The sequence below is a fragment of the Bos grunniens genome, chromosome 16 (assembly GCF_055505025.1).
Source record: "Bos grunniens cultivar Pamir isolate PY7600 chromosome 16, Bosgru_T2T1.0, whole genome shotgun sequence".
Lineage (NCBI taxonomy): Eukaryota > Metazoa > Chordata > Mammalia > Artiodactyla > Bovidae > Bos > Bos grunniens.
This window is the reverse complement of record NC_141180.1, coordinates 39,351,640-39,418,560: the sequence shown is the minus strand read 5'-3', so window position 1 is coordinate 39,418,560 and position 66,921 is coordinate 39,351,640. Positions and strand designations below refer to the sequence as shown.

Sequence of the window (66,921 nt, the reverse complement as noted above, 5' to 3'; positions counted from 1 at the left end):
GAAACTAAGGCCTGGCCCTGACTCAGGCCTGTTAGGTCTGGAACTCATGGGGTTCCTGCTGGAGACTGGGACGTGTTCTGTGTTACGGAAAACCAACAGTTGTCATCCACACCCCCAGCTACTCATCATGAACTAGTTTCTAGTTTGCATAAGAAGCTGGTCCAAGGTGTGAGAAACAGGCGATCTGGAGAGTAAGAGTCCCTCCCCTAACTGATTTACACTGACCTTGAGGCCAAAATCATGCAGCAAGTCAGTGCAGGGACAGCCCCTAGACCCAGCCTTCTAATCTCCCACCTTCACCATCACCTGCCTTGTCGTGTTTCTTTGCTGCTTTGTGTCATCTGCCTTCTCCAGGCCTGCCATCTGGGAGCAATGTCTTGACCCCAGCGTTTCAACCCTGGCAAAGGAGGCAGGCAGGGAGTCTGATGCCTGCAGAAATTGCTGGAGTATCAGGGGTTGGGGGACTGTCGGCCTGTTAGAATGCTGCAGCCACTAATGCACACCCGACACACCCGTGCTGGCACACCCACCATCCCAGACATCTTAGAAGCTGAGCCATCTGCTGTCCGGAAGTGGTCCTGGTGTCTGTCCAAATTGGTGCTGGGGAAATAAGCCCTATGCCAAGGATAAGAAGGGGGAATGTTGCCTGCCCCATGCCCACTGCCCAGGGGCCTGTGTGTTGGTGAGCTGACACTGCATTTCAAATGCCCACTGCTTGGCTGTGGTAGCCCAAAGGAGGCAGCCTGTCCTGTGTTCCTTGAGGCCTAAAGTCCAGCCACTTGCCAGCACCCACCCTCGTGCTTAGAAGCAGTGAGAGCAGCTACTGCCCTTACCAGGAGGGACCCTGCTAGATGGTCGGAGGACTTTCCTGAGCCATGGCCTTCCAGCTCTGTAGGAGCCACTGAACTGAGCCATGTGAAGAAACTGTCAGCACCTACAGGTACCAATGGCCATCACTGTGTTCCCAGTACCCTGAGGCCCCTTCCACGCTGTGCTCTAGGGGTCAGAGCTTGGCCATCCAGGCCTGTGGGGCATGTCAAGGAGAGCTGGATGCCCACCGAGACCTGGAACTGCCCCAGGCCCACCTCCCATGGGACCGACCAGCACCGCAGACCTAACGCCTGCAGGAACAGAAATGTTTGGATGAAAGCAACACATTTCTGCTTGTTTGAGGGAGTGAGTGATGGGAACTGTCATTCATTCATTCAACAAACGCTACAGGCGCGTGGGTAGTATACCTCTAGGCTAGGTGCTGGGGATACAGCAGCGAACACAGTCAAAACGTCCTGCCTTTGAAGAGTTTCCATTCTAGTGAGGGGAAGGCAGACAACACATAAAATAAATCAGTAAAGCACATGGGATTTTTGAAGGGGAGACGTGCTATAGAGAAAAGTAAGGGGAAAGGACGAAAAGCGAGTATGCTGGGGTGGAGAAGTACACATTTAAATCAAGTGATCAAGAAAGGCCTCACAGAGAAATTGACTTTTGAGCAAAGGCATGAAGAAAGATTGAGAGGGAGGGAGCCAGGCAGATGGGGTGGGGGTAGGGGGTGGTTGGCACAGAGAAGCCAGTGCAAAGGCCCTGAGGTAAGGGTGAGATAGCCCCAGCGGCTGGTGGGGTGTGGTCAGAGGCACAATACAAGGTTTGCAGGGCCTGTGGTCACTGTAAGGACTTTGGTTTGCACCCTTACTCAGACGGGGGCTACTCAGGAACTTTGACCAGGGGAGAAGTATGACTTTGACTTGGGTTCTTCTGGGGTCTCTCTCTGACTGCCATTGTTGGAAATAGGGTCAGGGGGTGGGTGGAGGAATGGAAGCAGGAAGACCATGGAAGAGGCCAACCACAGCCTTCAGGGGAGAGGTGGTAGAGGCTTAGACCAGGAGAGAGCAGTGGGAGAGCTGAAAGGGGGCCAGTTTCGGAAGGGAGAATGGACAGGATTTGCTGACGGAGGCACTGAAGACAACGCATGGGAATCTGGGAAACCTGAAGGATGGAATTGTCTTTCGCTAAGATGGGAGAATGGGAAAATTAGTCACCCACCGGTGACTTAGGAGGGAAGGCGAGTGCTGCAGGAGCACATGGCAAGGGCCACGTAACCAGACTGTGATGTGGTGGGCATGGTGGTCAGAGAGGGCTTCCTGGGGGAAGTGACATTTAAGCTATGACCTGAAGGAAGAACGAATAGGCTGGGGTGGACCAGCAGAGAGTGGTGCTGCTGGGAAGACCTTGATGAGGGCAGTTAGGGGGAACTTTCAGCAGCCCCAAGGGGCCCGAGTGTTGCCAAGGGTGAGGAGAGCGAGCTCCAGACGAGGCCAGAGGTGGGCAGGACTGGCCAGGCTGCTTACTCAGCACCCAGAAGAAAGGAGGCTTGGCCTTCGAGCAGCCCAATCAGACCGAGAAATGGAAATGGGTAATAAATAGCCACAGATGAGTCATCTCAAGCCCCAATTCTAAACCCGCTTTGCAGCTCTCCCCAGCCTGCATCCTTCCCGGGAGGGGCCCCTGATTTCAGAATGACCAGGTCAGGCAGAGCTGAGCCCCTAGGGCCCCCTTTGCCGGGAGCTCACCCCTGCAAAACCCCAGGCGGTGAGGTAGCTCTTCTTGCAAGAACTGGGCCCCTATCACCATCCTTGGGACTCAGATCAAAATGGAGAGCACACAGAAAACCCTTCTCAGACCACCAGTGGTTCACATTAAAAAAAAAAAGGATAGAAAGAAAATCCTTGTACAAATAAAATACAATTGGAAGTACTCAGATGTTTGTTTGTTTGTTTTGTTTTTAAGTATTTCGAAAAGTCAGACAAGGCCCGAGTTCCCATCCCACCTCTGTTACAGCCACAGCTGGGCGGCCTGGAACAAGTTGGTTAACCTCCTGAGGCCTCTGTTTCACCCACTTCATAGGGTTGTGCAAAGATTAAAGGAGACGATAAATCTTAGCACAGAGCTGGGCACACAGGAAGCTCTTGAATACTCATTGCCCAACTACTACAAAGACAGGGATCTCTTCTAAATATGTGGCCACCTAGTCAGGCCCCAACCACATGAACTGATGGGGCCATTGTTCTCTCCAAAGGCCCCCCAGTCCCCTGGGCCTCAACACCGGAGCACTGGCCCTGGCATCTCAGGACCTCGGCTAGAAGACACCATCTCTGTGCAAATGTCCTTAAGAAGATTGTCCAGGTCAGAAGCTGACATGAAACATGCAGAAACGCCAGAGAGAACTGTTAATATCTCCCAACAATAATACTGACTACCATCTACTGAGCAATCACTATGTGTATGTCAGAGCTCACCAGACTGGCCCTTGGATTCGCTCCCTATTGCTGCTGTAACAAAATGGCACAGACTGGGTGACTTAAACAACAGGAATTTGTTCCTCACAGTTCTGGAAGACCTAGATCAAAGTGACGGCAACTTTGGCTGCTCCTGAGGCCTCTCTCCTTGGCTTGCAGTCAGCCACCTTATCACCATGTCCTCATATGACCTTTTCTGTATGTGTGCACGTCCCTGGAGTCCATTCCTGTTTTTTTGCCATGCAATAAGGCTGAGTGGCATCACTGACTCAATGGACATGAGTTTGAGCAAACTCTGGGGGATGGTGAAGGACAGGGCAACCTGTCATGCTGCACTTCATGGTGTCACAAAGAGTCGGACAGACCTGAGCAACTGAACAACAACAAAGGCTTGCAGGATCTTAGTTCCCCGACCAGGGACTGAACCTGAGTCTTGGCAGTAAGAGCCGAAATCCTAACCAGTAGGCCACCAGGAAACCGCCTGTCTCCTCTTCTTTTCAGGACACCAGTCCTACTAATATGGGCCTCACCCTATGACCTCATTTAACCTTAATTGACCTCTTTAAAAGGCCTGTCTCCAAATAGAGTAACACTGGGGGTTAGGACTTCAATATATGGATTTGAGGGGAACACAACTCAATCATGTTTACCTGCATGAGCTCATTTATTCTCTCTTGTATCCACAAGATAGGCATTATAATAGCAAATTTATAGATAGGAAATTGAGTTGAGGACTTCGCTCATGATACAGTGGATAGGAATTCTACCTGCCAATGCAGGGGACACAGGTTTGAGCCCTAGTCCAAGAAGATTCCTGGACTAGGAATGGATGCCATATGGATGCCACAGAGCAACTATAGCCCATGCGCCATGACTACTGAAGCCCACATGCCTAGAGTCTGTGCTCTGCAACAAAAGAAGCCACCACAATGAGAAGTGCACATATCACAACACCCCACTCACCACAACTAGAGAAAACCCAAGCACAGCAGTGAAGACCCATCACGGCCAAAAATACATAATTAAAAAAAATAGAACAGAAATTTATGTTTAAAAAAAGAAAGAAATTGAGTTAAGAAGTGAGTGTCCAACAACACATCAGGAAAACACAATTTCCTGTTGGTGGAGTGAATAACACTTCTCCGTGCTCCTCCCTCCCCCCAGATTCAAATAACTCTGAAGAAAGAGTCAGGGAATTTGGGGTCTGAAAATCTCAAAGCAGGAAGAGGCTGACTTCTCCCAGAGACTGTTCTAGACTTCCTGTACTTGCCAGGTCCGAGGCAGTGGGGGCATGAGTGCCTGGCCCAGACTTCCTCTGCCAGCATTGGCAAAGGAGACTGGAATGCAGGAAGTGTGGGAGGCCAGCTCAGGGACCCCCAAGTGTGACGGCTGGGAGATGGGCAGCACACGTGCGGCAGGCAGGTGTCAGCAACCCCAGGAGAGCTCTAGGATCAGCTGGTGACCCCAGCCACATCAGCGATAACCTCGGAACTCCCTTTCCCCGAGAACTTCTCACAGAAACTCACAGCTGAGGAGGTGGGATGACGGGCCTGAGCTCTTGGGGTCCGTCTGCATCCCAGGAATCCCATGACATCACTTCTCTCTTCCCCAGCCGGCCCCCCCACTACCACCCACCACTCCCCCAATGGCCGGGCAGTGGTGGGGTCATGACACGGCAGTCCAGGGCCTGACCCCAGAGTGGACACGTTGGAGAGGCCCAACGCCTCTGAGGAGTTATGGGGCATGAGCCACAGGCACTGGCTGTCAAAACCACAAGAGAGATTGAAAAAAAACTCCTTCCCAGTCAGAATGAAAAGTGAGACTGAGAGAAACTGAGTGAGATCTCTGCAAACGGAAAGCCAAACGTCGGCTTCCATGAAAGGAACTCGGCGCAGTGGGTTGTTAAATGACTAAGTGCTGGGCCCACAGTGACATGGATGGGGCCTCCTGCAGCACGTGTGTGTGTGTGTGTGTGTGTGTGTGTGAGGGTGTGTGAGGGTGTGTGTGAGGGTGTGTGCGTGAGGCTGTGCGCCCAGAAGATTATGTGTGTGCATAGGCACAGAGAACAAATTAGTGATTACCAGTGGGGGGAGGGATGCTATCTGGGGGAGTTTAAGATAGGCTTTTGTTGTTCAGTCACTCAGTCATGTCCGACTCTTTGCAACCCCATGGACTGCAGCATGCCAAGCTTCCCTGTCCATCACCAACTCCCGGAAATTGCTCAAATTCATGTCCATCGAGTCGCTGATGCCATCCAACCATCTCATCCTTTGTCTCCCTCTTCTCCTCCTGCCTTCAATCTTTCCCAGCATAAGGGTCTTTTTCAATGAGTTGGCTCTTCCCATCAGGTGGCCAGAATATTGGTGCTTCAGCTTCAGCATCACAGGGATATGTTATTGTACAGCACAAGGAATAGAGCCAATAGTGCAAAGTAACTACAAATGGAAAGTAAAATTGTATAAGAATGAAAAATTTTAATTAAAAAAAAGACAAGAGGTAACAAGTGTGGGGAGGATGTGGAGTCAAGTAAAGGAAATCCGTGTGCATTATTGGTGGGAGTGTGAATTACTGCAGCCACTACAGAAACCAGTATGAAGGCTCCTCAAAACAAATAAAAATAGTAATATCATATGATCAAAAAAAAAAAGATTATGTGTATGTACAGGGATGTGTGAGGTATGTGGACACTGTGTGGCGGGGCATGAGAGTGTGTGTTCAAGGCTGGGTGAGTAAAGGTGTGTGAGGGGCATGCAGTCAGCAGAACATTAAGGATCCTCTCCAGCTGCACAGCAGCCCCGGCAGAGACGCCCCCATCACCCAGGGAGGAAAGTGAAACTCAGGGCAAGGAGGTCACTTGCGCATGTTCCCCAGCCTGGGGACCACACTCATAACCCAAGCTTAGACACTGCTCCCTACTGAGCTGCCTCTCAAGGAAAACTAGAGTCCATCCCAAAGCCAGCCCCCTGGAGGCAAGATACACAGGATGTTTGTCCCTGTGGGAGGCATGGTACAGGTTAGATGCATGGACTCTGGAGTTCATGATGGTCTGAATTCAAATCTCAACTTGGTCATGTGCTAGCTGTGTGGCCTTAGGAATGTCACTTATCCTCTCTGTACCTCAACGTCTCCACCCATAAATGGGAACAATAACCTTACCTCATAAGGTGGTAAGAACTCAAAGGGTTAAGAGATGCAGAGCTCTTAGAATAGCATCTGGCATATAACAAATGCTCCAGAAATCTTTCTTTTCATATCATAGCAATCAATTCAGTTCAGTTGCTCAGTCGTGTTCGACTCTTTGCTACCCCATAGACTGCAGCACACCAGGTCTCCTTGTCCATCACCAACTCCCGAAGCTTACTCAAACTTATGTCCATCAAGTCAATGATGCCATCCGATTATCTCATCTTCTGTCTCTCTCTTCTCCTTCTCCCCTCAATCTTTCTCAGCATCAGGGTCTTTTCCAGTGAGTAGGCTCTTCGCATCAGGAGTGGCCAAAGTATTGGAGCTTCAGCTTCAGCATCAGTCCTTCCAATGAATATTCAGGACTGATTTCCTTTAAGATTGACTGGTTTGATCTCCTTGCAGTCCAAGGAACTCTCAAGAGTCTTCTCCAACACCACAATTCAAAAGCTTCAATTCTTCAGTGCTCAGCTTTCTTTATGGTCCAACTCTCACACCCATACATGACTACTGGAAAAACCATAGCTTTGACCAGACAGACCGTTGTTGGCAAAGTGATGTCTCTGCTTTTTAATATGTTGTCTAGGTTGGTCATAGCTTTTCTTCCAAGAAGCAAGCGTCTTTTAATTTCATGGCTGCAGTCACCATCTACAGTGATTTTGGAGCCTAAGAAAATAAAGTCTGCCACTGTTTCCATTGTTTCCCCATCTATTTGCCATGAAGTGACGGGACCAGATGCCATGATCTTCATTTTTTCAATGTTGAGTTTTAAGCCAACTTTTTCACTCTCCTCTTTCACTTTCATCAAGAGGCTCTTTAGTTCTTCACTTTCTGCCATAAGGGTGGTGTCATCTGCATATCTGAGGTTACTGATATTTCTCCCGACAATCTTGATTCCAGCTTGTATCATAGCAACGAGCTCCTGCATTTAATAAGCTCTGCAGACAGGTGACTCTCAGAATTATAAAATCCACAGATGTATCAGGGGCTGGAATGACTGGAAACTAAGAGTGGGCCAGGCTGGGTCTCAGTGTGGTGGTGACTGAGGCAGAGGTATGTGGGGAGCCTTGTCTCCAGGGCTCTCTGCTTGCTCACTCCCCAAGTCCCCATCTTTCCTCCTCTCCTCCACACATCGCCCGAGAGAGGCCCTTTTGTCTGGGAAGGTGACCTGAATTTCCAGGCAGAAAAATGAGGTCACGGTTGCAAAGAGTGGGACACGACTGAGCGACTGAACAATAGACCTCCCTGGTGGTACAGTGGATAAGAATCCATCTGCCAATGTAGAGGACACGGGTTGATCCCTGGTTCAAGAAGATTCCATATGTCTTGGGCCAACTAAGCCTATGTGCCATGACTACTGAGCCTAAGTTCTAGAGCCCAGGAGACACAACTACTGAAGCCCTCTCGCCCTAGAGCCCGTGCTCATCAACAAGAGCAGCCACCGCAATAAGCCAACACACCACAACAAAGAGTAGCCCCCACTCTCCGCAGCTAGAGAAAACCCATGCAGCCATGAAGACCCGGCATAGCCAAAAATAAATAAATAAAATTTATTTTTAAAAAACGAAGCCCAAGCAAGAACAGCTCTGGGATGCAGAGCTCACAGGTTGGGGCTAGACAGGTACCCCAGCTCCTTCCCACCTCCCCAAGCCCAGCAAGGAGTTTCCTGGCACAAAGTGTGTCTTGGTCTCCTTGGACCGTCATAACAAAGGCTTACAGACTGAGCAGCCTAAACAACAGAAACATATTGTTTCACAGTCCAGGGGGCTGGAAGTCTGAGGTGTGTGAGTCAGGCTGGGTCCTTATCAGGCCTTTCTCCTGGGCTTGCAGATGGAGGATCCCTGCCCTTCATCAGGCCCCCAGCCCAGCAAGGCGAGAAGATCCAATGAGCCCAGCAGGGCCTCATTGAGAGGCACAGGAAGGTGCAGGCCGAAGCTGGCTCCCTGAAAGCTGGTTTCCAGGGGTGGTGAGGGTCAGGGAGAGCCCATGGCCAGGCAGGAAGGCCAAGGACAAGCCAAGTTTGGGCAATAATCCCTGAAGGAGGAGGCAGATGGAGGCTTGTGTAAACCCCACGCCCACAGACACTATCTTCCAGGCTGTGTCCCATACCATCCCACGCCCCTAGACTTTGAACCCAAGGATTCCTGGAAGCCTTAATGGTTTCTAGGCCTCTGAGTCTTCTGCAGAAGCATTCTCACCCACCACCCACCCAACTCTCCCGGATCTGCAGGCCTACAGGAGCCCACACCAGCAGGGACACTCGGGCAGAGATCTTTATCAGTCATTCACTGGAGGAAGTCCCTAGAATTTCCCCTCTCACCCTCTCTCAATTCTGTGTTTCAGGCCAGGTGAAGCAGACTGCCCCCAAACAGGACTTCTATTTCACAGTATACAATGAGCCCTTGTTTTCATATAATACTATCTCATATTTATGAAGCACTTACTAAGTGCCAGTTACTATGCTGAGCATTTCATTACCCCACTGTCTCATTTACTCCTCTACACACCCCTGTAATGTAGGTAGCATTACAACCATATATATATATTTTATTTATTTATTTTTGGCTGTGCTGGGTATTCATTGCTGCGTGGGCATCTCTCCAGTTGCAGCAAGTAGGGGCTGCTCTTTGCTGCGGGGCATGGGCTTCCCGTTGCAGTTGCATCTCTTGCTGTGGAACACGGGCTCTAGGGCGCCCAGGCCTCAGTCGTTGAGGCATGTGGGCTCAGTAGTTGCTGTTTGTGGGCTCTAGAGCACAGGTTCCGTGGTTGCGGTGTACTGGCTTAGTTGTTCTGAGGCATGTGGGATCTTCCTGGACCAGGAATCGAATCCATGTCTCCTGCATCACCCAGCAGATTCTTTATCACTGAGCCACCAGGGAAACCCTACAACTTCCATTGTACAGACGAGGCTCAGAGAGGCTCACTGGCTTGCCCTGAACTCCAGGCCTCAGCTTCAGGTCCAGTGCTCTGTCCATGCAGCCGGCACTGATTCCACACAGACCCAGGAGAGTGCTCCTCCGCGCTGCAGGTAGACTTTAGTGACAGGAGCCAGGGAAGTTTATCTGAGTTCGTTGGGAGTGGGAAGGATGGGCAGCTGGGTCTCCCAGGAAGGATTCCCCCTGCTCTGCACCAGATCTGGGACCTGGAAAATTCTCAAAGCTCCCTGCTTCCCCTTCCCTCCCGCTGAGATGTCACGGCTCCTAGAACAGTCTTGTCACCTCGAGAGCTGGGTCCTTCCAGCGTCTTACCACACAGTGGGGCCTGGGGATCTCTTGAGTTTCAGGAGCTGTGTGAGGGGGCATTTCTAGGGAGGGAGGGAGAAGCCTCGTGGCCTCTGGCCACAGACAATGAGGACCTGAGGGAGAACACCTTGTGGTAAGGGCTCAGCCTGGTGCCACAACAGGGGGATGTCCCCAAAGACCACCTAAGCCACTGGCAGGCACCTATATTCATCACTGGGACCAACCTCATGCCACCCCCACCAGCCACAACATGGTCCCTTGGGGCCCAGGCTTCCCCTCCTGACTTCCTGCACAGTCACAGCCCACCACCGTCACACCCTGAGGCGTCAGCCATGGGCAGGGCGCTGGTCGCCACAGCCCCGTGGCTGACTTAAGCCCTCCGCCTCCCGGTGGGCAAAACCCTCAACCTGGAGAGCTGACCACCGGCACATTCGCTGCACGTGCTCTGAGCCCAGAAGGAAGAAGCAGAGGGAAGAGCCAGTCTTTCAATCAACCAACTTGCTATTTTATTCCTGGTTCCTTCTAACCTCCCAGGGGAAGGGGTGAGCCCGACAGAGTGAATTCAGAGAGGGCAGGCCCCTGTACCCGTTAGAATGATGTTGGTCTCATGACAGGGTGGGGTGGGGGACAGGAAGAGCTGATGACAATCATGAGTCTTATCAACCTCTTCTCGGGCCAGCCCATGGGCAGCCCTCCGCCTGTCTAATCTTCTGTCCCTCTCTCTCCCTGGGACTATCACCCTGTACACATGCCAAAATGAGCCAGAGGTGTGGTGAAGTGCCCAAAGTCACACGCTTGTTGTTCAGTCACTCAGTCACGTCTGACTCTTGGCGACACCATGGACTGCAGCATGCCAGGCTTCCCTGTCCATCCCCAAGTCCCAGAGCTTGCTCAAACTCATGTCCATTGAGTTGGTGATGCCATCCAATCATCTCATCCTCTGTCATCCCCTTCTCCTGCCTTCGATCTTTCCCAGCATCAGGGTCTTTTCCAATGAGTCAGCTCTTCGCATCAGGTGGCCAAAGTATTAGAGTTTCAGCTTCAACATCAGTCCTTCCAATGAACACCCAGGACTGATCTCCTTTAGGATGGACTGGTTGGATCTCCTTGCAGTCCAAGGGACTCTCAAGAGCCTTCTCCAACACCACAGTTCAAAAGCATCAATTCTTCGGCACTCAGCTTTCTTTATGGTCCAGCTCTCACATGTGCACATGACTACTGGAAAAACCATAGCAGTGACTAGATGGACCTTTGTTGGCAAAGTGACGTCTCTGCTTTGTAATATGCTGTCTAGGTTTTTCACACAGTTTGGAAGCAGGATTTTCTATCCTGCAGCTTTACTGAATTTGTTCATAGTTCAAACAGCCTTTTTGTAGAGGCTTAAGGGTTTTCTATATATATTCTATAAATCTGCAAATAGAGACGGTTTTACTTTTTCCGTTCCAACTCAGATGCCCCAAATGGGAGTTGGAGGGGCTGTCTGAAGCCGTCTCTTTGAAGCCACGCTCTGTGCCCCTCTCCAGGTCAGTCTTTCAATGCAGCTCCCCAGTTGGACTAGGTCTGACCCACAAGACTGGGGCAAGCCAAGTAGGAACTTTGGTTGCAATAAAATGTACATCCTCAGAACGTCAGGATGCTATGCTCAAAAGGCACCTGGAGAAATGATCCTGGAAAATCCTGTGCTTTGTGTTTCTTGGGCCATGAAAGGTCCACCTCCACGAGGCTGGAGAAGCAGAAGTGGTCTCTCATCCCATCAAGGAGAACCATCTCCTACAAGGCAACCAGGAGATGTTTCTGTTCTTTGGGAAGTTGGAAGGGTCCCTTGGGGAACCAGCTGGGGCTCGTTTGTCTCCACACACTCCCTAATCTTCTCACCAAGGGCCTGGGACCCACGGCTGCTGGTGGTTGAGGAATATGTCACAGCTGTTCCCAGTCACTCCCTACTTCCCATTCAGGAAGCCAGATACCCGACGGGGGTGAGGGGGCAGTTGCTAAGCAAGACCTATGACAGTCTGCCTGGGACATAGGACAACATGGTGTACAGAAAACCAGGAGCAGTTACAGAAGCTACCGAGCACCTCTGGTGCTACATTCTTAGGACACTTTCCACATCCCTGTGCTGCATGGTCTCCATTTTCCTAAGACCTGGGGACTCATTCACTCATTCATCAAATACCTATTTATTGCATGCCCATCATATGCCACATACCAAGCTAGGAGAGAGCTGAAAACAAGGCAGGCCTTGCTCCTGCCCTCGAGGAACTTTACAGTTGAGTGTAATGGGATAGGTATGGGGACACAGAGGTGGGACCTGACTCAGGTGCCTCGGCCAATCCTGTGGGCTCAGGGAAGGGCTCTGAGGAGCGGACCTGGAAGTTGAGGCCTGAGTAGGAGTTTGGAGGATAGAGAGAACTCTGAGCAGAGGGAACAGAACAGGGTGGATGAAGGCCCAGGAGAAGCCAACAGGTTTAAGAGCCAGAAAAAAAGCTTCAGCAGGGCTGGAGCCTCACATGGGAGGGATGTGAGCCAGAGAAGAGGGAAGCAGAGGTCAGGCCTGGCTCCAGCATTCTTCCCAGCACTTCTTCCATGTGCGGGCTCTTCGCAGTCCCAGCACAGGGAGGGGGGCTCCGTGGGAAGTGACCTGTTGTCTGGTTCACCACTGCATCCTCAGAGCCTGGCATAGCGCCTAGCACAGGAGCTCAATGTATGTGTGATGAGTGAATTAATGAGAGAACGAATGAACCAATGGCCAGTGAGAATCTGTGTCTCTGCTGTGACACAGCCAGATTCCCTTGTTCCTATTTCTAAATGATTGACATCAATTTTGGAAGATGCCAGTGATCTTCAGACTTCCCAACCTGGAGACCCAGCGAAGGGACTGGGACTCACCAGGGAGTGTGACTTTGAAATCTGATGTGGGGCCTAGAACCTTCACAACAGCATTATCGACTCAATGGTCTGAGCAAAGTCCAAGAGACGGTGAAGGACAGGGAAGCCTGGAGTGCTGCAGTCCATGGGGTCGCAAAGAGTTGGACACCACTGAGCCACTAAACAACAACAAAAAAGATGATCTTGCTTTTTTCTTTTGGGATTTATGCCAACAAACAATGACACTATTATTAAGCATGTAAGGTGTCCAACCACAAGAGTCCTTTGGTTTGGAGAAATGAAAGCACCCTTCCCATTGCCTTTAGGGACTTTCCATGTGGCTCAGTGGTAAAGAATCCGCCTGCCAATCCAGGACACCTGGGTTTGATCCCTGGGTGTCCTGGAAGATCCCTTGGAGAAGGAAATGGCAACCCACTGCAGTATTCCTGCCTGGGAAATCCCATGGACAGAAGATCCTGGCAGCTACAGTTCATGGGGTCACAAAGAATCAGACACAACTGAGTACACAACTCCTCTCCTCTCCCATCACCTTCATGATGCAAGTGGGAGCTCAGGTTAGAGGGAAAAGCCAAATCCTGAAATACAGTTTAGTCACTATTTTTGAGAAAACAGGAGGAAAAAAAAAAGTTCCAACTAAGAGAAAAATACCACCTCTGCTTAAATTCTAGCAGGGGAGAGGGAGACACTAAAGCAATGAACCTCATGGGTAGTAATTTAGTAACATATAAAGGGGACTTCCTTGGCAGTCCAGGAGTTCATGCTTCCATGGCAGGGGGCATGAGTTCGATCCCTAGTCGGGGAACTAAAATCCTGCATGCTGTACAGCACAGCATGGCCAAAAAAATTTTTTTAAAGGAAAACACACACGGGCTGGGATGGAGGAGTTCAGGGAAGTGCAGTGTGTGATGGGGCGGATGCATCTGAGGGGTCCAGGGATTCAGGGAAGGCCCTCGTGAAAGAAGAGACTCTCCAGCTGAGATGCACACTTGGAAGGGGTGGAGGAAGCGGGGCAAGAAGAGATCTGGACATCCCCTAGGGAGGGAGGGACAGCCTGGGAGAATCAGGAATGGCTTGCCTGTTCGTGGGAGGGCAGAAGTGACCATGATGGGGTGCAGGTGAGTGAGGCAGAGCTGGAGACGTGATGCTCTGTGCAGGGCCTCTCTCCCTGTGATCTTCATCCTTGGGGTCCCTCAGGTTTGAAAAAGCCTGTTCCCCAGCCTGCTCATTCAGAGTGGATCTGGAGCGGATGCGTGGGCAAGACAGAAGCCAGAAACCTTCTAAATGTTCAAAGGAACGGTCCTTCCAGAGAAACCACTGGCCTTGGTGACTTAACGGCCCAGCACTACAGTCTGGACTTTTATGCGAGAGAAATATTTCTATCTCATTCAAGCTGTTGCTCTTCTGGGTTGGCTAAACTTAGAAGGTGATCTCAGCTGTCTATGTTGTCATTTTGTTTGACAGAAGGTTTCCAGATTCTCTTCTGCCTCCTGCCAAAGAATTTCTAACAAAATCGCTGACTCCCACAGGCTCTCTATTCTTTTTAAATGATTAGTTCGATTACTGAATTTCTTAACTTTTGCACCAGATGAGTACCTTACTTGCCTCACTCTAACGTCTAACTCTGGGTTTCACCAGGTGGCATAATGTCCAAGCTGGTGCTTAATTTTTTAAAATTATGATTTGCTTATTTACTTGGCTGTGTTGGGTCTTAGTCGTGGCACCCAGGATCTTTATTGCATCATGCAGAATCTTTTCATTGCACCCTTCTGGCTCAGGAGGTGCAGCTGTCGGGCTTGGTTAGCCCTCGGCATGTGGGATCTTAGTTCCCTGACCAAAGCAGATTCTCCACCACCACGGAAATCCCACAGGCTTTCTTGAATTAAAATCACATGTGTGAAAACAAGAACCAAAAAAAAACCAGTCCAACTCAAAACTGGGCAAAGGACTTGAATAGACATTTCTCCAAATAAGATAGGCAAATGGCCTCTAAGCCCACCATCACTAACATCATCAGGGAAATGCAATCAAAACTACAATGAACAAGATACATCACACCCATTGGGATGGCTATTATAAGAAAAAAAAAGGCAGAAAATAACTGTTAGTGAGGATGTGGAGAAATTGGAACCCTTATGCACCGCCAGTGGAAACATAAAATGGTGTAGCGGCTCCTCTGAAAACAGTATCACAGGTCCTCAAAAGATTAAACACAGAATGACCCTACGATCCAGCAATTCCTCTCCTAGGTTTATACCCCAAAGAATTGAAAGCAGGGATTCAAAGAGACATTTGTACACTCATGTTCACAACAGCATTATATACAATAACAAACGGTGGAAGGGACTCAAAGGTACATCAGCAGATGGATGGATAAACAAGATGTGGTCCATCCATACAACTAAATACTTTGCAGTCTTAAAAAAGGTAGGAAATTCTGACACTTTACAACATAAACCTCGAGGACATCACGCTAAAAGAAAGACGCCAAAAAAAGGAACAAAAAGACAAATACTGCACAATTGCACTCAGATGAGGTAACCTAGTCAAATTCATAGAGATGCAAAAGAATGATGGTTGCCAGAAGCTGGGAGGTAGGATGGAGAAAGAGTGTTTAATTGGAGCTCTGCTCAGATGGTAGAGAAATCTTCCTGCAGTGCAGGAGACCTGGGTTCGATCCCTGGGTCAGGAAAATCCCCTGGAGAAGGGAATGTCACCCCACTCCAGTATTCTTGCCTGGAGAATTCCATGTACAGAGGAGCCTGGCAGGCTACAGTCCATGGGGTCGCAAAGAGTCAGACACAACTGAGCCACTAACACTTTCACTTTCCAGTTTCGCAAGAAAAAAATAATTCTGGGGATGGTTGGTGGTGAAAGTTGCAAAAAGTATAAATGGACTTTAGGGCCACTGAATTGCATGTATAAAAGTGGGAAACTTGTTTTTGGTTTTTTGGGCTGCAGTGGATTTTTGTTGCTGCACGCAGGCTTTCCCTAGATGTGGCGAGCGGGGGCTACTCTTCGCTGCGGCGCTCAGGCTCCTCCTCGCAGCGGCTCCTCCTGTTGCAGGGCGTGGGCTCTGTGGTGCACCAGGCTCTAGAGTACAGGCTCAGTAGTTGTGGTGCATGGATTTAGTTGCTCCAGGGCATGTGGAATCTTCCAGGAGCAGGGATCGAACAATGACCCCTGTATTTGCAGGCAGATTCTTATCCACTAGACCACCAGAGGGGCTTCCCAGGTGGCGCTAGTGGTAAAGAACCTGTCTGCCAATGCAAGAGACGTTAAGAGATGTGGGTTTGACCCCCAGGTCCAGAGGATCCCCTGGAGGAGGGCATAGCAACCCACTCCAGTATTCTTGCCTGGAGAATCCCATGGACAGAGGAGCCTGGCGGGCTACAGTCCATGGGGTTGCAAAGTCAGACACAACTGAAGCAACTTAGCACACACACACGGACCACCAGGGAAGTTCCTATTATGTTACATTTTATACAACTGAAAATAAATTTTTAAAAAATTAATTTTAAAAAATTACATGTAGAAGAGACTTCGTTTCTTCAGATACTGGAATCAAGTGGCAAACCATGACCTGCTGCTCAAAGTGCCCACAGACACGTATGCATGATCACAGACACATTTGGACTTGAGAGTCTCTGGAAAGGATATGTGCTGGCCAGGTAGCCCTGTGCCTACCGCTCCCAGTCACCTTACCTGCCTGTCTATGGAAGCACTGGAGGTTAGAACTCCAGACGGAGTGAGGGAAGACTCAGGCCAGAGTTTGTATTGCCTGTTATTGTTGCCAATGGCCTGGGAGGTCTGTGTGTCCATCTTGCAGGGATAGAGCTGGTGAAGCCATGACGTGGAGGACAGTAACACTCACCCAGTATACCACGCGCCCCTTCACGTCTCGACTCCACGTGACTAGTTTTGTCCAATGTACCACAAGCAGAAGTGACCTGTGTCATTTGTGGGCTGAAGCCACTGGTGGAGCCACCATTGGTCTGGGTCCCCGAAAGACAATGTCAAAATAGAGGTCCCACTGTGACCCATGATGAACAGGTAGTGTGAGCAAGTCAGCAAGAAATAAGTCTTTATGTCAGACCACCATAATCTGGGAGTTAATTTGTCGCTGCGGCATAACCTCACTTATCCTAATACATGTGCTGTGACTGGCGGGGAAAGGTTTTCTCAGCTTCACAAGCTCCAGGTGGGAGCCACAGGCCACAGCCCTAGTTCCACCCCTCTAAGCTAGAAACCTCAGAAAAAACACATGCCTTCCCTGGCCTTAGGTTCCCCAGGTATTCCATTTTTATCCTACAAATTAGAAAGTTCATATTATTCAACATATAGGGGGAAAGACAGGTGCCACTTACTAATTCAGGAGGGCAGAGGTGAGCGCTTGCCTCTGACTTGAACCCTCCTGGCCTTTGGTTTCCCAGGTGTCCCTGCTGGGGCTCTGAATCATCCATGGTTTCTAGGGTTGGGCTTGAGATGGAAATAAAGGAGCCAGGGGACCCAAGAACTTTAAGAGCATTCCTTTATCACTGAATCCCGGTGTCAGGGGTCAAGAGGGGAAGGGCTCATTTACTCCCCACTGTCACAGCTTCAGCCTCATCTACAGGGGCCGGCCTGAGACCCCAAGCCCCTTGCTGAGGGGGCCTTTTAATGCTGACCTTGACCCCAGCCTGCTTGGGGGACCCTCACCCCCAAAACAGCCACACTCAGTGCTGGATCCACCCCACCCGGCACATGCTGTCAGAGGTGTCCTTCCTCAGATGAGGAGGGCCAGGCTGAGGCCAGGGCACCTCCGAGGTTCTAAGGGCATCGGCAGGACAGACCCGGCACATGTGGGAATCTAGGGCTGCAGGGAGCACTGAGCTTTACTCACAAACGTGTCACAGAATCCCCTCACCCCAACCCCAGAGTCCCCTTCTGTGTCCCCAGGAAGGAGACAGGCCAGGGCCCCCAGCCTAGGAAGGAAGGTGGGGCCTGAGTCCACCTCCAGCCAAGACTGGGCAAGGCTCCCCTCTCGTGGGCACCCCTGCCTGAGGGGAGAAGCTGAAATGATGGCAGGAGCACCGTTCACCTCCAAGTGGCCAGTCCTCAGGGCTTCGGCTTGGGGGAGCGGGGCCGAGGCATGGAGGAGGGTTCTGACCAGATTGGGGTCGGGGGTGGGACCCGCGTTGGCACAGCCTAGGGAATGAAGAGAAAGGTGTCAGAGGGGGCCTCTTTGGGATGGGTTCCCCCCATATGCAGCCTCATCCCCTTCTGGATCTCAGAGTTGGGGTCAGCTTCCAGGGCACGGTGGGGTAGCCAGTGGGGAGCAGTGGAGACTGGAGAGGTGCTGGGGGTCAGGGCCAGGGAGACGGGAGCCCACAGAGAGAGGTTTCCAGGTTCTGCTCTCCCCCACCCCCAATCCCTCCCCCAGAGACTCTGCAGTCCCCAGGCTGCTCCAAGGTGTCTGCCCCTCCCAGGGCACCTTGGACTTACCAGGTGAGGACAGCTGGTGGCTGACAGCTTCTGATGGTGGGCCTCAGGGGAGACACTGGACCAGAGGTCCAGGGTTTTGGGGGCTGAGCTTTTCTCAGACTTCGGAGGGATAATGTCCCAGCCCAGCAGGCAGTGCTGTGGAGAGCAAGGGATTAAGGTGCCTGGCTGGGGGCGGCGCTCCTCACTGACCAGGCAAGCCCAGGGAAGGGCTGCACCTCTCCTCCGGGACTGGCAGCCTTCTCTAGGACAGGGCTGTGTCCCCCATGAGGGTGGAGGGACCCCCCCGCCCCCGCAAATAATCACAGTGTCCCTCATGACTGAGGCTCCCCCAGGGCAGAGGTCTGTGTCCACCACTGTCCCCCCGGGCCTCCCTTTCCTATCCTGCGGACCCAGACCACAGATGGGTGGAGGGAAGGCCGTGGATGCTGATGGAGCACATCCTGTGTGCCAGGCTCTGCTCCAGGCCCCTAACAAGTACTGACTCACTGACCTGGCCCCCGCCCACCCCATAAGCCTGAGGACAGTACACTGGACCCATTTTACAGATAAGCAAACTGACTTTCCTCAGTACTCCTTCTCCTCGCTTCCATTCCAGCATCCCTGGCCTCAACTGGGAGTGAGTGGGATCCCCACTGACCCCTGTCCTACCCAGGAGACACAAAGGGTGGCTCTATGGGGGAGGCATCATGGAAGTATAAGACCCCAAGTTCTACCTGGCTGACCATGGAAAAGGCACCTCCCCTCTGCCTCAGTCTCCTCATCTGTAAACTGGAATAACAGCAGGACCTGCACTCTCTGGAGAAGGAAATGGCAACCCACTCCAGTATTCTTGCCTGGAGAATCCCATGGACAGAGGAGCCCGGCGGGCTACAGTCCATGGGGTCACAAGTGTCGGACACGACTTAGTGACTATACCACCACCACTGCACTCTCTGTTGCTTGACTCCACAAGATAAACCCCCTGAGGACTGTGCACACAGCACACAAAAGCATGAGAAATCAGACCCTTCTGCATTATGCCAGCTCATGGGCAGACAGCGGGTGGGTGGGGAGCCTGGCCTCCATCAGGGAACAGGTGCAGCACAGGTGACGTGAGTGGCCCAGTCTCAACTCCAGAGACTGGGGTCCTTGAGCCCAGTGTCGCTGTGTGGCTCTGGGACAGTCCCTGGCCCTCTCTGGGCCTCAGGACACATCTGAGGACTGGGCCAGACAGGGGGCAGCCCTACCCCCATCCTCACCCGGGGCAGCGCCAGCGTGTCGGAGGCGTCGAAGCTCTTCCGCCGGTGGATGCGGTGCCGGTGTGGGGGATCCAGGACGGACGGTGGGATGCTCACCCTGGGGGGTGGCGACAGTGGGGGCACTCCTGCAGGTCTCTCCAGGCTTCAATAGCCTGACCTGCCCCCTCAAGACCACGGGTCCCAGGCTGCTCCCCTCTGCTGCTGCCCCTGCGACTCCCCTGGGTGTCCTGCCCACTCAGGCCACTCACCTGACCTGCGCTGGCTCTGCCAGGGTCCCCGCACCCCGCTGGTCCCGTGGCTTCCTGCACAGGCGGCAGGGGGTGCCAGGATCCGCAGGCACCAGAAACAAGCGCCGGTTGACACGGTAACAGTACACACCTGTGAGACCAAAGAGGAGCAGAAGTCCCTCCTCAGCTGGGGAACCTAGACCCCCCGGACCCCAACCAACAGGCCCACCAACCCCTGCACAGCCCCAGTGGCCACATTCACAGGCCCGCCCACATGTACATGCAGCGTGCACACATACACGTGCTCACACACGACACTGAGCACTGCTTTCTACTCAAGCATGACACACATGTGCACACGTGCTGGCATCTTCATACATTCAAATGTTATCTGTGCACACGCAGAGCGCTGCTTCATGGAGTCACATTTGTGGACATGTACGGTGTGTTTATACTTGTAATTACGCACACACACATATGTCCGCATGAATACGCCTCACACACACATACACATACATGGATACAAACACTACGTTGTACGTACAAACCCACAACATAGACTCAGATGCTCACGTGACTGAGCCGGACTCCCCACCTCAGATGACCCACATGCAGAGAGGAGAGGAAGGGGGTGGGGGGCATGTGGGAAGCAAGGCAGGGGAGAGGCTGGCAGTGAGTGCACAGGGCTGGCCCTACTCCCCATGAGGCCAGGCCTCAGCTCACCCCCACCCCCTACCCAGGGCTCACCATCCCCTGTCGGGACACCAGGCTCCCTCCCTGAGTCCTCAACATTCAGCTGCCTCCCCAGGCCCCCAGGCCTTGGCTGGGCTCTGGGGTAACCAAGTGTTTACACTCACATTCGTGGTCCCCCTCCACAGCATCACTCTCCTGCAGGCCTAGGAACTGGGGTCTGTGAGGGCGAGAGGGTGAGCAGGCCAGAGCATGAGGGCGAGTAGGCCTGAGCCTCCCTGCCCACCCTGTGCCTGCCCCTGCTCACTCAGGGCCACTGCAAATACACTCCTCCTTGTTGGCTTCCCGGAACTTCTGCAGCTTCGAGAAGAAGGCCTCAGGCTTGCTGGTGACGGGAAAGGTGTTGTCCAGGGACCCTGGGGGGACAACGCACAAAGGAGCTGCTGTGTGGCCAAGACTCAGGGGGTGCTCGGCACTGGCGATCCAGGCCACTGAGTCGCGTACAGACCTGGAGGGGTCCCTCAACTCACGTGACACATGCATACCCAATCATCTATGCAAAAAGTATTTATAGAGCGCCTGCTACAAGCCAGACACTGTTTCACGTGCTAGGGAAAGAACAGCAACCTAGACAAAGCCCCCACCCTTTTGAGGCTTACATTCTAATGTGGCCACAAGCCAGTCGCTAAAGAAACCTGAGATACAAAGTGGAAAGGTGACACCTATCAGGAAGTGAGAGAAAGAGAGTCAGGAAACTGAGCTTGGAGGGCAGAGGGGCCAGAGGGAGCTTCGCTGAGGATGTGACACCTGAGTAGAGACCTGATGAGGGAGGGAGGGAGCCATGGGGACATCCCAGGCAGACAGAAGAGCAAATGCAAAGGCCGTGGGGCAGGTGTGTGCTGGTACACTGGAGTTACACTCAGGAGGTGGAATGGGCAGAGCGGTGAGAGTAGAGAAGATGTGACTGGGAAACCGCTGATGGGTTTGGGGACAAGGAGTGATATGATCACATCAGCCATGTGCTTTTAGAGTACTCCTCTTCTGGCTGCAGCAAGGTGAGAAGAAGCAGGCATACCAGTTAGGGGACTACTGCAGGCATCCTGGGGGAGACAAGATGGTGAATTCTAGAAATATGTTGAAGGCAGGGCTACCAGGATGTATGTATGAAAAGGAGAGGAAAAATCAAGGCTGATCTCCAGATTATGGCCATTAGCACCATGAACAGAGCTGCCGCCAATAGAGATAGGAAAGACTGCAGGAGGGTGGACCAAGAGCCGTGGAAGTCAGGACCTTGATTTTGGACCCGAGATTAGTCTAGGACACCTAGTGAGCCAGGCAGAGAAGAAAGTCAGATACACAAGTCTGGAATTCGGAGGAGCAGCATGGGTTAAGTGGGTGAGAAGAGGGCAAGGAGAATCTTAACACTGACGGGGTCTAGGGGGTTTGGAGGTTGGAACAAGGAAGTAGATCCGGCAGAGGAAACTGGATGGAGCTACCAGGGAAGTGGGGAAGAGCCAGGGGGGTGCCCAGGTTTGGAAGCCAAGGGAAGAAAGAGCTTCGGGAAGGGAAGAGGGAGTGGCCGCTGTGTCCATGCTACTCAGGGGCCAAAAAGTGTGTGGACTGAGAACTCAGCTGGGAGCTGGTAACACAGTGGTCACAGCTAACCTGGGGTGGTGTCAGGGACTAAAGCCTGATTTTAAGAAAAAGTCAGGGAGAGAAACTGGAGATGGTGAATCAAGATGGCTTTAGAGTTTCATGATAAAGAAAAGCAGAGAACATGGGTATTAACTAGAAACAGGAGGGGAAGTCACAGACTTAATCAGTTCTCATTAATACTCCCAGATTTACCCCAGCCAGATGTGAGACTTTGCTACGCTTTTCAGTCCCTTGGCCCTCAGCCTTCTCATCTGTCAATGGGGACAGTAATAGTATCCACCTGATCAGATGATTGTGAAGAGTCAAGAAATTAATGGTAGGAAAGCTCTTGGGACAGGGCCCAGCACAGGACAAGCACTCCGTGAAATCAGTTCTCATTAATACTTCCCAGTGTTCATATGCTGACGGAGCAGAATGATGGTGGAGGGAGGACAGGAGAGAATTACAGGAAGCAAGAGCTTTGGGAATCAAGAAGGAATGGGGCCAAGCACACAAATGCACAGACAGGCTGGAGACAGGAGCTCAGAAAGGAGAGAGGTGCACACGGACACAGGGCAGGAACAGGGCAGGCGCCTCTGCTTTCTCAGAGACAGGAAGCAAGGCAGTGAGTTGGCAGACAGGGACTATGTCCCCTCTGCAGGGGCCCAGCAGCCCCACAGAGCCCCTGCCTTGTGGCAGGAACTCAACCTCTCTGAGCATCAGTTTCCTCCTTCATGAAAGTGAGGATCCAACAGCCCGAGCTCTGAAGGCTGTCCACTCACTCCTTCAACCAGTGTTGGTGTGCTGGCCCTGTTCTAGGCTCAAGGAACACAGCAACAAAAAGACAGCCAGGCCCCTGCTCCAACAGAGCTCATGAGCCAGACCAGAAACAAGCAAACAAGATGATTTCTGAGAATGAATGAAGGAAGAACACAAAAGTAGCTGATGCTTACAGGCAAGGATGCAGGGGCGGCGGTCCTCCGACCTTGTGCTCGTGCAAGGCGCCTACCATTTGAGCTGAGTGCTCAGTGATGAAAAGGAACCAGCAGGTGTGAATCTGGGGAAGTGCATTCAAAGCAAAGGGAAGAGGGACTTGCATAGCAGTCCGGTGATTAAGGCTCCATGCTTCCAATGCAGGGGGCATGGGTTCAATCTCTGGTCGGGGAACTAAGATCCCATGTGCTGCACAACACCACCAAAGCAAAGCCAACAGCAAGTGCAAAGGCAGGTGGCCATGAGCACACAGCTGGTTCAAGGACCAGCAAGGAGGCCCATGAGGCTGGAACAAAGAGTCAGACGATAGATGGTTAGAGGTTATGTCACCAGGCCAGTAGAGGCCAGATCATACCTCAGAAGTCTAGATAACAATTTTGGATTTACTCTAAGTGCTAGCTTCCTAAGTGGTGCTAGTGGTAAAGAATCCGTCTGCCCAATGCAGGAGATGTAAGACACCTGGATTTGATCACTGGGTTGGGAAGATCCCCTGGAGGACGGCATGGCAACCCATTCCAGTATTCTTGCCTGGCGAATCCCATGCACAGAGGAGCCTGGCGGGCTACATGGGGTCGCGAAGAGCGAGGCACAACTGAAGTGACTTAGCGCACACACTAAGTGCTAAGTATTCTGAATGACATGATCTGATTCCCAGGTTTCAAAATTCATTCTGGCTGTTGAGTCAAAAATGGATGATAATGGGGTTGGAAAGAGGCCAGAGGGTGTTCAGCCAGGAAGCAACTGAGGTTGCTGGGGGAGTGGGGGGAAACGTAAAGAGATGATACCCATACCGTTTCCCAGGGCCTGGCACACAATAAATGCCAAAAAAAATAAGGCAGCTCTCATTCATGCAACAAACACTCGGTGAACACCGTCTCTGTGCTTTTCACTGTGCCAAGGGCTGAGGCAGGAGACGTGGTACTGAAGATGCTCCCACCTGGTGGGGGCTCAGGCAGGTGCATGAGCAAGCTAGGGCCCCCACCCCCAATCTCCAGGCCCTGGGGAGGGCCACACCTGCAATCCAGTCGTAGCCCAGGTAGGGTCTCAGGCGCCAGCTCTTCTCAGGCACTGGAGACTCCTTGTTGGTCACTCTCGGCTGAGGAGGGAGGCAAAGAGGGGCAAGGTTGTGCCAGCAGGCCCAGCCCAAAGGAGGCCCCACCTTGAGGGGAGGAAAGGGGCTATGTCTTAACTTACACTCTGACGTAGGCCCCAGGGTTCAGCTGAGGGCTTGGGGGCTGGAGGATAAGAGTTTGACCCCCCATTCCCCCCACCATGTGGGACTATGAACAAGTCTGTCCTCTGAACCTCGGTCTTTCCATCTGCACAATGGGGCTGGTCACCTTCTTCCCAAAGTGCTCTCTGAAAAAGTAATGGCCACAACTTATCAAGCACTCAGGCTGAGCAGGACATGACTCACAGCACCTCCCAGGAGCCTCTCACCCTGGAAGGGAGGCTGCCTGTGAGTGCATCTGTCAAAGGGGAAACTGAGGTTCAAGGAAGCCCCATCAATGGCTGCCCCACTCTCCCACATTACCTTGGACAACTTGCCCTGTCGAGCCAAGATGGATCTCAGGGCCTGGGCCTCCTGGGTTCCTGGACTGTCCAGCTCTGCTGAAAGCTCTGGGTCACTTGAGTCTGAGATGGCCAGTAAGGGAGCTGAGTGGGGCCTCGGTGGGCCCAGGGACTCCCGGTATAGGCATGTGGCAGGTAGGAGAGAGTTCATCCCAGAGCTGGCGTCGCCAGGCCAGTACCTACCACAGGGGTCACCAGGGTGGGCATCTTGTGGGCAGGAGGCTCTCGAGGCAACTGAGGACATCTCTTGGGATGATGGCATCTCTGAGTTGTAGCTGCTGCTCGAGTCCAGGCTCGACTGGAACAGAGAGGCTTGGTCACCAAGAGGCTGAACACAGAGGCTCAGCTTCTGCAGTGTCCCAGGCCGTACCTTCCCATGCTGGAACTCACTCAAGTTTTCTCATCATCAGTAAAATGGGTGCACTGCATAAGAGGACCTGGAAGGCCTGGATTCTGGCCTAAGGGTTAGGCAGCCCCTCTCTCACCCCTGGGACTTGGTCAAGGTGCTTACTTCTGAGGCTGCCTTGGCCACGGACCGCCGCACGGCATCCTGCCTGACCCACAGTTGCCGCAGGAGCTCCAGGTTGAGCTGCCGCAGCTGCACTAGGTCCCTGGTCTCCACCATCCTGGGCTTTCCACGACAGATGTCACCGACTCCCGGACCACAGACTGCCCTCAGGGCTGGGTTCTCCTACCTGAAGCCAAGACAGAGAGCATGACAGCACTGAGGAGGCTGCCCTTCGGAGCCAGAGTCAAATCCCCACTCTGATATTCCCTAACTGGGAAACCTCGGGCAAGTTAATTAACCTCTCTGTGCCTCAGTTTCCTCATCTGCCAAACAGATGATAACAGCATGAACCTCATAAATATGTTGTAAGGACTAAAGGAGGTAATGCATATTATATCTGATGGTCCAGTGGTTAAGACTCCACAATTCCAATGCAAGGGGCATGGACAGATTCGATCCCTGGTCAGAAAACTAAGATGCCACACTCAGACCTGCCAAAATATTTTTTAATTAAAAGAAAATCTTAGCCCAATACCTGGCACACACAATGAGCGCTCAATAAATGCTTATTATTGTTAAACTAGCCAGAGCATGTTTCCTGACATGTCAGAAGAGATTAATCTCTCTCCTCTAACAACCTTAACTATGAAATTATGACTAGTTTAATTTGTAGACATCAACCCTGAATATCGGAGAAGGTGATGCACCCCACTCCAGTACTCTTGCCTGGAAAATCCCATGGACGGAGGAGCCTGGTAGGCTGCAGTCCATGGGGTCACTAAGAGTCGGACACGACTGAGCTACTTCACTTTCACTTTCATGCATTGGAGAAAGAAATGGCAACCCATTCCAGTGTTCTTGCCTGGAGAATCCCAGGGATGGGGGAGCCTGGTGGACTGCCATCTATGGGGTCGCACAGAGTCGGACACGACTGAAGCGACTTAGCAGCAGCAGCAGCAGCAACCCTGAATATTCATTGGAAGGACTGATGCTGAAGCTCCAATATTTTGGCCACCTGATGCGAAGAGCCAACTCACTGGAAAAGACCCTCATGCTTGGAAAGACTGAAGGCAGGAGAAGGATGAGATGGATGGATGGCATTACCAACTCAATGGACATGAGTTTGAGCAAACTCTGGGAGATGGTGAAGGACAGGAAAACCTGCCGTGCTGCTATCCATGGGGTCACAAAGAGTCGGACACGAATGAACGACTGAACACCACCACCTTAATTTGTAGTGGACAATTAGGGCAAGTCTACAAATGTAAAACATTATAACTTTCAAATTCACACAAATCAGATTTCTGAAGGGACTCGTCCTTCTCTCCTGCCCTCCCTTCTTCTTTCTTAACAAATGAAGAAGTTCAGAGAAATTAAAATACTAGCCCCAAGTCACACTGTTTGTAGTGGCATAGCCAGGATTTGAACCCAAATCTGGCTCCAGAGTCCATGGTTATGACAACCTTTCCCCAAAGTGTGGAGGGGGGCCTAGGAAGCCACCTCCTCATTCTCCAGCCTTTGGCCTCCCAGGGATCTGGGCTCAAGGATACACTGATGCCTCTGGAAGAGACTTCAGCCGATTAGGGGAAGAAGCTTCATCTTCTCTCTTGAGCTCCAAGCCGATTCCTCCAACTACAAATTCAGTCTCCCCCAGTACACACGATCCCTTTCTAACACTGGGTCCAGTCAGACACCCTGCTGTCAGAAATCCTGCCCTGACTCCAGCCCTTCCACCCACACTCCTCACCTGTGGACCACCCACATTGGGGCCCCCTCCTCAAGGCCCGGTTGCAAGTGCTAAAGCAGAGAGACCCGCCCCCCACATACACCCACCCAGGGAAGGGAGGACAATGGAGATGCGAGTACAGGGGTGGGTGGTGCAGACAAGTGGGGAAGACAGCCTGATTCCGGTCCCCGCCCTCATCTAACTGAACGACTTTGGGCCTCCATTTTCGCACGGCGTTAAAGAGAGAAAACCTCCGGCTCTGGAGGCTCTCTGGAAAGCTATAGCTGCGCCAAGGCGACAGGAAGGCAACGTTCTGAAGAGACACACATTGGGGCAGCGGCAGTGCAGCGGAACGCAGGGGCGGAAGGTCCCCTCCCAGGAATGGGAGATTCGGCCTCCCTCTTCTTTCCCATCACGGGACCAGGACGTTCCGTGGAAGTGCACGTGGAGCAATCCGTCGAACCACTGCTCTCCAACCCCGGGACCTGCCACTTCCGCACTCACCGCTGGGAAGTCGGGGAATCAAGCTGCCTGCGACAGCCAGCGCTGCCGAGAGTTCCGCCAGGCCCACCCAACGCGTCACCAACTGGGGGCGGAGCCTGATCCGGGCGCCCTGATTGGCCAGACGTGGAGCGGAGCCGAGACGCTTCTGGGAGCCGTTACTTCGCCTCAGAAGCTGCAGTTTCAACATTGGGGCGGGGCTCAATGCTGATTGGTCAATTCCGAGACCTGGTGCGGTTGTCGGAATGGGGCGGGTCCCCAGAAGACGGGCTCCGATTGGTCCGGACAGTGCAGTTCAGTTCAGCTCAGTCGCTCAGTCGTGTCCGACTCTTTGTGACCCCATAAATTGCAGCACGCCAGGCCTCCCTGTCCATCACCATCTCCCGGAGTTCACTCAAACTCACGTCTATCGAGTCGGTGATGCCATCCAGCCATCTCATCCTCTGTCGTCCCCTCTTCCTCCTGCCCCCAATCCCTCCCAGCATCAGAGTCTTTTCCAATGAGTCAGCTCTTCACATGAGGTGGCCAAAGTATCGGAGTTTCAGCCTCAGCATCAGTCCTTCCAACGAACACCCAGGACTGATCTCCTTTAGGATGGACTGGTTGGATCTCCTTGCAGTCCAAGGGACTCTCAAGAGCATTCTCCAACACCACAGTTCAAAAGCATCAATTCTTCGGTGCTCAGCCTTCTTCACAGTCCAACTCTCACATCCATACGTGACTACTGGAAAACCCATAGCTTTGACTAGACGGACCTTTGTTGGTATAGTAATGTCTCTACTTTTTAATATGCTGTCTAGGTTGGTCATAGCTTTTCTTCCAAAGAGCAAGCATCTTTTAATTTCATGGCTGCAGTCACCATCTGAAGTGATTTTGGAACCCAAGAAAATAAAGCCTCTCACTGCTTCCATTGTTTCCCCATCTATGTGCCATGAAGTGATGGGACTGGAGGCCATGGTCTTAGCTTTCTGAATGTTGAGTTTTAAGCCAGCTATTTCACTCTCCTCTTTCACTTTCATCAAGAGGTTCTTTAGTTCCTGTTTGCTTTCTACCATAAGGGTGGTATCATCTGCATATCTGAGGTTTTTGATATTTCTCCTTGCAATCTTGATTCCAGCTTGTGTTTCATTCAGTTCAGCATTTTGCATGATGTACTCTGCATATAAGTTAAATAAGCAGGGTGACAATATACACCCTTTTGGTACTCCTTTCCCAATTTGGAACCAGTCTGTTGTTCCATGTCCAGTTCTAACTGTTGCTTCTTGACCTGCATACAGATTTCTCAGGAGGCAGGTAATGTGGTCTGGTATTCCCATCTCTTGAAGAATTTTCCACAGTTTGTTGTGATCCACACAGTCAAAGGCATTACAGCAATCAATGAAGCAGAAGTAGATATTCTTCTGGAATTCTGTTGCTTTTTCTATGATACAACAGATTTGGCAATTTGATCTCTGGTTTCTCTGCCTTTTCTAAATCCAGCTTGAATAGCTGGAAGTTCTCAGGTCACATACTGTTGAAGCCTCGCTTGGAGAATTTTGAGCATTACTTTGCTAGCATGTGAAATGAGTGCAATTGTGCAGTAGTTTGAACATTCTTTGGCATTGCCTTTCTTTGGGATTGGAATGAAAACTGACCTTCTCCAGTCCTGTGGTCACTGCTGAGTTATCCAAATTTGCTGACATATTGAGTGTGGCACTTTCACAGCATCATCTTTTAGGATTTGAAATAGCTCATCTGGAAGTAGGAAAGAATTATGAGATGTCTCTGCTTGGAGGAGGGAGAGATAGCCTGTGGGTAAGATATGAACACAGATAGCTATGATCTAGTCTGTAAAATATGGGCAAGTTTATATGGTGTGTCTACTTTATGACAGGTATTTTCCATATACCAATGCGTGCCAACCAACCTCATAAATGTGCTTTAAGATGAGTATTATTGTCCCATTTTACAGGCAAAAAGAAAAAAAAACAAGGCCATGAAAGATGAAGTGACTTGCCCAGAACTTTTAAAAACAATCAGTGTGCTATATTCAAAATGGATAACCAATAAGGACCTACCATATAGCAGAGGACCCTGGTGGGCTATGGTCCATGGGATCACAAAGAGTCAGACACTACTGAGTGACTACCACCTTCGCCTCAGTTCATATAGCACAGGAACTCTGCTCAATGTTATGTGGCAGCCTGGATGAGAGGAGAGTTTGGGGGAGAATGGATACACGTATATGTATGGCTGAGTCCCTTTGCTATTCACTTAAAACTATCAAAACATTGTTAATCGGCTATATCCTAATACAATATAAAAAGTTAAAAAAAAAAAAAGCAATCGGTGTAATTCCCCAATTAACATAGGAAAGGAAAGGAAAGAAAGAAGAGCCATCTCATTAGATTCAGAAAAATCCACCAAGTGCTGTCCCTTTTTCTTAGTAGTTGGAAGTGGAGTGCTATGATATTGTAACTTAAAGCAGTGTTCCAGCATTTGACAAAATCTAACATTCATGTCTGACTTTTTAAAAAAAATCTTCCAAATAATTTAAAAAAGGGCAGAGGACCTGAATAGACATTTTCCCAAAGACATACAGATGGCCAACAGGTACATGTGAGGATGCTCAATATCAATAATCATCAGGAAAATGCAAATCAAAAGCACAGTGAGTTATTGCCTCACATGTGTTAGATTGGCTATAATCAACAAGACAAGAAATAATAAGTGTTTGCAAGGATGTGGAGACAAGGGAACCCTTATGCACTGTTGGTGGAAAATCAATGCAACCACTGTGGAAAATAGTATGGAGGCTCCTCAAAAAAATTAAAAATAGAAACTTCCCTGGCATTCCAGTGGTTAGAACTCCACCCTTCAAATGGAGGGGCCACAGGTTCAATCCCTGGTCAGGGAACTAGGATCCCACATGGCATGTGGCCAAAAAAATTTTTTTTATTAAAAAAAATAAAATTACCAATTTTCCAGCAATTCCACTTCTGGGTTTTTATCTGAGGAAAACAAGAACACTGATTTATGCACCTCCATATTCACTGAAGCATTCTTTACAGTAGCCAAGATATGGAAACAATCTAAGTGTCCAGTAGTGGATGAATGGATACAGAAAGTGTGTTATATATGTTACTAAATGCAAATCATGTGCCTGACATACAATCAAGCCAAACATTACCAAAACATTGGAGTTTAGAGTTATCACCACTTCAATTCAATATTACACTAGAGTTCTAGCCAGTCCAATAAGAAAAATAAATAAAAGACATCTAGAATGGGAAGGAAAAAGAAAAACTCTTTATTCACAGACAGCATGATAATAGAAAATCTCATGGTGTCTACAAAAAAACCTACTAGAATTCTTAGCTTTGCAAAGTGTCAAAAATATAAGATGAATATACACAAATCAGTTCTATTTCTATAAGAAATCAGAAATTAAAAAATTTTTAAGTATCATTTAAAATAGCATCTATAAAAATAAAATATTTAAGAATAAATATGACCCAAAAAGTACACGTATACTTTAAAAGTTATAAAACAGTGTTGAGAAAAACTAAAGACTAAACAATTAGAGAAACTGTGTTCATGGCTTGAAAGATTCATGCAATCCCAATCAAAATCCCGATAAATTTCTTTGTTGAAATTGATAATTTCTAAAGTTCATGCAGAAATGCGAAAGACCAACATATCCAGAGAAGAAAGTCAGATGACTTACACTATCTGCATCAAGACTTACGATAAAAGTTACAGAAAACAAGAAAGAGCAGTATCGGCCATCAAAGTAGACAAATAGATCAATGGAACAGAATAGAAAGTCAAGAAATTGTCCCACATATAAATGATGAATTAATTTTTGATAATGATGCAAAGGCAATTCAGTGGAGAAATGACAGGTGTTACAGCAAATGGTACAAGAACAACTGGATACTCAGACGCCCAAGACACACACACCACAAAACAAAACAAATTTCTGAAAACCCTCTTTGTACCATATTTGTACCATATGTAAAAATTAACAACTCAAATGAATCATAGATCTATTTGTAAAACCTGTAAAACTTCTAGAAGAAACCCTCAGAGAAAATCTTTGTGATACTGGATTAAGCAGAAATTTCTTAGATATGACACCAAAAGTATAACCCCTAAAAGAAAGAATGGATAAATTGGACTTTGTCAAAATTAATAACTTCTGTACTTTGAAAGACATTGTTAAGATGGAAATGCAAGCCATAAGACTGGAGAAAATATTTGCAGATCACATGTCTAATAAAGACTTGTATCCAGATTATATAAAGAATTCTCAGGATTTCCCTGGTGGTCCAGTGGTTAAGAATCCAAATGCAGGAGAGTCGCTGGGGAAGAGAGTTAGACCCCTAGTTGGGCAAATAAGACCCGACATGCCATGGTGCAGTTAAGCCCGCACAGCACAGTTGCTGAACCTGTACACCACAGCAAGACTGTCTGTGTGCCACGACAAAAGATCCAGCATGTGGCAACTAAGACCTGATACCGCCAAATAAATAAGTATTTTTTAAAACTCTTACAACTCATAGGAAAACAACCCAGTAATTTGAAGTATATTTTATTTACCATACGGTGTTACTTTTGTACAGTGATTCAGTTATACATGTATAATTTTTCAGATTCTTTTCCATTATACATTAATATAAGATATTGAATACAGTTCCCTGTGCTATACAGTAAATCCTTGTTGTTTATCTACTTGATATATAGTCATGTGTATCTATTAATCCCATACTCCTAATTTATCCCTCCCCCATCCCAACATTTCCCTTTGGTAACCGTAAGTTTGTTTTCTGTCTATGAATCTGTTTCTGTCTTATAAATAAATTCATTTGTATTAGTTTTCATTTTTAAATATTTATTAATTTATTTATTTGGCTGCACTGGGTCTTAGTGTGGCATGTGGGATCTAGTTCCCTGACCAGGGATCAAACCCAGGCCCCATGTATTGGTAGCATGGAGTCTTAGCCACTGGATCACCAGGGAAGTCCATTTGTATTGTTTTTGAGATCACACATATAAATGATATCACTTCACTTAGTGTGATATTCTTTAGGTCCATCCATATTGCTGCAAATGGCAATATCTCATTCTTTTTATGGCTGAGTAGTATTGCTATATATATAGGAGCCTGGTGGTTGCAAAGACTCAGACACAATTGAGTGACTCATTTTTCCATATATATATGAAATGGACTTCTTTGTCCATTCATCTGTTGATGGATTCTTAGTTTGCTTCCATTTCAGGGCCAAAAAACAACCCAATTTTTAAAACGAGTAAAAGAACTGAATAGACATTTCACTAAAGAAGAAATGCATACAGATGGCAACTAAGCACATAAAATATGCTCCACGTCACAGAACTCTGCTATTGAGGCTAGTCAAAGACTCCACACAGCATCCTTACCCACCATGAATACCTGTAGCACCAGCTTTCATCCCAGTCTGGCTTTCTAGAGTCTTCTATTGTTCTAGGCTCCATTCACCAGATAGATGTATTGGGTTGGCCCAAAAGTTTATTCAAGTTTTTCTGTTATATCTTATGGAAAAACTCAAACAAACTTTTTGACCAACCCAATAAAATAAACCACAATGTGACATCACTGCATAACTCTTTCTGTGTTTAAAATGATGGCATGTAAAATCAAAGACTCTTTATGCCAGTGTTAGCAAAGATGGGGAATAGACCCCACAGGCTCTGCTAGTGGGACTGTAAAATGGTACAACCACTTTAGAAAACAGTTTGGCAGTATCTTAAAAAGTTAAATATAAATTGACTGTAAGACCCAGCAATTCCTGTGCTAAGTATCTATCCAAGAGAAATTAAAACATATGTCCATGCAAAGCCTTGTGTAAGAATGTTCCTAGCAGCATTATTCATCATAGTCACAAAAAAAGGGGAAATAATCCAAATGTCCATCAGCTCACAAATGGACAAACTAAATGTGGTATCCGTACAATGGAAGTACTTCTCCAGGGGCTCAGCGATAAAGAACCCACCTGCCAATGCAGGAGACACAGGAGACACTGATTCAATGCCTGGGTCAGGATGATCCCCTGGAGAAGGGCATGGCAACCCACTCAAGTAATCTTGCCTGGGGAATCCCATGGACAGAGGAGCCTGGCAGGCTACAGTCAGTGGGGTCGCTAAGAGTCAGACACAACTGAGCATGCATACATGTTATGCTGCAAAGAAGATCGACAGTCTCGCACGCTGCAACTGAGATCTGGCACAGCTGAATAAGTAAATTAAAAAAAAAAATTTTAATGGAAGATGTGTCAATGATGGCCAGTATGTGGGGGCACAAAGGATTAAATCTTTGTGTGTCACATTTCAGGTCCATCAGAGAATGTCCACTGCTGGCGAGATGGTCCACAACCAGCTGGAAGGGACTAGGTGGCTCATAAATGTCAGCCAGCCTCTCTGCTCAGCTTCCCCAATGAGGATGCAAAAGCCCAGGGACAGAGCAGGCAACATGAAGGTGTGAAGTCACCTGGGCTCCTTTTCCTAAAGGCTGGGTCCTGCTGCTGCTGGACACCTGGTCTGCAGAACCAAAGCTGAGCCTTCAATACTGCATCTCCAAGAGACCAGCCAGCCACTGCTCAGGTGGCAGATCAAGTACATCAGAAACCTTTGACTCTGAAGAAAGTGATCTGTACTTAACTGAAATTGATGCTGTTCCAGATATGGGCTTGCTTGACCTGCCTTTGGGACCATCACCAGCACCAACATCTGAGGGCTTCAGGCTGCCTGATACAGTGACATGGTCCCCCACACCACATTGTCTCACCAAGGGACCCATTTCTTGGCAAAACTGGTAGGACAATGGGAATCTGACAAAAAGATCCACTGGTCTTACCAGGTACCCCTACACCCAAGTGGCATGAGATATCATTCAAGGACCATACCCTGCAGCTCTGTTCTTCAGGATGTTGACATATGTCGCTGTGTCCCCTGAAGCTAGATCACATGGGGACGGGAAGCAAACTTACTACTACTTATAGTGACTCCCTGGTAAAATTTGTGTTTCCTATCCCTGCAAACATTAACTCTGACAGGTTGAAGGTCCCAGTGCCCAGGGCTGGGAAACTTCCACCAGGGGATACAGTTGAGTACCTGGGGTTCCAATGAACTTGAAGACATGACCATCACCTGGTCTTCAGGCCTCCCTGCTGGTGGACCAGCAGGCAAAGAGAGTTTCTATACTGCCAGGGGTGATAGATTTCAATCACCATGAGGAGTCAGAGGTCTCCCAGGTGGCGCTAGTGGTAAAGAACCCGCCTGCCTATTCAGGAGACATAAAAGACACAGGTTCGATCCCTGGGTCAGGATTCCCTGGAGGAGGGCATGGCAACCCACTCCAGTGTTCTTACCTGGAGAATCCTATGCACAGAGGAGCCTAGCGGGCTACAGTCCATGGGGTCACAAAGAAATGAGTGAAGCCACGCAGGGTGGCACGGGATGAGGAGTCAGGACCGCATGTACCAAATGAGGCAGAGGGTTTGTTCAGAATCTCCTTGGGTGTCTCTTGGTGTCTCCACACTTACTGATGACAGTAAGTTGCAATTGTGGCATCCACAGCCCTCTCAGGGCAAGACAGTCAAAGGTTCAGACCCCTTTGGGATGAAGGTCTGGATGACCCCACCAGGAAATAACCAGACCAGCTGCAGCTTTGGCCAAGGTAAAGGATGATGGAATTGGGGCAGATGAGGGACTGGCTGTATCATCTTGAAGTGACTCTCTCCGGTGGGACTTAAACCACCCCTCTCAGGGAAGGGTAGGATGGCAAGAGCAGATCTGAGTGGTTGGAGGGGTGACCCATTCAGACCTCTTTGGCCTTGCTTGTCTTTTATTCTGACTCTGCCTGGGCTGAGTGATCTGAAGCAAACACAACTTGCCAGACCATACTCCCTGCCTGAGCCCTGCCCCTCTCACCTTCACCACTCCTGTGGGCCCAGCTTGGTGCCCAGGTGATTTCATACACAACCCAGAAATGCACAGAGTCAGTCTCCCCTGGGGCAAATCTTCAACCAATTGGAAGAGGGAGATGGCAGATAAATTCTGCCCCTTCCTCCCCACCAAGAAATGGTGCTGAGACTCATCACATGGTTCCTCAGGGTCACATTTGGTGGTGGCCAAGGGCTTCCCTGGTGGCTCAGATTGTAAAGAATCTGCCTGCAGTGCAGGAGCCCAGGTTTCGATCCAGGTATTCTTGCCTGAAGAATTCCATGAACAGAGGAGCCTGGTGGGCTACAGTCCATAGGATCACAAAGAGTTGGACACAACTGAGTACTTCACACACACACACACACACACACAACCCCACCACGCACACTTCTGCTGGCTCTTCCTCCTTCCAACTCCCCCACAACCCACATCTCTCTGGGGTCATTCTGTACATTAGGATGAGGGTACACAGGTCCTCTGCATTAGGCTCTGCATCCTGGGGACCCCAGCCAAGGCAACATCACACACCGACTCCCCACTGTGCATCTCCGGGCCAGACTTGCCTTGAATTCTGAGTTCACATATGCAACTATGGGAGAGGGACCCAAGTTTCAACAAAATGAAACTCCTGATCTTCTCCCCCAAGCCTGCTCCACTGAAGCTTCCCCATCCTACCACGTACCTAGGACAAAACTTGAGTCAGCCATGACTCATCCAGCACATCTCATCATTTCTGTCTTCAAAAGGTCTCCAGAACTTCCCTTGGGCTGCCGTGGTTAAGAATCCGCCTGCCAGCACAGGGAACGCAGATCCGATCCCTGGTCAGGGAAGATTGCACATGCAGTGGAGCAACTAAGCCCATGCGCCCCAATTACTGAGCCTGTGTTCTAGAGTCCGGGAGCCACAACTGAAGCCCTCGCACCTAGAGCTTGTGCTCTGCAGCAAGAGAAGCCACCGCAATGAGAAACCCTCGCACTGCAACGGAGAATAGCTCCTGCTCATCACAAGGAGAGAAAGAGCAGTGAAGACCCAGTACAGCCAAAAAGAAAGAAAAAAAAAAATTTTTTTTTAAGGTTTTTAAAAAAGGTCTCCAGAAACGACCACTTTCCACAGCCTCCATTACAATGGTCGGGTCCAAGACAGTGTCCTCTCTTCCCTGGAACACTGCAGTTTCCTCCTGACCAGTCCCCCTGCTTCCACCCTCACTCTCTCCCGTCTGCTCTCCCCACAGCTGCCCAGAACCTTGGCTCAGAACACTCCACGGCATCTTCCTCGCTCACAGGTAAGCCAAGGTCCAATGTCTGGCAAGACCCCAAGCTCCCCTGGGTCCTTTTCCCAACCTAACTCTGACTACTCTCCACCTTCCTCACTCTGCTCCAGTCACACTAGTCTCTTTTTGTTCCTTGAAGATACTGGGCATACTTGCACCCCAAGGCCTTTACACATGTGGCTCCATCTGCCTGGAAAGTCCTGTCCCAGGTATCCCCAGGGCTTCATTCCCCACCGAATTCATTCAGGTCTTTCTTCAAATATCATCTTCTCAGAGAGGCCTACCCCAGCCACACTCCTGTTATACCTTCCTGGACCTTCCCTGCTTCCTTTCCCCTGTAACTCTTATCTTCTGATATACTACGTCTTTTACACAACAGTTTTGCCTGCTGTCTGCCTTTCCCTACTGGCATATGAACTCCACCAAGGCAGGGCTTTTTCATCCACCTATTCACTTGGAGAAGGAAATGCCAATCTACTCCAGTATTCTTGCCTGGGAAATCAATGGACAGAGGAGCCTGGTGGTCTACAGTCCATGGGGCCACAAAAGAGTCGGACTGATTTCGCAACTAAACAACAACAAAATTCACTGCTGTGTCTCCAGTGCCCAGAACCACGCTCACCACACAGCAGGCACTCAAATATTTTGCTGAATAAACTTCATTTGTACAAAGGGGAAAACTGATCACTAGGTTTTTTGAGAGGATTGGATGCTATGCATAAATATGTCTGACATGCCAGGCCCTCCATAAAAGTTGGCTGTTCCTATCTCAAGCTTGAGTCTGACTCAGAGACAGGAAACCCTGTCCTGGAGGTCAGAGTGAACTTGGCTGACATCTGTGAGCAGGGCTCAGTGCTTGGAACAGAGAGGTACATTCCTGGCTACATATACTGTGATTAAATGGGGACATTGTTACTGAAGGGCCAAAAATCTCAGGCTTTTGATTCCCCAGAACTCTCAGTGGGCAGATGAGATAGTCTGAGAAACCACAGGAATGAGTCTGGCTTTTGGGAATAAAGAACTGGGAGGTGCTGACTGAGGCGAAGTGGGCGAACACCTTTTTTTCAAACAACCAGTCTTGACCCAAGAGTGGCTGGTAAGCAATTTAGTGGGTTAGCACGTCTCTGTGAGAAAATACCTGTGTATTGCAAAAAAAAAAAAAGTGTGTTGGGGGAACGACTGACTTTAAGTCTTTTGGTTTCACTTGCACATGTGTACTCAGTTGCAATGGATTTCTGATAGTGCGTCAGGATAAAAAAAATGTTCAAAAGCCATTAGGCTTTGAGGAATCAGGACTTGGGCTCCAACCCAGTCTCTATCACCCTCTAGCTGCTGAGGCCTGAGCTAGTCCCTACCTCTCTGAGACTCAGTTTCCACACTGGAGTTGAAAATGCTCATCGCTAAACACACAACACACATGAAAGCCCCTAGCGGTCGTGCCTACCTATAGGAAGTTTTCAGTAGCATGCTAGCTCTGTCCACCAGTGCTGAGGGTTGAGAACTGTGTGAGACTGTTATCAGGACAGGATTTGCTAATTCAGCAAGTATTTACTGAGTTCCAATTCTGTGCCAGGTACTGGTCTAGATGCTGGGCACTTATCAATAAACACAATAGATAAAAATCTCGTAGTTTGCTTATGTTTTAGGGCTTCTGCCCTAGCAGGTGCAGACACAAACAGTATTACTCAGATGATGACTGGGGGGAGGGGTACTCAGAAGTGCCAGAGAAGAGCCTGGGGGACAGGGATCTTAACCGTCGGGGTGGGGTCTGGATGAAGGTCAGCCCTGGTGAAGGCCTTATGGATGAATGTGCACGGCGGTTTCAAGGAAGAGCAAGCACCAGTGTGGCCGAAGCAGAGGGAGCAGAGAAGGGAGGGGGCAGTCAGAGCTTGGGTCCTGAAAGACCACCGCAAGGACTGGGGCCTCGATTCTGGGTGGAACAGGGAGCCAGAGTTGTATTTTGAGCAAAGAAGAAACATGAGCTAAGTTCTATTTCAAACCTCCATCAAGGTCAATCGGCCTGCTGCTTTGAAGCAAGTGTGAGAAAGCCAGGGGAATGAGGCAGTAACGTGGCTCAGAGCCGTGATGGAGCAGACAAGAGAGTCAGGGGCGAGGTTTATTCTTAAGACAGAAACTGACAGGTTGGAGGCAGCATGTGTGACCAGTGATCTGGGGTCATGCCCCAAGTTGGTGACCCAGGAATCTGGAAGGATGAGGATGCCATCCACTGCCATGTGGAGGCCTTTGACATGGATGAGCTGTGCAGGCAGTGGGTGGAGCAAAGCCCAGGGCACAGGTGTGCAGGGTCAGCAAAACTGACTAGTCATGCCCAAGCCACTGCTGAGAGCCCTTCCAAAAAAAAGAAAGAAAAAAAAAGAAAGAAAAGGTCACAACCAAATTCTCAGAAAGCAAACTAGGGTGGACCACTCTGAGTCATTACTTTTTAAGTGAAAAATGAATGGTTTAGAGTTATGGTGAAATCTGTAGAGAAATCACTCTAGATTTCCTGGTTCTTAAAGATCAGTTACGCCTTTTGTTCTTCTGAGAGCATCAGATTCCTTCCAAGAGTCAGGAGGAACCCACAGGCAGGTTACAGTGGGAACTTCCCCTAAGTAAAGTTAAGGTCATTTCAAATTACAGCCTGTAGACTTTCTCATGTCAGAGAGAGTTTGCATAAGAATAAACTGAAGAGACACACAAAAACAAAGGGTTTCCAACTAGGTTTTATTTTAGTGTCCAATATTATCAGCACTGATACAGGAGTAATTCAGGCAAATTTATCACCTTAAATACATCAGAGAAAAAACTCACTGTGTCAAGCACATCTCGCACTCCAGCAAATGAACATAAAGACAGAACAAAGTTAGCAGCATTAAATTAAAGTGCTTTTTGCCACAATTCTTTCAGAGTCTCACCCTCAGTGGTATAAACTCAATTTTATTTGTTGTGTAAGAAGCTCAAAATCCCAGGGGATACATTAAAAAAAAAAATTCATGTTTAGTTATTTTAAATAATTTCCCCCAACAAAGCACAAAATTCATTGGAATTGTGCAACGCTGATTTCTCTGGACATACTGTGAGGTGACCACCATCCGGGTCTGGCAAAAAGCTTGGCCATCCTCTGCTGCACAACAACCTTGGCTAAGTCCATCACTTTGTTCCACACACCAGAGTAGACTGAGGGTTTGAAGGACCAGTGGGCACCTGGAGAGCATGCCAACTGCATGATACCCGCCAGCGAGCAGAGGCCACTGAGCTGTTTCCCTGAAGTCAGAGGCGGACTCAGAAGGGCAGGACAGGCCCCACCTCTCTGCCTGAGCTTGCCTCTTTCTGGGAGAGCAGTACTGCTGGCTTCTAGGAAGCTCTCTGACCTGCTCGGCAAAGGCTGTCACCTGAAGGCTGCCTGCCCCAGACAGTTAACACCATGGAGACAGGAACCTGCCCCCACTGTGACCGGTAACAATCCCCACACTCAACATAGGAAACACTTTTCAAGATCAACTCGAGGCCCCATGTGCCACCTGGAGGCTCTGGGGTCAGGAAGGGTGGGAGGCTGGGCGCTGGGTTCCCTGTGCTGTCTGCTGGCCGTGTGCAGCATGGCTGGCACAAGAGACTTCATCCAGAGGTCTGGTGGCCAAGGGCGGCTTGAGCCAAGGAGGGGTGAGGGGTGGGAACACATTTCTTGTGGAACCTTAAGCTGGTAGGGTGGGCTCTCGGACCCCATGAGCCCCTCCCAGAGTGAGGTCAAACAGAAGGCCCTGTTTTGTGCCCACTACTGATCCTTCAGCCGTCCTGGGTGGGGTCCACTCCCCTCAGCCTGCCGCCAAGGTCCCCATCTTCCGCCATCTTTCCTTCTACTACATCCTTTAACGATCTGGACCAAACCATCTTTCACCAATAAGAAGCCAGACTACGAGGCTAACGACTGAAAGCAGAACAAGGGACACGAGAAGGGAGGCAAGTCTCTCTCCATCATGGCACTGGCCGCCCAAGACAGCACAGACAGGACACAGCTTCCGCACACCACCTCCCTCCCGGCCACGCGCTCCAGCTGCCTCTGCGCTATCTTCCTGCCCCTCATGGCAGAAAGCCTGCCTCCGCCTAAAACCCAAGCCACACTCAGCCCACTGCCAATGCGGAAAGGCTGGTCTGGAAGGCTCTGCAAACAGACTGAAGCATGAAAGCCAAAGAACCACACTGACACAAAAGCCACAAGCCTCCTGGGACTCTCTGAATCATTCCTGGTGCAAACTGGGAAGAAAATGCAGCCTCCCCACAAAGGCAGCCTTTCTCTGCAGGGGAGCTGGGGTGCATGGTGGGCAGGTGTGTGGGAGCTGGGGTGCATGGGGGGCAAGTGTGCGGGGGTCGGTGTTAAGCGTTTGCCGGGGGCAGGGGCGGTACCTGCCTGATACCCTTAAAGGTCCAACCAGGCCTTCTGCAACACTGGCCGATCCCAAGAGTTCATCAAGCAATCAATCAGCAGCTTCTCAATCAAGAGAGCATGACAAAGCAAAGCAAAGACTGAACTCCCCAGTACCGTGCTGTCCAGACTCATTAAAAAAAAAAAAAGTCTCCTTTAGGGGCACAAGTTGGAAGGTCTTCCTGCAACAGCAGGCAAAGGAGGGGAAAATAACTAGCGCTTTGGGGCTCAAGATGGTGGGAGACTGGGTGCTTTCGTTCTCACGGCAGCGGCAGTGGACAGGAGCTGCACGGGGGCCTGGTGGTGGCAGACCCCCCGCGCTCGCAGCACTGTCCTCCCCACAGGGGGTCCGGCTCCGGGTGCCCACTATCTGCTGGGCTGCAGGTACTGGTGGGTGAACATGTTGAGTTCGCTGTCCAACCAGCCGGCTTTATTCCTGCAGAGAAAAGGTTACCTTGTAGTGGCAAGAGCTGATAACTAGCCGTGGCGTAACCTGCCAAGCGTTCTACCGGACACCTGACTTTTATTCCTCTAGTAACCTCCGCTTCACAGATGAGGAAAATGAGGTCCAGAGGGGTTAAATAACTTGCCACGGTCACACGACTCATTGGTGGTGGAAATAAACTCGGGCTTTTCTGACCCTTAAGCCCTGTGTTGGCTTCACGCTGGGCCCACCGACAAGTTCCCAAACTGTTGGGAACGCCGTGTTCTGCCTGTCAGCAAGCGGCAGTCCTCATTGGGTTTACCCTGGCCCTGCAGGTGACGCACAGCAGAGATGCCCACCCCCAAGACCCACGCCTCGTGAGACTTCCCCTGGGGATGAGCAGTGTATCTCTAGAAAATAGGTGTCCCTGGGCAGTGGGCGGGAGTGCACGTCTGCACTGCAGGGAGGGGAAGGCCCACAGACACCCCTGGATGTAGCCCCCCTCTGTGCTGACGTCAGGGCAGGGCAGGAAGCCCCGAGTTCCCATGTGCTGATGTTATCTGGGCCTGAGCGGCCAAGAAGTCTACAGAGCACTTGTGCACGCAGCTCTGTGGCTGTGTCATGAAATCTCACTCCATCTTACAGATAAAAGCAATGAGACTTGGGGAAGCTCAGAGATTTGCCTGAATGTGAAGGCCGGGACCAGAAGCCAGCACTCCTGACTCTGGGGACCCACCCTCTCTCCAGCAACCTGCTGCCCGAAGCTCTGACTTTCAGTGGAGACTCCATGCAGACCTGGGCTCTGAGCCAGGCTCGGCCAGCCACCAGCTAGCTGGCTGGGTCCCCTGTGGGCATGGGTTTTGATAGGCCACCATCCCTGGGCTCACAGAGAAATGGTGGAAGTGAGGGGTGGGTCTAGCCCAGTGTTCCTGCTGACAACAGAGGGCAAGTAACGTGAGGAGGCTCAGAGGGTGCTGGTGTCCAGCAGGCTGGATCCTTCTACTCCTGGCTTAACCACCTACTGTGGGATCCCAGTTAAGTTACTCAACACCTCTCCAGGCCTTAGTTTTCCTTTTTATAAAGTGAAGGTGACGACAGGTCCCTGCAGGAATGTTGAAGATTCGGACAGCACATGTCAAGTGGCCGAGATATCGCATTTAAGGACGTGCCTGTCAGCTGTAACCTCACAGGACGGGTTTCCTCTGCTGCCACCTCACCTGAGCAGTTTGGCTTTGCTCTGAAGTGAATCAAGAACCTCAATTTTCTTATTCATGGCGGCGATTTCCTGCTCCAGGTTCTCCCGAGTGACGTCAACTTGCTGACACAAATGAGCAAAAGTCCCGGACAGTTCCCTGAAGGGGGAGAGGGTCAGGATCAACCAGGCTGTGTCAAGGGTAAACCAGACTCAGGGCAGGGCAGCAGCTAGCCTGCCAGTCACCTGCACTGGCCACCACCTGTCCTGGTGTGGCAGCATCTGCCCCATCTCCTGCTGAGACCATGGACATCACAACCACCACAAATACCAGTATTACCACAGTGGGAGAACCAGGAGCACAGGGCAGGACACCCCGACCTGGACACGAGAGACCAGGATTCAGATCCCAGTTCTGCTGATCAGTCTAGGGCAAGAGCCACCTGGCTCTTGTGTGTGTCCAGCTGCTCAGTCGTCTCCAACTCTGCAATCCCACGGACTGTAGCCTGCCAGGCTCCTCTGTCCACGGGATTTCCCAAGCAAGAACACTGGAGTGGGTTGCCATGCCCTCCTCCAGGGGATCTTCCCGACCCAGGGATCAAACACACGTCTCCTGCGTCTCCTGCACTGGCAGATGGGTTCTTTATCACTAGTGCCATCTGGGAGCCCATGACTCCTCTTAAATCTCAGTTTCCTCATTTTGAAAAAGAAACTGTCAGTAAGAACACCTACTTCAAAGTGTTTAGGAGGAAAATGAAGTATTAGGTGCAGAACGCCTAGCAGAGGGCCTGCCACGTAGCAATAAAAGGCAGGCAGCCAGCACCTTCGTCACCACCACCAGATCAAGCAACCACTCCCACCTGCCCGAAGATACGCCACGAAGACTGGGCTGTGGCTTAGAACATCAAACCTATGCCCACAACGCAAGTCCTTCAAGGTAACCCGCTAAAGATGCTGCAAGTAACGCCCTTCGTATTGCCATCTTCCTTCCTGGGGGACCAGAGGCCTACTTGGTCCCAGCCCTGGACATACAGTGTCCCCAGAGGCTCCTCTCCCACTCTCAACCTCCATGTTGTCACTGCACAGCTGACGGCCAGAGTCGGATAGCTCTTGGGGCCCAGTGGTCTCCAGGTCAGGGTAGGAGGGCACCAGGGGAGCCAGCGCCAGCCCCTCAGGCTGATGGGGACACTCACTGCTGGACCTGGTGGCTGCAGTTGGAGCCGGTGTAGCTGATGATGAGCTGCAGCTTCTCACTGGCATACTCCACAAACTGGCGCTTGAAGGCCCTCTCTTTGGCCTTGGTGGTCCAGGTCAGACGCTCGTAGACATAGAGGAGGCCATAGAGGCCAAGGGAGAGGGCAATGAGTCGCCAGCCCACGGCCTTCCACACCTGCAGAAGCACAGCGGTCAGCAGGTGCAGCCCTCTGCCGTCCCACCACCCAGCTTCTTAGCCTGTTGCTGCCAGGACTTTCCCAGGAGCATCAAAAGGCCTTTGTACCTCTACTCAGAACACTCCTCTCAACATCTTCTTGGGCCCCACTGAGACCAGAAGGGGTCTCTAGATTGTTTCTAGCTAGAAAATGAGGGAAACAGAGTGTGGCTCACACAACATGACTTGTGCAAAGGTGGCGGGGCCACCGCTATGGCTGTGAGCCCAAGAGGCACAGGTCCAGGCACACAGACATCTTAAACAAAAATGCTAGAGTCCTCAGAAGAGACACTCCATTCTGTGACACCGATGACAAGTGGGGTTCTGAGCTCTGGTGCTCAGCAGATAGCTCCTTTTGAGCTGCTTTGTGACACTTTGGCGCAAGGCAGCACAGTCAGAGTCAAAGCGCTGGGGATGTGGAGCCAGAAACAGAGGCTCCAGTGCTGCCTGCCATCCTGGCTGTGTGACCCACGGCAAGTCTATTTACCCCCGTTTCCTCTTGAAATAGGAATGATGGCTTCCACCCAACTCCCAGGGTGGTTTGGGTAAAATGAGACACCAATTGTAAAAGGGTTACATAACTGTCAAGTGTCAGCTGCTAAGCTAATGACCTTCTACCAGGTTACCATCTACCAAAAAAAGAACCAAAGTAGGTACTGTCTACAGGCCGGGAGGGCGGGGCCTCAGCTCCAGCCTACCCTGGCCTTCCAAGCTGAGAAGCCAACTCCCAGCAGCTTTGTCAGCTACATTCTGCCACCATTCTACAACTCAAATGAACGTCGCAGAGAGCATGTGCCCACATCATCAGGAAAATTCAAGGCACAAGGCACTCTGGGTACAGTGTGTCTTGGGTCAAGACATGGAGAATACCCCAGTTATCAAGAAGGCAGCCTGTGACCTCAGGCCTCGGGGCAGAAGAGAAGGGCCATAAAACCACAGCTGGCAAGATGAGGGTTCACAGCCCAGCCTGGCCTCTTTCTGGCTCAAGCCCTTGCAAGTTCTGCTCTGTTTCCTCACGTATAAATGAGAAACTCCTGGTCATGCCCACCTTTCTAGAACCCGGGTTTGTCAATTTCTCAGGTTACTTCCCTACCCACAGGACTAGGCCTACAGGGGAAAGAACATGGCCTTGGAGTCAGATGGGGCCAGAGCTCAAATCCAAGCTGTGTATCCTTGGCAAGCCAACTGCAGATTTTCTTCTGTAAAATGGGAACCTCAGTGTCACCTTATGTTGAATGAGACTTCCGCCCAGAAATGTACATTTCAGGGCTAAGGTTGCATGGTTCCTGAGATCACAGCAAAAAGTCATAATGGATGTAAAGTGCAGGGCTGACGCAGGGACCACCGCCAGATTGCCCCTCGGTCCCACCCACCTGCCCCCACCCTTCCTGTGCTGGGCTTGTCACTGACCACTCCTCCAACAACGAGAATGCCCATGGAGGTCCTGGACGTCAGAGAGGCGAGGCCAGTTACCATGGAAACCATGAGCTCCTCTTGGGTGAGGGAGCCCTGGGGCAGTGGGGGCATGCTGGGGTTGGCTGGGGTCAGGGGCATGGGCCGCTGCACCTGTGGAGAGAAACAGGGTGGTGCTAAGAAGAAGAAGGCAGCAAATCCCTCATTCCGTGAAACCCTCAGGAACCCTCAGGGCCAAGAGTCCAGAACAGGGACATGGGCCATGACTTCAACTTCCAAAATAGAAAATGAGCTCCACGTGTAGCAGACAAGGATTTCGGCTTCCTAACAGACCTGCCAGCCCTAAGGTAAACACCATGGATACCACAGATCATGAGCTGTGGCCACCCTGGAAGGCCTAAGCTTAGGTCCCCAAGCCTGGGACGTGGCCCAAGAGCAGCCCAGGTGACACCTCTAGAGGTACAGAGATGGGGGTTAACATCTAAACGTGAAAACGGTGGTATCTGGACAGACAGGTCATCTAGATTTAATAATTACATACCTTTAAGCTTAATAAAAAAAATACAGCTTGCTTTTGTAATTTCACAAATATTAGTGCCTACAATAAAAGTAGGTTGATCTGTGGCAGAAACCTGACCGTGTTGGTGGCCCACATGCCACAGACATGACCTCCGGGAGCCCCATTTAGAACGGCTTGGGTGCCCAGGGCACAGAGTAGCCGCCCTCAATGCCTAAGGGGGAGGGACTCCGCTTGCCTGGTCACTGTAGCCCATCAAGGCCCGGCGGCTGTTCTTGGGGCCCAGGAACCGGTTCACCAGCATGGTCCACCCAAGGGAAAAGTGAAATTCAATGTCCTCCTGAAAGTCGGCACATAGCTTGTCACAGTTGAGGTCGTAGCTGAGGGAGAAACACTGCCGAGGGACCAGCATGTCCATCTGACTCCGCACAGACACAGGAAGGAGGGGTTTCAAGCCGTCTGTCGGGAACAAAGAAAGTGGGGAGAAAGCAGAGCAGCTCAGCCCTGTGCCTCGCCAGTGCTGAGCCTCACCACACCTGCTGCTGACAAGGATGCCGGCAGTGTGACCGAGAAACCAGGCCGGGATGAGCCGGCCTGTGGGTGGGGTACGCAGACTGAGGCTCCATACCCGTTACTATGTGGATTTAAGGAGCAGGCCAAGCTCTCAGCCTCTGCTAGTCCCATGTGGTAACACAAGACGCCCCCTCCCCTGCTCACCCCTAGTCTATGCGTGGAATGAACTCACAACACATGTCCAGAACCTCAAGGTATGGAGCTGACTCATCACAAAAGAGGGGAGATAAGGAAAGGTCATTAGTTCTGCAGGCTGGCCTGAAACTGATCTCGGGCAGCCCAGAGCCCCAGTCCTGAGCCCTGTGGCACTGACCAATCATCTCCTGCTGCATGGTCTGCAGGGAGCTGGTGATGGCCGTGGAGCAGCGGTCTGACATGTTTCGGCCCAGTCCTTCCTCTATGTGGCGGTGCAGCTCCTGCAGCCAGAAGAGAGGGAAAAGGAAGCGGCACCTTCCGCCAGTGTTCCCTCCAGGGAGCCCAGGGCGAGGCAGACAGAGGCTGGCCAGCCCAGGCCCAGCAGGTGACAGTGGTAGGCAGGTGGAGTGAAGCCTGGGGCTCAAGTGGCTGAGGGGCCCTGACTCAGACCAGCATGGGCTGAATCCCTGTCTCTCGGTGACTCCATCCATAGCCAACAGGAAATATGGGGAGCCCCTGCCCAGAGCACCTGCCACTTAATGACTCACATTCTTGTAAACCTTGAGGACCACGGGGGAAGGGTGGAAGTCCATCTGGTACTCGTCCACCAACACAGAGAGGCGCCGGATCTCCTCGGCCATTGCAGTTGACACCTGCAGCAAAGGAAGTGTGCTGGTGAGGGAATGTGGTTCAACTCCACAGCACCAGGAGAGTCTAACAGGCTCTAAGAGACTGGATCTGCCTCCCTGCAAACCTGCAGTGTCCACAGATGGTCTACAGAATTAAAGCTTTTGAATTCAGGGGTATTAGAGATTGGCTGACTGAAACTCATCTAAGTTGTGGAGGAGGCGGCCTAGAAGAGGAGGACTTGCCCAGGGTCACACGATGGAACAGCAAACCCCAAGAGGCACGACGTTCTTGAATCAGGGCTATGGCTTCCTCCTGGAAGGCTGAGAAGTCCTGGAGGAATAGGATGTCTGTGTTTTCACTTTTCGAGTGCCTGGCCTCTGCCTGCCTGCTAAGTCGCTTCAGTCGTGTCCGACTCTGTGTGACCCTATAGACGTCAGCCGACCAGGCTCCCCCGTCCCTGGGATCCTCCAGGCAAGAACACTGGAGTGGGTTGCCATTTCCTTCTCCAATGCATGAAAGTGAAAAGTGAAAGTGAAGTCGTTCAGTTGTGTCCGACTCCTGGCAACCCCGTGGACTGCAGCCTACCAGGCTCCTCCACCCATGGGATTCTCCAGGCAAGAGTACTGGAGTGGGGTGCCATTGCCTTAAGTCCAAATCTCCCCAGTGTCCTTCCTTCTCCACTTCTCACCTGCCTCTCGACTTCCTCTGTAATCTGCTTAATTCTCAGTTTGTAGTCTTGCGCCAAGAGCTCCAGCTGCTTGTCAATAAACCTCAGCCGCTCCTGTCGCTCTTCACGTGTTTCCAGGCAGTAGACCCTGAGAAAAAGAGCCCTTGTTACCCAACTAAGCCAAGGAACAAGAGGGGGCGCCGGGAAGTCTGTGGGCCCCGGCTGTGATCCTGGCATTCCATGCACACCCGTGGAGGCCTGCTCTTCCCCTTCCCAGGCAGGAGGGAGAGACGGTGCCAACAATGCTCTTAAGTTTTCCGAATTTGGAGGATGTGGTGGTGACAGATGGGAGGGTGCTTTTTCAGGAACTTTAGAACAAGTTCTGCCATTCATATAGAAAAAAGTCCACTAGTAAACAAAAGAGAAAAAGAGGTACAACACTACCCAGAAGCCTGGCCCAAATCACCAAGTCTGAAGTACGGATCAGGGTCGGGGAATGGGAGTTCCAGCATATACTGCTGGTGGGACCACAGACAGGGCCAGATGTTTCAGAAAGCTATGGGTAAAACTGGGTAAAGCTGAAATGCATACACCCCAAGACGGAACACTCCACCTTCTCTAGCAGATGCACACTAGGGGATACATAAACTGATGTCCACAGCAGCAGGGTCTACAACAGTAAAATAATGAAATCTAAAGATCAGTCTACAGGAAACTGAGAACTGCTCTTTCAACGAAAACTCCTAACCTCCAACTACAGGCATCAACAAGGACAGAGGACAAAAACAATGCTGAGTGAAAAGCAAAGCCAGGTGCTGCATGCTCCCGTACCTGTACATCTGAAACACACGCAGAGCAATACCGTGCATTCTTCAGGATTTACATAAAAAGTTCTTTTTAATGAATGACAGGACTACACACCAAATTCATGATGGCAGTTACCTCTGAGGAGCAGGCAGAGGGACACTGGGGCAGGGACTGAAGAATCAAAGGGTATTCAACAGTTTTTTTCTGTGTTTTATTTGTTATATTCTGACAATAAAACAAATACTGTCAATTGTGGCCAATGGAAACAAGGTATATTATTCTCTGTACTTTCTCATATATTTTAATCTCTCAAAAAAAAAGTATCTTTTAATTCTCTTTTTAAGGTGTATTTGGCCATGCTGCACAGCATGTGGGATCTGAATTCCCTGCCAGGGATAGAACCTGCATCTCCTGCAGTGGAAGCTCGGAGTCCTAACCAGTGGACCACCAGGGCAGTCCCCAAAAAAGGTATTTTGAAGAAGTGCTTTCTGTTTCTGGCTCTGAGAATGGCTGTAGTGCTAGGCATAGCACTGGACCGAGGCTGCCAGCTCAGACTTTCAGGGAAGCTCACTGCACAGACCCTGCAGGACAGACAGATGCTCCACAACCTCCTCACTGGCTGCTCCTTGTGGCTCGAACGTGGCCTGGTGGAAACCATGAGACCCTGCTCTGCCAGCTGAGCTCTGGCCCTGGGCCCAGCCTCAGACGAGGGTGAGGTAGTCGTGGCTGCGCTCCCTCTGCCAGTCTGCTCCTGGGCTCTTACCGCTGCTCCTGTGCTGCGATGTGCAGAGAGTCCATGATGAGGCGGACGGCCTCCGCGATCTGCTTGGCCCGGACCGTGTGCTGCTCAAACTTGGTCTTCACAGCCGACTGGGAGATGCACTCCTGGAACAGACAAGAGGTGCCAAAGGAGGCAGAGGCCACTAGCCAAGAGCCAGGCTCAGGCATTCAATTGCCAGGGAAGTGGCTGGGGAGCGCCAAGGAGGCACAGAATCTCCAGACAACAGGATCAAAGGCTCATGCTCACCTCAAATCTCCTCTCAAAATTCTGAAACTCAAACATCCTCACTTGAAAGCCTTCTGCAAGAGCGCCCCCTAGGAGAAGTGCACCACATTAGTCCAGAGATAACTCAGGCAGCCAAGAGCTTCTCACCCAGGGTTCCTCTCACCACCTCATTCTCACAACTATTTTTACCGGCTGACTTAGCACAAGACCCACTGTCTCAAGCGTCAGGGAAAAGCAAGAAGATGGTTCCATCATCACCTCCTTCGGGCATGCCTTGGGCCTTCTGGATCCTGGCGTTGAGCACCTCTTTGGCAGACACGAAGAAGATGCGGTCTCCAGCCTGGCCCCGATCCACCACGCCCAGCTCATCCACCAGGAAGCTGGTGCAGCGCTCCATGTGCTGCCGCCGCACCTGGAGCCCAAGCAGACAGGTATTATATGACCAAGTGGGGTGTGAGGGGGCCCTCCTGAAGGAGCCCATGGCCCCCGGTGGCCTCTTTTCTAGGAGTACAGGTAATCTAGTCACATGGCTCAGGATTCAGAAGGTATCAATACACATGCAGTGATCATTTCCCACCATCTGTCCTCCAGCCACCGGGCCCCCCAGATCCCAAGTCACAGGGTTCCATGGGGTGCAGCCTGTCCAAGACACCTGAGGCATCAACAAGCAGAAATGTTTACACATGCCCCAAAGTGCCTTGTTAAGAGCCTACAAAAGCCTCCCTTTGGTGCCCCAGAAGGAAAGGAAGCTGGGGGTCAAGAAACCCACACCTGTGAGGGGGCAGGGAGGAAGGCTCAAGAGGGAGTTGATATATGTATGATAATGGATGACTTTGTTGTATAGCAGAAACCAATACAACATTGTAAAACAATTTTCCCCCCATTAGAAATATATTAAAAAAAAAAACAAACACAGAAATCCACACCTGGACTCTGTACTGACAAGCTGAGTCCTCCCTGGCCTTGTTTATTGAATGAGAGGGCGCCACCCCAAAATCCTTCCTTGCTCTGAAGCCGTAGGGCTCCACTGCTGGAACTTCAAAGTGACAACAAGCCTTGGGTGGACACCTTCCACATGCCAGGCCTTTGCTCAAGGTGAACAGATCTCATCCTCTGCACAACTCCATCTGTTACACCCAGCCCACAGGTTAGGATTTACCTGGGTTAGTTGGGTAGGTTAGGGAGTTTATCAGTCACACTGACCAGCATCTGCTGACTACACAGTTGATCATCGCCCCATAGCACCTGTGACTCCTTTTTCTTTCATGTTACCCATACAAAGTAAAGCATTCTGAGCTGTAAGAACCAATTATTCTTTGCTCTTCTTGTAAGCTTCTTTCCTGGATGCCTTTCAAAGCTACGCCTCTGACTCATTCTTCAAGAACTAAGGAGAGCCCTGGTCCCAAGCAAGGGCTCGGCTAATGTGGTGTGGAGGCCTCTCAGCATGGAGAAAAGCCTTCTGAAGATTAGAGGGGAAGGGGATACACATATACATACAGCTGATCCACTCTGTTGTGCAGCAGAAACTAACACAACACTGTAAAGCAGTTACATTCCAAAAAAAAAAAAAAAAAGAGGAGAGGGGTCCAGGGAAGTGAATGGGAGAAGTGAAGCGGTCCCATAGTGACCCCAAACACCTCACGAGACAACTTCGGTGATGAAATTCATTCAGGCACGTGGCCAGGGAGAGCACGCAGAGAATCTAGGTAGATGCATGGGGTGGCATGCCTCAAGTTGCTGAGTAAAAGAGGCGCCCACCTCCTCCATGTACTCAGGCTCCGAAGCAGAGGCATCCCAGCGGTTGTTCAGGATGAAGATGTTTGGGCGGGACAGGCGCTCGCTCACCTTGTGGAAGAATTGCTTTTCCTGGATGAGGGGAAAAACCTCAGTGAAGGAGGGGCTGTGCCAGCCAAGGCCCTGCTGGCCCGCCTGCTCGGCTGGATCTTGGGAGTGTGGGGAAAGGGAGAGAATGGGTTACCGTCTGCATCAGGGTGGACTCCGAGTTGGCCACCAGCACAAACACGTCGGCGTCCAGGCAAAACTTGTCAATCCAGCTGTCTAGCTCTGTGGTGACATCGATGCCAGGGCTGGAGGTGACAGGGGTAAACCATCATCAGACCCGGGGCCCTATTCTTCCTGCTCTGAACAGACCTGAGGCAGCAGGCAAAGGAAGAGAAAGCTACAGAGGAGAGGGAAATCGCCCTTCCTGGAGAGATTCTTACTTTTCATCTCATGTCCTTCCAGACTGTCTGAAAATGTGTTTTTTGTCATATGCATCTATCACTCACATAAAAACCTAAAGATCTGTAATTTGACTTTGTGCATGCACGTGTGCATGCTAAGTCGCTTCAGCTGTGCCCGACTCTTTGTGACCCTATGGACTAACTGTAGCCCGCCAGGCTCCTCTGTCCACGGGATTCTCTAGGCAAGAATACTGGAGTAGGTTGCCAGGCCCTCCTCCAGGAGATCTTCCCAACCCAGGGATCAAACCTGCATCTCCTACACTGGCAGGCAGGCTCTTTACCCATGGGAAGCCCCTGCATTTCACTTTGCGGGTATACAATCAAGGTGAAGTGCTACATTTATCTGAGTCCAGCAAGCACCCTCGTACCAAATTTCTTGGTATAGTTATAGCCTGTCCACAAAGCAGGAGCAAAGTGTTGCCTTGAGAAAAATAAAACGCAACAGGGACCTCATCAAGAACAAGCTCCACCCCCTCCTCCAATAAACATACTAACATTGGGTTGAGGCCGAGAACCTTCCCCAGTTTCGAGCATCCTTCCTATCCCTCTTTACAGACCATCACTGGGAGATCTTTGGGGCCCCGATGCCTGCCAAGATGATACAATAACCAGACCTTGAAGGAAATCCACGAGGCTGGAAGATGTGGTTAAGCTGGTTTAAAAAGTAATATACTTCAGCAGAGCAACAACATGACTCTGGGGACACTGGCCTGGAGGACCCAGAAATGGAAACCCGGGGCCCTCCCCGTCTGCACCTCCTGGGGAGGCACCTGCCCTCCTACCTGTCCATCAGCACCAGGTCATCCTTGAGAAGCGGACACTTGGAGTTGGGCCACATCACACTCACCAGGCTGCCAGCATGCAGCTGTTCGTCCTGGTGAAGGGCATGAGCCAGCTGGTTCACCGTCTGATGGGGGTGGAGGCAGAAGATAATCAGGGTCAAGGAAGAGCCTCAGGGCTGGAGACCAGTGCAGCCTAGCCCCAGGATAGTGGCCTGGACCACAGGCCAATCTGCTACCCCTCTTTCATTTCATGCATACAAAGTCAAGAATTGGGAGCTGCTAGCAAGAACCAACTATCCTTAACTCTTCCATTAAGTTTCTTTCTTGGATGTTGCTCTGCATTAATTAATTCTTTATGAACCAAAATGAGCATCTGGTCCCAACCCAAAGTGTAGCTGGCTCTCAGAAAAATGAAAGCACGCGAGCCCTGAGCTGAAACATTGGAATCAGAGAGCAAACGCAGGGATCGCTCTCTGGCAACACCCCCAAGAACAAGGCATACACACTCTGCATTGCAAAGAGAAAAGGCCTGCCCAGCAATTCACAAGGACTGTGAATTCTAGACTCCAAAACCTCCCTGAAGCTCTCACACTCCCTAAACAGCCAGGCTAGGACAGGGCTTCCCAAACTCCACTACAGGGACACTGCCCTCTCCTTAGAGGCACCTTGGGTCCTGGCACAACAGACCCACTGGTTGGTCTCAGCCTAGACTTGACCCACCAGTGTGACTAGGGCCAAAAGCCAGGCCGGGAGGGCCCCCTCACCTTGACACTCCTCTTCTCCTCTGAGCCCTCCGTGAGGAGGAAGGCCTCGTGGCCATCTGTGCCCTCCACCCGCAGGAAGCAGTTGGTGGTGTGGCCGATCCCGGAGGGCAGCACTTTGTCCCAGAGCATGGCATTGATCACGGTGCTCTTCCCGTTGCTCGTCCTACAAGGAAACCCACTGAAGCTACCGCCATCTGCATCTCAGGTTGTCACTAAGAAGGGATGGCCTGGAAGTCCAAAGCCTTGTCCTCTATAGTGACATCAGTGCCCACACAGGCAGAGTGGGTGCTCTGTGCTTATGAAAATGGACGGACAACCCCGGTGGCCTGTGCAGGTGACGGGTCCTGGTTCATCACAGTAAACCAACTACAAGGGGCTCCCGTGGCGTGATGCCAGCATGCAGATACTACCTGCCTTTGAGTGAACCCCCTCAACATGAGGCTCTCAGCATCATGCAGGAGACCACCTGTCTGACTCGGAAGACTAACCCACTTCTCCTCTTCTACCAGAAGCCACTGACTCACCCCAGGCTGTCTTCCTCCGTCTAAGTGACCTCAGCTGAGTGACCCCGAAGTTTTTCTACAGAAGGCCAATTTTGCTGCTTTTCTCACACCAGGTTCCTCTCAAACATGAAGCCCCACCTGTCACTCCCCGCTGATAAGGGCCTGCTCTAGGGTAGATTATGGTAGCATTCTGCATGCCACCCCCCCTTTCTACCTTCTTTTTCTTTAAAACAGCTCCACTCTGCAAACTCATCAGCTCCAGCTCACCAAAGCCAGGGTCACAGTTCTGAGGCGAGGATGAAAAATGACAGCCCAGAAGGCTGAAGGACACCCCAAGGTGATGAGGGGCAGAGGGGCAGAGTGCCTATTCCTCAGGCTACCACTGTGTGCAAAGCATCCAACCTATCTGAGACCTTTTTTTCCCCCTGTGCTGTGCTTAGTTGCTCCATCGTGTCCGACTCTTTGCAACCTATACTGGGCTTTAATTTTTTAAAGGTGGTTTAAGAAGAAATATATTTGGTCTTTGTCCCCAGTTCCTGGCAATTCCTTAGAACTTCCTGAGTGATAGGAGTGTCCCTAGCTACTCATAAGGAGCCCCTACTGAGCATACCTGTTTACACTCATGAAGTGACTAAGGTGGGGCCCCCACACAGCCTCAGGATGGGCTGATCACCAGAAAGACCAAGTGATCAGAGGGTTGGGACTTTCAGCCCCACCCACTAAACGTCCAGGAAAAGGAAGGAGGCGGGGCTGTAGATTAAGCCCCATCGATCTGTTGAACAGTGAGATCTGATGAGCTTCAGGGTGGAAGGCAGTGTGCCCTACTTCACAGGGACAGAGCTCCCCTGCTCAGGACCCTCCCAGACCTCGCCCTGTGCATCTCTTCATCTGTATCCCTCACAATATCCTTTATAACAAGCCAGTAAACCTAAGTGCATGCTGCTCAAGCAGATTAAACTCGAGGAGGAGGTTGTGGGAACCTCTGATTTATAGCCAGTCGATCAGAAGCACAGGTGTCCGAATGGCATCTGAAGTGGGCTATCTGGGTACCAAGTTCTTATCCTGTAGGGTCTGCCACCTCCTGGTAGAATGTCAGAACCAAGTTCACTGTGCAGGACACCAGTCAGTGCCCACTGAGAACTGGAGAAGAATTCCCTGGCACTGTAGGAAACATTCCAGAGGTGCCTACTTGACCTCAAAGCATAACAAAGAGATCTGAGGGCTAAAAGTATAAAACGTTTAGAAGAAAACATAGGGGGGAAGCCTCATGACGCTGGAATTGGCAGTTTCTCAGACATGATATCAACAGTATAAACAAAGAAAAGTATAAATAAATTGGACTATATCAAAATAAAAAACTGTGCATCACAGGACATAGTCAACAGAAAGGTAACTGACAAAATGGAAGAAAACATTTACAAATCATATATCTGATAAGAAAATTCAGGATCCTACAACTTGAAAAACACACAAAAAAATCACAAAACAACTACAAAAACTCCCAAACAATTTAAAAATAGGCAAAGGACCTGAACAGACATTTCTCCAAGGAAGATATACAAGTGGCCAACAAACACATGAAAAGATGCTCAATATCTCTAAGCATTAAGAGAATGCAAAGCAAAACCATAAAAGCTGCTCACTCACACCCATTAGGATGGCTACTGCCAAAAAAAAAAAAACAATAAGTAAGTATTGGAAAGATGCAGAAAAACTGGAACCCTTGTGCACTGCTGGTGGGAATTAAAATGGTACAGTCGCTATGGAAAACCATATGGTGGGCAGCTTCTCAAAAACTCAAAAACGGAATGATCGTATGGTCCATCAATTCCACTTCTGGGTATGTATCCAAAAGAAGTGAAAGCAGGGTCTCAAACAGGTATTTGTTCACAGCAGCACTGCTCACAGTAATCAGAAAGGGACGGCAACAAGTGTCCATCGGGGATGAATGGATAAACAAGATATGGAATATACATGCAATGAAATATTGTTCAGCCTTAAAAACGAAGGGAATTCTGACAAATGGAATGATATGGATGATTCTGGAGGCTATTACACTGACTGAAATAAGCCAGTCACAAAAAAATGTGATTTCACTTATGTGAGGTTCCCAGAGTCAGCAAATTCATAGACAGAAAGTAAAGGAGTGGTTAACAGCCAGTGAGGGAGAAGGGATCAGGAAATGTTACTTAACGGGTAAGTTTCCGTTTTCCAGGGAAAGTTCTGGAGACTAGTGGTGGTAACAGCTGTGTAACAATATGAATGTATTTAACAAAACGGAACTGTACACTTAAGAAAGGTTACAATAGGAAATTTTGTTATGTCTACTTTACCACTGCTAAATATAAAAAAATTAAAGGGAGAGCGCCGAATTCTGTGGTGTGCTGCCTGCTTCCCTGCCTTGGGGTGGTCGGATCCAGCACAAAGAGCATGCCTCCCTCCCTCCCAGCTGGGAAGAAAGAAGGCATGAGGACTTCGTGACTCACCGGCCGAAAAAAGCCACCTTCATGTGCCGCCGGGCCAGCACCTCACTGATGCCCCTCACTTTGGACAGGTAACCTTTGACGTCCAGAACCTGTTCTTCTGTCGTAACTGGGTCCAGTTCTGCATTCCTGTAGGTTTCTGCAGGTGCAGATTGAAAACAGTTCAGCCCACCGTCAGAGTTTCAGAGTTCCAGAGTCCTAGTCTAGATGGCGGAACCCACCCCCGCAGGGCCCTGTTCTCCAACTGGAGGTCCAGACTCCTGTGGGCCCCAGTGCAATACAGACTGCTGGGTTCCAGTGCAAATGTTGGCTCTTACCTCTTCCTGGGTTTGTGACCTCAGGCAAATGAACATTCCTGGGTCTTAATTTCCTTAGGCTTAAAACAGAGATAACAACAGCACCTACTTCATGTGGCTGGAGAAACGATTAACTGAATTTAAATACAGAAGTGCCAAGAATGGGGCAGGTATCTGATGAAAATGCAAATGTTGACTGCCATCATTTACTTATATATTCGTACTTAAGGTACACTTACCAAGTTCTCAGTATATGCCAGGCACTGTTCTGGTCAAACACAGCCTCGTTGAATGTACCCATCAGAGCTACCAGACAGTGGGGTCAGGGCTGAGTCTGGGTCACTGTGCACCTTCCCGAGGCCCTGCCTGACCTGGCCCCACTCACCGCTCCAGCTGCATCTCGGGCACCTCTGCCTTGCCTGCTGCCTCACCACATTCCCACACTCACCACCACTCCAGGCTTTGCTTGGTGCTTCCTCACCCCACCCCTCCAAAGAACTAACACACCACCTTGGGGTGCTCTGGCTCATTCTCACTTAGCCTGCCCTGATCCCACCAACGTGAGTCAGGTCCTCCTGGCTTGCGTCCCCGCGGCAGCCTGGACTTCTTGCATCTTAGCCCTTGTCTCAGCATAGGGTAACTGCCCCACTCACCTGTGTGCATCAGCTACCACACGCGGGCCCAGCTGTCCGACTCCCACACCCCATGTTCAGCAGGTGCACAGTGTTTGCTAAGTGAACAGATCCTGGGATCACTGCACTCCTTTTCCCCAGGGCCCTTGCCACGTGGCTGGATAACACCTTATGACAGATGGGAGCAACTGAGCAAGACCCTGTCCCCTTCCCATCCAGCACTTGCGCCAGGAAGATCCTAAGCTGGCTGGACTGCAGACGTGTCCGCCCTCAGCACAGCCTGGCTGCCATGGACTGAATGTTTATGTGCCCCATGTGATGACAGTGTGATGGTACAGCTGACCCTTGAACAACGCGGGGGTTGGGGGTGCCAATCCTTCGAACAAAAATCAGCATGTAATTTAGTCAGCTTCTGTATGCACAGCCCTTCTGTATCCACAGTCTGCATCCACGGATTCAACCATGGATTGTGTACTATTGCAGTACTTACTATGGGAAGAAAACCATGTATAAGCAGATCTGTGAAACTGAAACTCATGTTATTTGAGGGTCAACTGTACATAGAGATGGAGCCTCATGCCTGGGGTTAGTGTCCTTATAAAGGAAAACCTGAGAACTAGCCAGCCCCTTCTGCTATGTGATTACATGAGCTGCTATGTGAGAGCTTGAAGTCAGGCCTCCAGACACCAGATCTGCTGCTGCCTTGGTCTTGGGCTTTCCAGCCTCCCAAAACTGTGAGAAATAAATTTGGGTTGTTTACAGGCCACCCAGTCTATCGTATTTCTGTTACAGCCGCCCAAACAGACTAAGGCACTTATGAACCACTGGGCTGACAGGTCCCAGCCTTGAGAACAGTCCCATTGCACCCAGAGCACAACAGGTGCATTTCGGAGCCACCCAGTGAGTTTCCCCTACAGCTGGTGCCAATGAGGCCTCCCCATGTCCACTGGTCACCCCTTCTCAGACCATCGACATTCTTCCCTTAAGTGGGCACATGGGTGTAGCTTTTGGAATGTGCGCCAGAGGAAGCTGGCTCTCCAGCCTGTGACTAGAGAAAGAAAATTTTAAAGAAAAAGCCATCAGCTGACAAGCTCTTACTACTGCCCTTTAGAGAACAGTCCCAGGCAGTAGCCTTCCCCTCCCCTGGCCAGGACAATCCCAAATACATCTCAGGACCACCCCAGTGCTTTTCCCTCCCTGGAGGCCCACCAGTATGAGAGGCCTCCTGTTTTCACAAAAAGAGAAATCAAAACACCCATTCCTGATGCCATCGCACAAACATCTTCATTATGAACCAGGGTGTTCATCCACAGAACCATGGGAGTGAGTCAGAGCATCACAGAGGGTTAGTTTTGGCTCCGGGGGGAACAGTGGCCTGGTCTGTCCCATCTCTGCACACCAGAACTACTGCTAAAGAACAGATACTAGACTGGAATCATTTCAACTACCAATCCTACACCCTTGAAATTCAGATCTTTAAACTCAACAAATTCTCTGGGAACACGTTTCCTGCATTAAGCACCATGCTGAAGGCAGGGCATGAAGAGTCCCTGCTTAGTCTGTTCAGGTTGCTCTCACAAAACACCACGACTGGGAGGCTTAGACACAACAGAAGTGTGTTGCTCGCAGTGCTGGTGGCTGGAAGTCTTGGATCGGGGTGCCAGCCTGGTGAGGTGAGAGCCCTCTTCCAGGTGGGAGACTTCTAGTCATATCCTCATGTGGCAGAAGAGGCGAGGGAGCTTTATGGGGTCTCTCTGATAAGAGCACTAATCTCACTCACAAGGGCTCCACCCTCATGACATAACCCCTCCCCAAGGCCCCGCCTCCTAACACCATCACAGTGGGCCTGAGGATTCCAACACGTGAACACAGAGGGACGAACATTCAGACTCCAGTACTGGGACTACTTCCTTTCTTTCGAGGGAGCCTAAAGGAGCAGCCTGACATGTCAGCCAACCAAAAGCCAATTTGCTCTAGGAGAAGGCACCAAGCAGAGAGCGGCGTGTCCCCGAGGCATTCCCACTAAACTTCTAGGGCTCTGCAGATTAGAATTAGGAACCCCCACCCCCGGTCCCCCCTAAGCTCCTCTTTCACAGATGAGGAAACCAAGGCCAAGGAAAATTCAGTTCCTGGCTGTTCACTGATAACTCCAGGGCCTGGAGCCAAGGTGTGCCTTCTAGACAGTCTGAGAAGACAGTAGCTGGAGTTGGTGCTCAGACTGAGTAGGGCCTTGGGAACCAGCCCTTCTCTGCTGACAGAATGAGGATTAAGGTTGGGCTCAAATTAGTAACTAGAGGAAAAGGTGCCGGTGATGCAAGTCTTATTCAAAGTCCTGGTATCTAAAAATATCAGAGAGAGAATACCCTGGCCAGGAACAACCAACACCCAGACACAGGGTCGGGGACTGGTGGCAGCCAGGCTGGGCCAAGGAAAACACCTGGACTTTGGAGTTAAGAGACGCCAAGGTACAGTCCACTGTGTCACTTACAAGGTATCAACGACTCTCAGAACCTCAGTCTGCTTGTCCCTCAGGTGAGGATACGATTCACCCACCTCTTATGATTAAGCGGAGCAGAATCTGTACAATTCTCAAGGATGGGTCCTGTGTTTCCCTGGCCCAGCCTCCCTGGAGCCCAGTTTCACGTGATTCCAGGAGCAGAGTACCACTGAAGGTGACAACCCACCTGGGCGTGAGCTCGTCAAGGGCAGGGCTGTACCTCCCTGTCCCCAGTTCTGCCCCCTAAATACTGAGGCTGACAGGAGCGGGCTTGGCTGAACAGGGTGCCCGTCTCACCTTCCAGGAAGGTGGCGCTCTCCTGGATGTAGGCCCCCAGCTGCTCAAAAATGCCATTGATCTTCTTCTTGGCGGTGACAAAGTGCTTGAGCGGGGAAGCATTCACTTCAGCCATGTGTCTCTTATCCTTCTTGACTGTGACGATGGAGTTGCATCGAGAGAAGAGCAGGGACATTGCGCTGCGAGAGAGAAGACATGTGAGCGAACCCAGGGACCTTTTGCTGGGATGCAGAAGAGTGCGAGCCGCAGGGGCACTGGGCCTGGCTCGCAGGCCCATCCAGAACATGGGCCCTCCAGGACCAGATTGCAGACAGCGAGATCAGAGCCAGCATCTCAAGGCTAGGAAGGGACCGCCTGGGCCCATCTTCCTATCACACAGTGTAGGCACCCAGGGTCCGGACCTCGGGTCCAGTTCTGGTTGTTCCCTGCTGGGTGAACAAGGACAGGCCTGCCTCACCCACCTCAGAGAAAGATGGGGGAACCACAAGGTAACATACAGAGATGTCCTCCTCTGAATTTTCGCCAGAAAAGAATGACAGAGATCACACTTATTTCCTATACATCACCCCCTGAGAAAAGGCACTGAATACTCAGAGCAGTGAAAGCAAAGTGATGTTCAAGGTCAGGCGCTTCCACCACCCTCCTTGGCCACTCTGCTGCCCAGTGCTGATGGCCCTAAATCCTATCAGGTTTTGTTTCTTTGTTTTTATTTTTGCCTTGGTTGCCAGTGGAGAGGATGGCAAGGAGGGCTGATCCTCAAATGAACGCAGTCTACTTCTACAATTTATACTTGTAAATGTTTACTGTTGTCTTTTCCTTATAAATGTGTCTACTGTAGAAAATGTGGGAACTAAAGGGAAAAAAGTCCACAACCTCACAGTTCTACAACAGGCACTATTACAGTTGCTTATCACCCCAGTCTGTTTTTGTGTGGTAGCTCTTTTGCTCTTACTCAATCCTCAGTCACATGCACATCTTTGTGGCCTATTTTTTGTTTTTGTTTTTTCACATGGCAATAACAAGTTAGGGGCCATGAGGCTTAACTCCAGAGTCCTAGAGATCTTTACTCAAAGTCAAAAGAGGCAGACAGACTAGAGAAGCTGGTCCCCAGATGCAGCTGGCAGTCCCTGAACCAAAGTTCCTCAGAGTCCCCACCACGCACAGTGCCATTTCTTCAGCAGAGCCCTCAAAACCCTGGCAAGTCCCAGGAAAAAGGCCTTTCCAAGGATAAAGGGTGGTGTGCACAGCTGTGTACGCCTGGATATGCCCTCCTCAACACTCAGCAGTTCCCTGTCGGTCCCTCCCTCCCCTGCCACCCTAATCACAGTGCCACCAGCTCTCCACCCGACCCGGCACGTGCTCTATCTGGGAGATGACAGGGTACTGCCTAGGAGTGAACCTACAGAGAAACTGCCAAAGCGTGCTGAACCAGCTCCTGAGAAGCAGAAAAAAAACAAACATTCCTAATAACTGAAAACTGGCCCTTAGGAACTAACCATCCCAAAGAGCGAGGAGAAAGAGAGACCCACAGGGAAATGGGAACCTACAAGTTATTTTTCAATGATCAAGATTTCTGGAAAAAATGAGAGAGAAGTGACTGTGTGTCTATTTCTGCCTTCCTCCTTCGGAACATACCACAGCTGCGAGATTTTCTCAGCATGGTGCCTACTTTCAAGGGCGTGAGTAAGAAAGTCAGGGACTTCCCTGGTGGTCCAGTGCTTAAGAATCTGTCTTGCAATGCAGGGGACGCAGGTTCAATTCTGGTTGGGGAACTTCGATCCCACGTGCCACAGAGCAACTCAGCCCACGGCTGCAACTAGAGAGTCCCAGCACTGCAATGAAGGATCCTGCATGACACACCCAAGATCCCACTGCTGCAACTAAGACCTGATGCAGCCAAATAAACAAATAATTGTCAAAAAAAAAAAAAAAGGAAGAAAGACAGCAGATAGAGCTTCCCTGGTGGCTCAGCAGTAAAGAATCCACCAGCCAACGCAGGAGACAGGATTCTATCCCTGGTTCTGGAAGATCCAACATGCTAAGAAGCAACTAAGCCCGTGCTCTGCAACTACTGAGCCAGAGCCCAGGAGCTGTAACAACTGAAGCCCTCGAGCCCTACAGCCTGTGCCCTGTGACAAGAGAAGCCACAGTAATGAGAAGCCCAAGCGCCACAACTAGAGTAGTTCCCACTCGCTGCAACTAGAGAAAAGCTATTACACAGAAAAGAAGACCCAGCACAGCCAAAACTAAATAAATAAATAGAATTAAGAAATGAAAGACAGCATCGCTCCAAGAAGGGGAAGAAAATGCCACTGGCTCCTCCAAAGCAGAAACGGAGAGTACACTGCTATCAGGCTTCCTGTGGCCCAGCAGGAAAGACCCTTAGAGACATAGGGGATACATGTAAGCAGAAGAGAAAGTCACCGGAAGGAGAACAGGGTCTCACAAGGTAGCTGGCACTGCAGATGAAATTCTGGAATCAGAGAGAGCTGGGTTCAAATTGTGATTGTGCTGTTTCTGCGCTGTTTAAACCTCAGAGCCTTGGAGTTGTCATGGGTACAAACGAGATATCACGCAGAGTCCGTGAGAAGATGAAAGATGATATGGCACAAGCTCAAAGGTAGTTTTACATACTATCAAACAGCAACAGTAATAAACTCTACCAGCAAGATCACAGGACTCCCCCTGGAATAGGCAGCCTTCGGGAGTGAGCAGATGCAATTCCACCACCAGCACACCCACAGCCACCCCATGGCTGCCACAGGGATCGAGGCACAGGTCTGCTCAGGGGTGAGGCTCAGCAGTGCCCCGCCCCAGAAGTGACTTGCTTGCAGGCAGCAAGTTCCCAGATATCAGCGGGGCTTTTAGGAGCAGGCGTTTTCAAGTTCTGCTCATTCTTTGCAAGCCCAAAGGATATGACACCAGAGGCATTAGTGTTCAGTAAGTGCAAGATTCAACAGCATGCCCGTGAGTTAGAGCCGAGTGCTCCAAGGTCACCTGGTCTGCCCAGATGGCAGCCCGTCCAGGGGCTGCCCAGCGTTCATGTCCCCCGCCTGCAGCTGCAACCTGAACCTCCCAGGTGCACCCTACCACCAACCCCTCCAAGCTAATTTCTCTGCCCTTATTCATGCCTGAGTTGAGAGTCTATGTTTGTGTTACACATGCTGCTTTCAGCCTGGAATCCTCTGCCCTTATTCATTCATTTGGCCTATGCTCCCTGTCCTTCTAGACCCAACTCTAGTGTCACCTCCTCCATGAAGCCTTCCTTGACATCTGCATGGAGCCCACGCAACCTTACCAGACTTTCAGGATTTTTTTAATCACACTTTCTCACCATCTAATTTGTGAACTTCTAGAAAGCCAGCCTCTGATACAGAGCAATGACCTCCTTCCATTTCTACTTTCCTCCTCCACAACCGTGAGACATGGTTTGAGTTAGCGAGTGCCCCTAAAGGGAATTACCTTCCTACCCTTCTAAACCTGGGATACATGTATTTACTTTTCTCTTACAAAGCAGCCTTTGGTGAAGCATCTGTTTCTTAGTATTTGGAGTTCAATGAGTCAAGAGAGTTGATCAAATCCGTCAGATTCCAGGATGTAATCCTTCCCAAGAGAGAGCTGGGCACACGTATGTGCACAAATGGACCACAGCTGCAAATGCACACAAACTCCAAGGCTGGGTCCCGCCCTCCTGGGCTCCACCAGCTGGCTTCCTAGGCTTTCAGAGTTGGGGGAAGCAGCTGGTTCCTGATCCTCCTCTGGAAAGCCCCGATAGCCCCTACTTCACCACAGGGCTCACAGCAGGCATGCGGAGCCGGTCCCCCAGGCGCAGCTGGGCCAGAGTCAAGCTCCAGTATCAGCTATCCACCAAGTGGCATGCAGCAAGCTGTTGTGACCGCCTCAAAGTGCTTCCCGTGGTCATGGTTTCAGAGCGTTAACACTAGCATTTTCCAAAGTGCAGTCCACAGAACTCTAATGCAGCCAATGTTCCATACACACAGGGCTCCATAGTAGAATCAATTTGTAAAACACTACATTCTACAGTCTCCCCCTGCACTGTAGCACACGAGCACAACAAAGACTGTGGGAAGGCAGGCTTGCTGTAACGACTCTCACTTCACTGTATTTAATGCTGCATTTCACAAACTTAGCTGAAGAAAACCTTCTTCTACATAACAGGAGAAGGATCATACTTTGGGAAAAGCCTCATTCATCCCAGTAGTCTCCTTCTCTCATGACAAAAAAGTGCTGGGGGCATAGTAGTAACAGATACTAAACTAAAAGCAATTCTAAAATGCTACTAGCACTCGCAGGGACTGAAAAGCTCAGCCTCAACCTGGGCTATTAGTGGAGGAGGATTAGGTGCCGTGGGTGCAGGGACAGCAGCCACAAAATTCACTCCCAGGTGTGTTTGGATCCCAAGCACAGTCCCTGAGTCCACACCACCTCCTTACCCAGTTTCATGCACAGCGACTCCTAGCAGGGAAAATAAAATGGATCCACAGATCGTCTGCTGGTACAACTGGAACAGAGGAAAAGCTGAGAAATTCAAACAAAAGAGTATACACAGTAAAGAGGCAGAGGAGACTCTTAGAAGAACTGTGATAAGGAGCCAGTGACCCAACTTCCGGCGGGCAGAGAAGGGGACAGAGGAGCCAGCACAGCAGAGAACAAATGAGGGAGATAGAGACTTGTTCTTCAGGCAGCCCAGAGATCCCAGCCATTTTCTTAACTGTCAACCTTTAAATGGGCTTTCTTGGCAACCAGTAAAATCATGTGAAAGGAGACAGTTTTTTCCAACACAGGTTGGAAAGATCCAGCCCTGTTCAAGAGAACCCTGTCCAAGAGATTCAGCGCTAGATGGCCAGCAGAGTACACCCCTTTCCACTCCACACAATTCCAGGCTGCCAGATGTCTCGGCCACCACTTACTTTTCCGATGGTGAGAGACTTTCACAGGGTAGGCATCATGAACACGGGCTGGGTCAAAAAGAGGAAAAGAATTTGAGTTCTTCTTCCTCCTGTCTCAGGTTGAAGATGGCTACTGAATGACTCCGCCAATTCTGAGTTACTAGAAAAGCAAAGAGACAGGTCAGCAGGCAGGGGGAAAAATGGTGCCAAACAAGTCTAATTAGGTTTAAAAAGCCAAACAAACTCATCCCCGAGGGAAGTTTACTCACTGAGGTACTGGGGTGGTATGTGAGGAAGTGCCCTGGGGAAAAACAACCCACGGGTTCAGGGTCAAGCCTGGATGTGCACAAACATGTGTTCAGCCATGCGCTGGTGACAAGCAGGGACTCTGGTAAAAGCACATCCAGAGGGACCACAGGAGAGGGCAAAACCAGTTCAAGGACTAGGCTTGAGGGCTGTGGCACTGAGGACAAGAGACCGGAAGGTGGAGTTGAGACAGAGAAGTGGAACTTACTGAAGGCCCCTATCTGTCAGATGCTGTAAGATGTCTTACTTAACTCTCAATTCCACAGTGCAAAGACAGGCTTGGAATATTTAAAGATTTATGAACTGCGAGTTAAGAGGCCAAGCTTGGAACTGAGATATGGCCTCCCTCCCATTGACTGCAAGCCTCACTTGTTTTCAGTTATGTGGAGGGGCCTCACCTGACTCTTGGGGATGGCAAGGGTGACAGTTACAGCCCTTTCTAGGAGGAGAGAAAGAGAACAGATAGAGAAATTAAAGAAATAGGGCAATCAAGGCTTACAACAGATGGAAATGGGAATCGGCAGTTTTGGCTTCAAGCGTCCAAGCAGCTAATTATGTACATTTTCTGTCTGCCTTGTGTGTGTGTGTGCACGTGTGTGCAGGCATGTGTGTGCACATATGTGTGCGTGCGTGCTGGCGCTAGAGTTAGCGATGGATAAAAAACAGCCCCTGCCCTCAACGGAGCTTACCGTCCACCCACAAGCCAAACAAGTACAGCGACAACTGTGCCAGGGCAGTAAGTGCCCAAACTGAGGCGCCTACGATGATGAATATGGGCACCTATCATGTGCTGAATAAATGCTGGCAAATATAGAGAACTGGACAAGAAATGGGGAAAGGGCAAGAATAGAATCTAGCGGGGAAGGGTGAGAAAGCGGGAAAAGTGGAGTGACAAGAAGCCTCAGGAGACCCCACCCCCAAGTCCCGAACCCCGAGTCCCGCCCCCTCCTCCAAGGGCCGCGGAGGGCCCGGCGGCGAAGCGGCAGCGTGGGGACGCCCGCCCGCCCGGATCCTGAGCCTTCGGGAACCCGGCGTCCCACCGGCCCACGCTGGGGTATCCAGGACTCGCCTTGTTGGGCCGGGTCGGGCCCCACCACCCGACACACTCGCCCTCTCACCTTCACCTTCCTAGCCTCCCAGCGGCCATCATACCCCCGACGTCACCAACGAGCGCCACTCCCGGCAGAGGCGAAAGGAGGAGGGAGGGCGAGCGCGTCACCAGCCGTCGCAGGTTCGCCGTTCTGGTCCCGATGAGTCGGTGGACTCCGAGCTCAGCGAGTTCCACCCTACTAACTCTTATGGGTCAGGGGTCAGGTGGCTCAGCTCCAGGAGAGGCGCCTCGGCGCCCTTATTCACCGCCAGGGCGTCCCAAACCGATGACGTACTTTCGGGACTCCCGCTGCATCATGGGGGCTGTAGTTCCGCCGGGGGCCGGTCCGGGCTGGGGTGGGCGGGACCACGAGCTGTCAAGGGAAAAAGAAACCAAGGGCGTAGGTTAGAGGTTCCCGCTCTTCTCTTTCGTTTGTTGCCCTAGAGCCCGACCCCAAGAGCCAGAGCCTGTCTGCTCTGCAATCCACGCTTGCGT

General features: G+C 50.6%; 2 protein-coding genes across 47 annotated transcripts; both read right to left on the bottom strand.

Annotated features, from left to right (window-relative positions):
• Positions 1-10,201: 10,201 nt before the first annotated feature.
• MIIP (migration and invasion inhibitory protein) lies at positions 10,202-27,246 on the bottom strand. 41 transcript variants are annotated; one of them, XM_086344563.1, is made up of 12 exons: positions 27,182-27,246; positions 24,955-25,138; positions 24,406-24,741; positions 24,066-24,230; positions 23,886-23,967; positions 20,551-20,659; positions 20,411-20,463; positions 19,575-19,704; positions 19,327-19,423; positions 18,089-18,223; positions 17,685-17,791; positions 10,202-11,488 (listed from the first exon to the last, which is right to left on the bottom strand). In XM_086344563.1, the coding sequence occupies exons 2-11, from the start codon at positions 25,066-25,068 to the stop codon at positions 17,702-17,704; spliced, it is 1,311 nt and encodes a 436-aa protein (XP_086200689.1). In that variant the 5' UTR covers positions 25,069-25,138; positions 27,182-27,246; the 3' UTR covers positions 10,202-11,488; positions 17,685-17,701. The 41 variants fall into 41 exon arrangements, 38 of the variants coding, with proteins under 38 accessions (XP_086200689.1, XP_086200710.1, XP_086200703.1 ...); XM_086344584.1 differs by lacking the exon at positions 24,066-24,230 and having other exon boundaries at positions 24,406-24,506; positions 24,627-24,741; XM_086344566.1 differs by lacking the exon at positions 10,202-11,488 and having other exon boundaries at positions 17,119-17,791; positions 24,406-24,506; positions 24,627-24,741; positions 25,814-27,246.
• An 11,869-nt stretch (positions 27,247-39,115) lies between these two features.
• On the bottom strand, positions 39,116-66,498 carry MFN2 (mitofusin 2). Of its 6 annotated transcripts, none has more exons than XM_086344555.1 (20): positions 66,406-66,498; positions 65,052-65,190; positions 64,575-64,659; positions 60,121-60,299; positions 56,402-56,537; positions 53,413-53,575; positions 52,649-52,773; positions 51,602-51,710; positions 51,382-51,489; positions 49,882-50,035; positions 49,645-49,712; positions 49,381-49,502; positions 47,832-47,958; positions 47,062-47,166; positions 46,692-46,794; positions 46,044-46,264; positions 45,286-45,441; positions 43,640-43,836; positions 42,472-42,606; positions 39,116-41,266 (listed from the first exon to the last, which is right to left on the bottom strand). In XM_086344555.1, exons 4-20 carry the CDS (start codon positions 60,293-60,295, stop codon positions 41,197-41,199), a joined length of 2,274 nt encoding a protein of 757 aa, XP_086200681.1. In that variant the 5' UTR covers positions 60,296-60,299; positions 64,575-64,659; positions 65,052-65,190; positions 66,406-66,498; the 3' UTR covers positions 39,116-41,196. The 6 variants fall into 6 exon arrangements, with proteins under 6 accessions (XP_086200681.1, XP_086200682.1, XP_086200679.1 ...); XM_086344556.1 differs by having other exon boundaries at positions 64,575-64,642; XM_086344553.1 differs by having other exon boundaries at positions 66,455-66,498.
• Between the last annotated feature and the right edge of the window lie 423 nt (positions 66,499-66,921).

Coding starts and splice junctions, on each gene's coding strand:
- MFN2 (XM_086344555.1), bottom strand. CDS start 60,295: ATGTCCCTGCTCTTCTCTCGATGCAACTCCATCGTCACAGTCAAGAAG. Junction 45,442..46,043: donor TGATGGGCTACAGTGACCAG/GCAAGCGGAGTC, acceptor TTCTCTCCACAG/GTGCAGCGGCCCATGCCCCT. Junction 41,267..42,471: donor AGCAAAGCCAAACTGCTCAG/GTGAGGTGGCAG, acceptor TTTTCTCTGCAG/GAATAAAGCCGGCTGGTTGG.
- MIIP (XM_086344563.1), bottom strand. CDS start 25,068: ATGGTGGAGACCAGGGACCTAGTGCAGCTGCGGCAGCTCAACCTGGAG. Junction 20,464..20,550: donor TGTATTTGCAGTGGCCCTGA/GTGAGCAGGGGC, acceptor TCGCCCTCACAG/ACCCCAGTTCCTAGGCCTGC. Junction 19,705..20,410: donor TGTGGAGGGGGACCACGAAT/GTGAGTGTAAAC, acceptor TTGGTCTCACAG/GTGTGTACTGTTACCGTGTC.